The sequence below is a fragment of the Mustela nigripes genome, chromosome 14, assembly GCF_022355385.1.
Source record: "Mustela nigripes isolate SB6536 chromosome 14, MUSNIG.SB6536, whole genome shotgun sequence".
NCBI lineage: Eukaryota > Metazoa > Chordata > Mammalia > Carnivora > Mustelidae > Mustela > Mustela nigripes.
In genome coordinates this window covers 28,579,142-28,646,517 of record NC_081570.1, presented here as the reverse complement: position 1 = coordinate 28,646,517, position 67,376 = coordinate 28,579,142, and the positions used below count along the sequence as shown (strand labels likewise).

Genomic DNA, 67,376 nt, shown 5'->3' with positions numbered 1-67,376 from the left:
CCCCTACCTGCCCCACCCCACTTGTGCCCCCCAACTACCCCCCTCCCAGTCCTACCCCACTTTTCCAGGTAGGACTGCTCACGCAGTTGCCCTGGATAGATCTGCTACTCCGCCTGCCTTAGACACATGGATATTGTCCTCCATTTTAGTCACTCTATTTGTCCTGGGTTTTGCCTCACACGTCCCAGTAAAATGACCACCAACTGGGTGAATGCGTGTGGAAATAGTTCTAACAGGTTTGTAGTTGCAATAAATAAGTGAAGTGAGTATTGTAGTTGTCCCAAATATGACACGGGTCACCCCCCAAATCATCCTAGGTGTGTCCTATCCCCCAAGACTGTTCCAGATACTCCCAGTACCTTGAGCTGGCTCAGGTGCAACCCGTTCTCTACCTACCTGCCTGCGTATCTTGAAACCCATCCCTCTGTTCTGATGATGTCTCGTACTCCGTGGGGCCAGGTCCGCCCTGGGGCTCGGTTGCTTTCCCCTTCTCCTGTCCTTTCTCAGCTGGCCTTTCCTCAGGAGGGTGGCCAGGTCTGCTGTGGACTGACCATAGCTCCTCTGCCCCCCAGACCCCCCACCCCCCTGGCGGACCGCGCCTTCTCTGCCTTCCCATCCTTCGGCTCCGTGGGTGCATGGCTGGAGGCCCTGGACCTGGGCCGCTACAAGGACAGCTTCACTGCCGGTGGCTACGGGAGCCTGGAGGCCGTGGCTGCCATGAATGCCCAGTGAGTCAGAGGAATGTGTCCGGGAGGCCCGAGCCTGTCCCAGTTCTGGGCCCTTCCCTGTCCCGGCGGAGGGAGGGAGAGCAGAAGACGGTTGGAGCCAGTGGGGTCTGACCAGCCCTTCTTTCAGGGACCTGGTAAACCTGGGCATCTCGTCGGCAGAACATCGAGAGGCCCTCCTCAGCGGGATCAGCGCCCTGCGGGCATGTGTGCTCCAGCTGCAAGGCCAGGGGGTGCAGGTGTGAGCTGCGCCGGCCCTCGGGGGCCAGGACCCCAGCCCTCACAGGGACCCTGGCCCGCCGCGCCCCGGCGGGGTCGGAGTGAGCGCGTGTTCCCTGCATTCGGGGCCTGGAGCGTGCCTGGGACCACAGTTCCCCTCCTTTCACTGCCTACTCCTCCCATTTTCCCTGGTCTGGACCCCTTGGCTGACTCAGCCCCCCTGGCCAGAGGGTTCACATCCCTGGGGAGAACCTCCGAGATAACACAGGGGAAAATGCAAGGTCCCAGAGACCATGGTGGGTGGGACGGAGAGGGAAGATGTATCTTTAAATTGCCTGGTTCATGTTTTCCTGTCTTCCATACCCACTGGGGCCTGAGGTCTACCCCTGTGGGTTCCCCTTTTCCCCACAGACCTATTGGCCATTTGGCAGCATGGGTCCCTAATAAGTTCCCAAGAGACCTGGCAGGGACCACTGCTTTCTGGCAGCCTGTCCTGAAGGGTCCCGGAAAGGCGAGGTCCTCAGCTTCCTGCACGAGAGCTCGGCCCTGTCCGCACACTGGTCCGGGGGCCCAGGCAGCAAAGGTGGTGCTGAGCTCCTGGCCTGGACCCTAAGGGCCCCAGACTTGGAATTGATTTCTGCCTCCCCTGGCCTTGGGCTGGGAGTTCAGGGTAAGGGAGAGGGTCCTGGCTAGGCCATTAAGGTTCTGGTGCTCCCCTGAGGCCCAGCGAGGCCTCCCCTTTGCATTCCTTTTATAAATTCACTGGCCTGGACATCTGAGACAAGCATGAGGGGAGAGGCTTTCTACCTGGAAGACCCATGAGCGTTGCTGTCCTGCCACGGGGGATGGCAAAGACGTCCTCAGGGTGGACCTTCTCTCTCCGACAGGCTCTGAGCCATCAGAGAGAAAAGATAGAGCCTGGCGGAGGAGTGAGGGCCGGGGCTGGGGTTGGAACCCACGGGCCCACCTCCCAGTCCAGGGCAGTCCAGAGTTTGGCTCTGGAGAGAGAATCCCTGGTCCTACCTGTACCCCGTGGAAGCCCAGGGGTGCTCTGAGGTAACCACCTCTCACAAGTGCTGTCTCCTGGGCGCCACTCAACCCCCTGGAGAAGGTTCAGCACCTTCTCCCTCTGGTTTCTGTGGGGCTCCAGCAGGAGCGGCCACACTGAACTAACTCCAGAGTTCCTTATCCGGAAGGGCTTCCCGGAGGTGGTGGTGATCGTGAGGCCAGGGCTTTCATAGGATGGCAGGAAGGCAGCTGGGTCTGGACAGGATTCCAGGGGCTGCGTTTGTCCAGGTCACCCTTGCCATAGACCTACTCTGGGGTTGGCTGTGGGGTTGGGGTCGGGGGGAGGAAGAGCCGAGGGGGAGATGAAGAGGGTGGATGAGGCATGGAGCTGGCCCGTGGAGGGCTCAGCCTAGGTGGGGAGACAAGCTCAGGCACTGAGAAGGATGACAGGGGTGCCATCCAACAGTGTTCTGGGCCCCAGGAGACCTGTGGGTCTGTGGGCTGGTGGGCCCGAGGGCATGTGGACACTTGTGATTTGTGTATATGGAGGTGTGTCTGGAAAGGCTTCTTGGCTGCGAGGCTGATGCATAAGTTGAACAAGGCTTTGAAGGTAGGAGTGGGGGCATCTCACCTTGGGGTGGGCGGAGTTTTGCACAGGCCAAGATGGAGGGCCTAGGACAAGAGGCATCCAAGCAGACGGGCTAGCATGAGAAGGAGCCCGGAGGGTGGAAGATGCCATGCATTTTTGGGGAGCACCCGCGGTGGGGGACAGTGCCTCACATCAGTGCCTTTGGCCTCACCCTGCCAGCAGCAGCTCTTCTGTCCTTGGAGCCCCTCCCTCTGCTCCCCACCTCCTAGGCACCTACCTTAGTGACTTTGAAGGTACGGGGGGAGCTCGAGATGCTGCTTCCACCTTTGACAGGAGCTGCCCTCCAGGCTCGTCCCCTCCCCCCACACAAGCTTGGAAAGGATGTGTTGGGGAGGACCAGTGTCCTGTCTTGGGTGGAGGGAGGTTCAGCCCCATCTCCAGCACATTAGTCATGCTCCGAAGGCCCAAGTTCCCTCCCCATCCCCTGGCTGTTATGCAGAGGGGGCTCCTGGCTGTACTGGCAGGACTTCGGTGTCCAGGGTAGACCCCCCTCTATGGAGGAGTGAGGTCCCAGAATCCTGAGGGGTCCCAGTCCTCTGCCCTGCACGGATGCGGGCTGATGGCTCTCTGGGAGCCCTCTACAGATCTATTTTTATATGGAACTTGTTCACTGGACAGAGGGAGGTGGCCTGCAACCCTCCAGCTCCCGCATCTGAGCCCATTTGGGGAGGTAAGGGGCTGGTGGCGGGGAAGGGGTGGTTCCTTTGACTAATTCTGGAGATGTTTTTATATTTCGTGGGTTCTATATGCAGAACAAAGTAATAAAAATTTGTCTGTGATATGGTATCTCTTTCAGTGACAATTGCTTACCCATTAAGATTTTATGTGGGGGGGGTTCCACCATCCCCCACCTGCCGTGGGGTGTCTCCAGAGTGTGTGTCTGAGGTCTCTCTGTGTAGACATGAACTGAACGGCCTTTGGCCATGAAACGTCTCCCAGTCTAAGGAGGGTGGCCTGGGAGCAGAGAGAAGGAGGTCTCAGAAGTAGTAAACCAAGGAAAGCTTCTCCCTAGCAGGTAGCACTTGGGCGGTGGTGCTGTTTTCTGAAGTAGACAGCACACGGGGAGGGGAGCAGGCTGGGTAGACGTTGGGGCGAGGAAGGCAGGAAATGATGCGCTTGGTTTTAGATGTGTTTGAGGCGTGCAGGTGGAGAGATGCCTAGGAGATGGGTGGCTGCTGGCTCTGGAACTTGGCACAGACACGGGCTAGAGACGGAGCTCTGAGAGCCGCGGTGAGAAGGAGGTCGCCCTGGGCTAGCCCAGGGAGCAGAGGGAGCTCTGGGGTGATCTCCGGGTGAAGAAGAGCAGGAGACAGAGCCTGAGGGGAGCCGTGGAGAGATGCCAGGAAGCAGTCAGCCATCTAGGCGAAGGAGCACTGAGTGTGGATGTGAAAATCAGAGAAGCCTCGGGAGCCTGGCTGGGGACAGCCATCAGGGGCTGTTACCTGAGGCTGGGCTGTTCCCAGGGAACCGAAGACTCCTGCTTCCCGCCTCTGAGCTCATCGTCCCACAGTCCCCAGGGCGAGAAGTCAGAGATCCAGGTGTTGGCACGGTTGGCTCTTCCCGAGGACTCAGGGAAGGACTCGTCCCAGGCCTCACTGCTGGGCACTCAGCTGCTGGCTTCTCCCGGCACAGGAGTCGCCCCAGACTAGCCCATCCGATATCTGATATCTGGAAATATCAGCCCTGTAAAGACCTTGTCTCGGAATAGTGACTTTCGGAGGTCCCAGGGTTAGGACTTCCACACAGGAATTTCGAGGGAACATAATTCAAGCCCTAACAGTGGCCTTAATGGTGGGGGGGGCAGAAGCCAGGTGAGAGGGTTGAGGGCTGGAGTGTGGGAATCTTTTTGGACCAGTGGCAGAGGGAGGAAGGCGGGTTAAGACTGTGAGGGGGGCAGGGTGGGGGGAAGCAGGCTGAATGCTGGAGCGCTGCCTGAGGGCTCACACGTGTGAACGCTCGGGCACACACACACACACACACACACACATGCACCTGTACCTCGGAGCCCTTGCTGTTTCCAGCTTGCTAGTGCTTCCACTCTCCCTGGACCGGGCTGTTCGGGCTGTTCGTGTTCACAGCTTGGAGGTGTTGTATTTATTTGCTTAGTCAGGCCAGGGGGAGGGCCTGGGGCTGTGGCTGGGACGGGGCGGGGCGGGGTGGGGGGATAACCCCCCTTTCCTCCGTTCCTGTGTTCAGAATCAAGTGAGTGCCATTCCCTGTGACCGAAGGAGCACACGGTCCCGGCTCCTTGATAAGGCTGACTGCAGAATGTTGCTTACCACGCTTCTTCGAATCTAAGATGCCGTTGAGTGTGAGATGCGCCACGAAGAAAACATCACAGCCAATTCAACGGTGTCACGCCATCTGGTTGGAAGATGCATCCCAATTTCCGAGACGTTAACGTGTATGAAATGTACATCTTTGCTAAGTGAGTTGTGCGGTACTGGGATCGAAGTGCCTTTCCCTGCATTAGTCTCATCCGGTCCCAGGCGGATCCAGGATGCGGCAAACTTGCCCTGCCCGGGCAGCTCTGCGGGGACCCAGCGTCCTGTAGGGACGGGGAGCAGACCAGCGGGCACCTGCTCTGAGCAGGCGCACCTGTGGGACAAGCCAGGGGGCGCCAATTCAAGCAGGTTATCCCGTTTAGTGAGCCACTTCTTCGCCAGCGTGCTGGAGGGAGTCCGTTGGGGCCGTCTGAGGTGTGGCTCTGTGGAGGGTGGCCTCAGTGGAGGCAGAGGCGGAGGAAGGGGGCGCCCCCACCAACATTTCACACTGCCTGCACACAGTAAGTGCTCACTAAAAGTACGATTAGCAAGCTGTAGGGCAGCGGGTAGATGTGCAGTATGTGGTGAGGGGATGAACATTCCCGGCAGCAGGGCTGCTGACGCTGTGACCCGCTGTCTGGCCATTCAGGGAACCCAGCTCCTAATCTGTAGCGCACGCTAGGAAGTTAGGACCTCATGGCCTCATGGGGGAGTCAGTTAAGTAAACAGCAAGAAAGGTACAGCCATAGGGGTAAATCCTAGGTGTTGTGGGAGTTCAGTGGCCTTCCGCCGACTGAATCCCTGGGGAGATACAGGAGGGCGTGGGGTGGGGCAGGGGGAACCGTGAGGTGTCTTCACTGCCCTTGCCAAGCATGACTGGGTTCTGGACTCAGCTCTTCCCCTCGCCCCCCTCACGCTGCCCAGGACTCCGGTCAAACTGCTCACTGTAAGGACTGCTCCCTTTCAGTTCCTTGGTGCCCTTCGCCATCTTGACTCGGGCTTCTGCCAGTATCTTGAAGGAGCCCGGCCGGTCTCCTCAGGGTTCCTCCCTGATACCTACCAGCATCTTGCGGGCAGAGTATAGTTATCTCAAGCCTTGCTCCAAGCAATGTGCACTAAGACTGCTCGTGGACGTTGAGGAGAAAAACTAGAAAACCAAAACGAGATGTTTTCCCACTGCAAGTACCTCCCACCCCCTCCCAGACAGGCTGCACTTTGCCCCTTCCCCTCCCTTGACAGTCTGCTGGGGCGTGGGGAAGAGAGCTGAGACATGGACCTTCGAGTCCCATTTTAAGGGATGTAGCCGTGGACAGTGTCCTCCACCTCCCCCTTGATGGCCCTCAGCCCTTGGTGGTGTGGGGTTCTGAGAGTTAACAGCTGGGGAGCTGGGCTTTCCCCAGGATCTTGGTGCCAAGGGCGTCTTCTGGCCTCCACCATCTGCATCATCTGTGGATCGGAAGATGCCTACTATAGAGACTGAGAGATCAACTAAGGGAAAGACGGTGGCAGAGTGTAGAAGGCAGGTGCAGATTACAGCAGAGGGAGGGAGGGAGGGGCCGATCTTGTGTAACCAGGGAGGTGATGCGGGGGTGGGGGGCGAGTGGGGGCTGGGGGGAAATGTCTCATCCTGTGATGGGGGAGGCACCAGAGCCAAAACAAATTGGATTCCAGACTCCCCTGGAGCGCAGAGCCCAAGGTGACCCCAGTTCTGATCACACTCTCTTCTAGCGTCTCCAATGCCTCTCATTTCGGAAGCCTCAGGGATGATCTGCTAGTAAAACCTTCAGCACGTGTGTCATGTTGTATTTTAGGTGCGGGTCAACAGCTGTCAGTGTGTGAAATTAGAAAGGAAAACACTTCCCAGAGCTTGTGCACGCGTGGGCACGGAGAGTTTTCCACCATACGCAAACTCATTGGTGGGAATGGGGATCGCAGTTCCTTTGAGCTACAAAGTGTGTCTGATGCTGTGAATGAGCAACACTTAGGTGAGGTCCTACCATTCACACCCCAAGAACTAGCTCTTCGCAAGAATAATGTAATCTAACTCTTTGTAAGGCCGTACATTTGGAATTCTTTCCACCGGAAGCCCCAGCTAGGGCTTCTGGAAATATCAGGAAGCCTGCAGGGCAAAGAATGAACCCGGTATTTATCAGAACTCTAGGGCTCTTCGTGGCTGCCTCAGGTGCCCTAGTGAAGGGGAGGACTCGGTGCTCCATGCTCCCTTCAACCCAGAGCAACTCTGCTTTTCTTCCGAATACTTCATCTACACAGTAGAGGGTACAAAGTAAATTGCCTTCCAGGGTGAGGCATGTAAAAAAGGGAAGCGATCTAGCAGGGGCTATTTTGAATGGGGAGAGGATTCTTTAAGGAAAGCTGCTCTCAGCTCCAGCTGGCTGTGTTACCAGATCTTATTTTTTGGGAGGCTAGCAATCATTTTTGTGAAATCTCACAATTTTAAAATTGTAACTAATTTGAAAAAACAAAATCCAGTGAATGTATATGTTTGGTCTGTGCACTGGCAGTAGAATTTAAATTAGTTCAGCCCATGCTTTCAATCCTGGGATGGAGCACTCATTACCCTCCACGCTCACCCCTTATATGGGACGAAAGACTCTTGATTTTCATCGCAGGACTAGCATCTATAAGGCACCTGCTACATACTACACATGCCCTGCACCTGGGTTCATTTAGGCGGCGGTGCTAGTGGGATAAAATAGGGTGAGGATGTCTCCGGCTCAAGCAGGTTGGGTCCTAAGTGTTTCCTTCATGCCAGGCTCTTCTTGACACTGCACCAAAGGATGAAGGAAAGGGGAGAAGCCTCAGGTTTGGTGACGAAGTCCCTTGAAATGAGTAACCTTTATTTCAGAGCTGCCACTGACCACGGGACCCCTCCCCATCCATCAGTGTTAGTGCCAGATGAAAGGGCTAGATAATGACCCATTCTGCTCTTCTGCCATCAGGTCCATGTGGCTCATTTTCAGTGCAGAAAGAATTTTAGGCAGGCAGATCTGCCAGATCTGGGAAGTGAGAAGCATGAAAACTGTATTATCTGTGCTCCTGCTTTGCTCCTGACCAATAAGCCTTGACTCAGTGTGTGAACTACGCATAGCCTAGATTTTGTCCTCCCATGTGTCAATTTCTTGTGAACAAAGGTGTTGAGGGAAACCTACTTGGGATAGGTTACCGATGGCCTGCAGGTTGGGGTGAGGGGCCCCTTCTTCAGGTATCACAGAGATTCTGCTACGGGAGAGGTTTCTCTATCTTCTGAGGGAAGCAGCTGCTCAGAGGCCCCACTCCAACAGCTGCAGCTCCCAGACGGCCTCTAATTCCAGGTAGCGCAGCTTGCAGAGGACAGAGAGGCTGAATATTGATTAAAAACAAACCAACCCACAATTTATTGAAAACGGGTACCTTTCAGTAGCCCTAATTACAACAGCTTAAAAGATGCCATTAATCAGGAACACAATATGCACAAAAGTCTCAGGAAAGGGAGAATAAAACAACTTGAAAGGAATACAACTGCAACAGGACTGGATTGCTAGGAGGGTCACAGAGCAAAGTGACACGGAGTAGAACACAGAGCCACACAGGAGAACACGGGGCCCTCGAGCGTGGGGCAGGAACTCCTGAGTTTCCGTACTTTTGGACCACATCTCATGATTCGTTGGGGCGGAGGTGCAGGCTGGAGCACAGGGACCATGGGACGGACTCTGAGTTAACTAGCCAATGCCCGGAGCACAGGCCAAACACGTGGAATGAGGCCACCAGGCAATTCACACCTGCCCCTCACTGATCCCCATAAGAGGAAGTGCTCTCTGTGAAGTCTGTGGACCTGGCAGGGACCACTGGACCACGGAGAGCTTAGAGATAGTTTCTCTGCAGCTGGTCACGTAAAACCCTAGACTAAACTAAGCCCTAGAATTCTCTTATCCAAATTCCTACCATCTAGAGAGGTAGAGGTGCCAGACGTGGAAGCTGCCTCCAAACCAGTTTTTGGTCTTCGGTAAAGAGATAAATACAAACCCCAGTTCCACAGTCAGCTTGGAAAAAACTACTGCGCACAGCGGGCGTAAGATCCTGAAGCCCCACTGAGTATCCACCACCGCAGAAAGCAAGGCTGGGGCTGGGCTGAGGTGGGCTCTGCTGTGGCTACTGCTGGGACACGTCCCATTCTGCCGTCCTGTCCCCATTTGCACGGCTCCTCCCATGGCCCAGAGCTCTCACTGCTTTGAGCCTAAAACTCCCAGCCTCAAGCAACACAGAGCAGAAATGCCAGATGCAGAGGGTACTCTGAGGAGGGGGAGCAGGTGGTCTTCCTGGGAACCTGAGGTTCTCTCCCGTCACCTCCACTGAAGTAGCGGCAGGATGGCGAGGAGGCTGGGTTACAGGAGGCAGACGGCAGCAGCTCTGAGAGCAGGAAGGAGAATTCTGCCAGGAGAGTGACAGGAAGTTTCGACTGCATGGATGCAGCAGGCAGTCGGGTTGGGAGGCGTGAACAGCAAAGCTTAATCTAACCGATGGGGGAGCAGTGTGTCTCCCCGCTTCCCGAATTCTCCCAGAAGAACACCACTCCCTGCTCTGGAACTTCACACTCAAACAAACAGTAAGCCGGAAGGGAAGAAGTCTCTTCAGGGTCCTGGAAGTGTCCGCAGAAAGTCCATCCCGTCAAGCTCGGTTCCTTGGGGCAGCAGCCTCATTTGTGAGTCCGTATGCTGCTGCAGATCTGAGCAAGGCGGCTCTACAACGGAAAGGGGCAGGTCACTGAGAGAAAAGGCCACTGACCATGCGTGCCTGGTAGCCACTTGATAGTCACCTCGGGGGTGGGCAGGTCTGAGTGGATCTCAGCCCTCCACAGCTCTAGCTGGATCACAAACTAAGTAACTGTTCTGAATGCCCACTCCTCATCTGAACGCGGGAGTAAAACAAGACCTCAGATGAGCCAGTCGTGCTATGGGTGCAGACGAGAGAATGAACGTCACTGGATCAGGGCCGCTAGGTGTGTGTGGGCCCTCGACACTGGGCCGTGTGCCCTGGATGTACCCTTCACAGATGCCCCCAGAAGGGGGGTCCCATCCACCGCCCGAGACGGTGCTGACTGGACCACGGAGACCCATCTGACCAAAGCTGAATCAATTTACTTTCCCTTCTGAGAACTGAAGGGGCGACAAGAAGGGGACAGTCAGTGCTGGGCATCAGAGCAGCGAAGTCAGAGTTGGGAGTGCGGCTGCCAGAAGTCACAAGCAAGCCAGTATTGAAGGAGAAGGAGCAGGGACCCAGGGCCCCCTGGAGGAGGTTCTCTGCCAAGAGGGAGGGATGGAGGAGCGTCGCAGAAGCGCATGTGTGGGCTTCAGACAGAGAGGCTACGGGAGCACCAGAATGGAGCTCCACACACTGTCACTGACGGTCCCACGGCTCCAGAGGCCTGGCTGTTCCGCACTCTCGGATTCTGCGGGACTCCTCGGAACAAGCCCCTCCCTCTCTCCCTCCAGGAAGCTTCCTTCCCCGCAGTCAACCACGCCCTTGCATCTGGCACCAACTGCCCCAACTGGGGCAGAAGTCTGAGTCTGCGGTGGAACTGCAGCCCGGGAGACACTGAAAGGCAGCATCAGTCCAGGGACGGAAGTGCTGCGGGGTAAGGAGAACAGCTACAGTCCCTTGGGGGAAGAAGACAGCACAATGCTAAGTGTGAAGCCCAGGCGGAAAGACAATCCAATGTACAGCTGAACTGAGCAAGCGGAGGGTTACGAGACTCACAGAGAGTTTCTTGATGTTTCCCAAGGCCTCGGGGTCCAGCTGTGCGATGTCCATCCTCTGCAAGTCACTAGCCAGCAATCGCATGCTCTGTGTGGAGAGCGGGGTGCGCTCAGTTGCCATGTCCCCCCAGGGCAGGATCCTGCACTCAAGGGCCCACTGTGCCCCAGGGGTCCCCTTGATACCCTGCACTTTGGGCAGGGGGAGCGGGGGGAGGGGGGCAGGCAAGGCAGTTAGGAGAGGTGCTTGCCCTGAGGAGATAACAACAGCAGTGTTTCTCACTGGCCAGCGGCTGGCTCACCCAGGCGGGGACTAAGGGCAGGGACTTGAGCTTAGAAGTGCCCTGCAGACACAACTGAGACACACCTTCCCTCCCTCCTGGGAGCTGACATCTGCAACTTGTTCCACTCAGCTCAGGGCAACTGGGCTCAGCCCGACTCAGAACCCCTCTGGCTTTTCCAGAGTGGGAGACACAGTTCATGCTCCCCTTTCTAGAACGCACACCCTGCTGCTGCCTTCCTCTGCACTCCCTTTAGGGTGTCCCTTACTGTCCATGTCACGTGCCACTAGACTTGACTGTGAACCTATCTCAGCTACTGAACGCATTCTCTAGAGCAGGAAGCAGGTTGTCTACACCTGGGGGGAGCCACAACGCAGGTGGGCAAATGTCAGCTGATGAACAAAAGGAACATGGAGCCCGGCAAGGAGCCCAGCCTGGGTGAGAAACCTGGTTCTGAGTCCTGTGGAAGTGTGCGCGTCAGGACCCATGCAACCCAAAGGACTGTGGGGATGAGAAGTGGGTGATGGGCCAAGGAAAGAAACGCCCAGGGAGCTGTGCGTGGTGGCCCGGCCGCCCTGTGAAACGCTCACCTCTCCACCGCCCACCGGCACCGTGAGGAAAACCTCTCTGCTGTCAGCAAGGGGGCTGCCATTCACAGAGACGTTGTAGATCCGCTCTCTGGCTGCTGGGGTCCGTAGGCCCGGTGTCTTGAAGACCCTGTGAAGTGGGAAGATCTCTGTCAAGATGGCTTGGCAGAGTGAATGACACAAGGCGCCATGAGCTCTTCCAACCCCCATCTGGCCTCAAGCTGTAGTTTTCAAATCCTGCATTTCTAAGAAGGCGAGTTCTAAATTTAGGGCAAAAAGTCTTTTTAAACAGTAATGACTACACACAGCTGGAGAAGGGAGCTTGTAATGATCAAACACACATCTAGCCAAAGTCAGTTCTTATCCATGGAAATCTTGGGTCCCAAGCTCTGCATGGACACCAGTCATCCATCCATCCAGAGCCAGAAATAAACTATGGTTAATGCACTTCCAAGAGTGGCTAAGTGCTTCCAGCAAGAGGAATTTTCCAGGGTCAAAAAAGGAGGATTCAGAGATTACATCATTATATTAATTCCCAAATGAACTTTCTCAAGACAGTTAAAATCCTGCTACCTGTTTTTCTCTAAATGTCTTTTGCTTTACGTGCATATGAAAAAACAGTTCAAGACTGGGAATTAAAAGAAGTCTTTCTCCCTCCCTCTCCTCACCCCAGAGATTCTGACTTTCAAATCCTTAATGCCTTCCAGAAACATCCTCTGTATAAACACAAATGGGATCACTTAGGACACGCTGTCATACAGCACGCTGGGAGGGGCCCGTGGCCACGGCGCTGCTCCGTCAGCACATAGAGTCGCCTCTTTCTGGCCCCAGAGCATCTCCTGTCCAGTTGACCAGCCGGTGGAAGAGACTGGCTTCCAGCCTGGGTCACGTCAGTCTCCCCAGCGTGACGTGGTGCCCATCCACACTCTCACCAAGGGTACAGGAGAGTACCTACCCATTTCAAAAAAGGCTGAGCAAGAGTCCCTAGAGGCCTCCTAGTCCTCAGAGGCAGAATGTTCTCTGCCTCTCATCAAATAAAGACTTATTCTGTTGCTGAAAACAGGTGAACCTGCACTTAAGGGAGAAGCAGACGCTCAGAAGCCCAGACAGTTACCCTCTTCCAAGAGGCCTTGTGGGGCCAAGGAGCCGTGTTTTCCCACTAGCTCTTCTTATGGACTGAGGTGAACTGGTGGGCTCCCATCAGACGCAGGGGCTACCCCCATTACTCACCTCGAGTCAAACCTGGGGGTTAGGCCTGGGGTTGGCTTCACCATAGACAATTCCAGCCGGCCCACAGCTGGGGTGACAGTGTTATAATGGCTTGACCTGTGGGTAAAAAGTGGCCATTAGGGGTGCCCAGGTGGCTCAGGAGGTTAAAGCCTCTGCCTGCAGCTCAGATCATGGTCTCAGGGTCCTGGGATTGAGCCCCACATGGGGCTCTCTACTCAGCAGAGCCTGATTCCCCCTCTCTCTCTGCCTGTCTCTCTGCCTACTTGTGATCTCTGTCAAATAAATAAATAAAATCTTAAAAAAAAATTGGCCTTTACATCCACAGGTCACACCTGGAGGGCGCTGACCATGTGGCTATGTCCCGAGTGCCTCGCATACACCAGCTTGTGCAGCCCTCCCAACAACCCGAGACACACAGCTGTGATCCTCATTTTCAGCCACAGAACTCGAGTGTACCGACTCCAGCAACTTGGCCAAGGTCACAGAGCCAATGAAGGGGGAGCCAGAGCTCTGAAGCTGGGCAGAAAGCTTCCAGAGTCCAGCCTCTGAGTCAGGATAACAGGAGGAAGGAGACACCTTCTCCACACCCCGAGGGCCCCTCAGCTGGAGCTCCCGCCCTCTTGCTAGGCAGCCACCACTGCTCAGGGAGTGTCCTTCACAGACACACGTCCCAGCCACTACTTTCTAATCTTCTTGAGATGTGGCCCCCCGTTCCCCATCCCAAATGGTTTAGCAGGGCCCAGCATAATCAGTTCAAGTCCACAGTGATTCTTTACTGATTAGGAAACAGGTGGACCAACTCAAGGAACAACTGTAGGTAGGTGAGTCACTTTGTGACTGGCCCCAGGGTTGGGGGGGGGGGGGTGCTCTGCACGTGGGCTGTCAGGCAAATGCACAAAATATACAGTCCTTATGATAGGTTTCTGGTCCTCACTCTCCCTGGTGCAATTAAAACAAACAAAAAAGGTAGGAGAGGATAGAGAACATGGGCAGAACTGGAGAACATGTTGGGTCAGATCATTTCTAGAGGCCCCTCCGGCTTGGAGATTCAAGTTCTATTCAAGCAGAGGCCACAAAAACCCTTGCACCCCGTCTCTGCCATGATGGATGGGGCTCTCCAATAAAACCAAAACACACACGGACATTTGGAAAAGTCGTCACCTTTTGCTTTTGCCTCTTCCTTGTATGGACTGGGTTCTCTTCTTGGATGGAGGACACCTTTTGACCTGGATTCACAATCAAATGACACTGTGGTTATAAGAAGCCCCAAAAAGGGGAAAACGAGGACAGGTAAGAAAAGGAGGGGACGGGGGTCAAGTCTGGAAATGTGAATTGATGAACATGAGCTCTATCTCCCGGAAGTGAGTGCCGTAAGTAAGACGGAACACGGCGGGTGAACTAAGGACGTCCACCGCTTTGGTCTTCAAAGTACACAGTTTTGGCCAAGATTAAAGATAAATCTCTTAAACTGACTGTAGCCTGGCCAGCCCCCATCATTCCCCCATGCACACCATCCTGGAGTGCCCGATCTTCCCTGCTGCTCTGGCTGTCCCTGCACAGGCTGCTGTGTAAGCTTCCCTCCAGGCACCTGTCCTCAGCCTCCCCCTCCATGCCTTCCCCATATGACCTCATCGATGCCCACACTAGGAGTCAGTGTGCCTCTCAACCTCCTACTTCTCCATGAACTTCAGGCTGAAATTTCAGAAAAGGATGGACCCTTCAACGTGTCAGGTAATTGGCACCACGGCTGCTCGCCTTCGCCGGAACCCAGCACCCTCCTGTGGGCCGCCTTCCATGGACGAGGGGCACCTAGGCTAGAAACCGATCGGGTATCCCTGCTTCCCCGCTTCCTCCACCGGTCCTGCTCACGTGTGTCAAAACTATCCCTTCTGGGGTGCCTGGGTGGCTACATGGGTTAAAGCCTCTGCTCAGGCCCAGGTCATGATCTCAGGGTCCTGGGATCGAGCTCCGCATTGGGCTCTCTGCTCAGCAGGGAGCCTGCTTCCCTTCCTCTCTGTCAAATAAATAAATAAAAATCTTTAAAAAAAATCCTTTCTCTGTGTATAGCATGAGGACCTCATTTTAAGAATTACAACAGCCTCCCAACTAGTTTCCTTATCTCTGGTTTTTCCCCTCATCCATTTGTCACTCAATGTGACCAACCTGATGAAATGCAAACTTCTGAGCTCAGCACACAAGGTCATTCATCTTCGGGCCCTCCTGTAGGCAGATCACCCACAGCTTATAGCCTTGTCATCCCCAATGGCTTCCTGTTCTTTAAATGGAACTAGAGAGAACGTTCCTATCTATCCTCCTGGGCTTCCCCGCCCTTTCTTCTTCAGCTAGTGAAATCTCCCTCACTTTTAAAAGTCTGGGTGTACCCTAAGCGGGGAGGTAAAATTTGATAGCTTCCTCTTCTGCGTTCTATGTGCTGTGTACCCACTTCTCTGAAGGCTTTCATATGAGCCATTAAAGTGGTTCTTCTCTGCGAAACAGTGAACGCTGGTGGGTCAGGGTGGGGCACCGGGGACGTTAGGTATTTTTGTGTTTCGCTGTCCCCCGTCAGCTCCCAGCCCCAAACACAAGTGGCTATTTACTCTTGAAGTTTGAAGATTCTTTTTCTTATTTTCTTCTTCTTCTTCTTCCACTATCATTTCATCCAATTTCATTATCTTTCGTGCTGTAAGAAACAGTTTTAACAGAGTCATCTTTCTCATAGGAGTAAATTTTCATGCATTCATGTTTCTTGGAGGAAATAAAACGTATGAAATCTTTGGCTGTAATCAAGAAATAGACTTTGAATATAAACAAGATAACTTTTTTTTTTTTTTTTAAAGAGAGTTTAGACAGAGAAAACTAACCAGACTGATTAACGAAGCCCACATGATGCCCAGCATCCCGCTGAGAGTGCAGACATTGGACTCGGCTAGACCTGAGCGTGAGGCCTGGTCCTAGCACAGCCCAGGTCATGGGGCTTTCACTGCGCTGCCTCAGTGTCCTCATCTATAAAAGGGAGTAGTCACTTCACAGGGACAGTGAGACCTGGAACGCACTCCACAAGAACAGCATCTTTGTTATTTTTGTTCCTATTTCCCCAAACCCTAGAATTGTGCCTGTGAGTGTTTAAGTGTCTGTGGAACACATGAACATAGAGCTCTTTTTTTTTTTTAAAGATTTTATTTATTTGTTTGAGAGAGAGAGAGGGCACGAGAGAAGAGAGGTCAGAAGGAGCAGCAGACTCCCTACACAGCAGGGAGCCTGATGCGGGACTCGATCCTGGGACTCCAGGATCATGACCTGAGCCAGAGGCAGTCGCTTAACCAACTGAGCCACCCAGGCGCCCACATAGAGCCCTTTTGACAATACGGGACATGTGTTATAAGAATTATTTATGGGGCACCTGGGTGGGTTAAGCCTCTGCCTCTGGCTCAGGTCATGATCTCAGGGTCCTGGGATCAAGCCCCTCATTGGGCTCTTTGCTTGGCAGGGAGCCTGCTTCCCGCCCCCCTCTGCCTGCCGCTCTGCCTACTTGTGATCTCTCTCTCTCTCTGTCAAATAAATAAATAAAATCTTAAAAAAAATTATTTATTACAATATTATTATTTACATAGATTAGAAAACTTTCTAAGCACCATAGCTGTTTAGTGATGAAAGTTAGTGTCTCACTGCTAGCTCTATACAAACCCGAGCCAAACAATCTTGAGCAGGGATTCCAGAGATAATTCAGGCATCTGATCATGGGGGGTATGGTCTCAGACTGGACAGCTTTTTAGCTTTTTACTTTCTGACACATTAAATAATATATTTATCTTTTTTTCTTTCCTTTTTGGAACTAGCTTATAACGTAGACAAAGCCCAATGGTCAAGAGGGCACAAAGCGAAGTTTTACTGTTGGTTGACTTGGATCCTGTGTGTCTGTTCCCACAGGTGAGATCAGAAGACCCCCTCCCCCACCACTTGAGCAAGACTGTGGAATCCAGAAGAGAAATCAGTTTTCCCCAAATGTGGAGACAACCCAAACTGAACTAACACACTATAAATATGCCACCAAGGATCTCCAGGAACACTCGAGCCCAGTTTTGTCGTAATCTCACCAAGGCAGCACTGGAGTGTGACACCGGCAAAGTGAAAGCTCCCGGTCTCTTCATGCTACGAGGCCATTTGACGGAAAGCAAAATGGACTAAGAACTGGGCCTTGTTTCTGGCCCTCCCCTGGGTCAAGACCCAGGCCCTGGGTCAGGCCTCGCCTCACAAGAAGTGGATGCACTGAGCTATGAAAGCTTAATGACAGTGACACAAAGTCTGTAGTAGGGCTCATCCTGTTCCTGCTCCATGATGCTCACGGGTCACAACCGGGTTTCCCAAACATGTTCCCTCTGGGACAGCATTTCTCAGAGTGTGGGGTGTGAGGGAGGAATGATTTTCCACAGCAGGTCACTGAGTCCAGGAATGTGGGATGGCGCCCGGAGGATACTGGTCCTTTCACAATTCTCTCTCAACCCTTCTGATCACATGGGGGTGCCTTGGCGGGCCTCACCATGTCCCGTAACGCCTCTCAGTCCTGCCACCCTCTAACTGGCGGAGCCAGGGGCAGTCATGCTTCCCACACAGCTTTCCCTCTCCTTCCACTCTCACTCTTGCCCCCGCAAGGGCCGGCAGTTTGCTCACTATCAGTCCTGCATATGATGAACTCAATGCAGCGGCCAAAACCACATTATCAGATTTGCAAGACCCAGGACTAGGCATTAGAAGGAAGGCCACTGAGGCCTCTCTGAGCAACCAGCCTGCCACCTGGCCTCCACTCTCCCAGTTCAACAAGGGGTTTTGAAAAGTACTCACTTTTGGCAGATTTCAAGGGTGTCTGAATAGCTTCTGCTGTTAGTCGGTTTATTTCTGTGATATCCAGGTCTGCCTGTTGCCAACACGGCCAGAAAACACCAGGCATATTCCATCAAATATCGGGAATATTTTAAGACTCAAAACAATTAATTTCAAAAACACATTATTTATTACTTATAAGACTGTTACGTATTAGTTATAACATGATTTTAGTGAGCTCCTATAAATGCACTATACAACCCAAGAGCTAAAACATTGCTGATTACTTGCTTCTAGCTCTGTAGTCTTTCCTGTTCTATTTCCTCGTCTTCTCCCAAAGGTGACCACTATCATTGCATCTGCTTAAAAGAAAGCATGTTTGTGTGGGTTGTTTTGTTTTTGTTTTTTTTATAAAGGTATATGTGCTTAAAAAACATTTTATTTGGTTTCGCTTCTGCCGCTTCTGGCGTAGTTTGTTTTCAATGTCATGTAGCATCCCAGTGTGTGACTCTTTCACAATTAATTTCTCCAATCTCCTGTCAACAGTCTTTTGCTACTCTAAACAACTTCTTCATGTGTCTGATGCACATGTCCAAGTTTCCTCTTGACTGTACACTCAGGGAAAGTGGTTGCATTTGATTATGTCCCGTTGGCAAACAATACAGGTTGCTAATGACTCACGTTCTCTCACTTGGTGCTGTACTAAACTTTTCTCTTTTTTAAAGTCTAGAGAGTCAATAAGGTTTTCTGTTGCACCCACAGGCCCTTCAAAAAGGCTTCTAGTTATCACCGTTCTAATTAAATGTGCTCCCATTGGTGACCACCTACGTGAATGAGAATAGCTACGAGCAGGCATGATTCTCTGCCTTTTCCTGCAGGACACATGTAAGTATCAGAGGAGGTGTTACAGACTAGGGATGACAGGTTTCATCTCCAGACTGGTAGGGAGTCCAGGGAGTGTTCGGAGGAGCATTCTGAGGCTGTCTAATCTTAGCAAGAGACAGTGCTGTAGGAGCTTAGTGAGGTCTGGAGTGGTCGATGGAGTGGATAGTGGACAACTAGGTGCCATCTCTAGAAACAACTTGCATGTTATGAAGGTGTCAGTGGTGGCAGACCACTGATTATCTTTGTGTAGAAGAGTTAACAGGCATAAGACTGATATCCATAGAGAGGCCTATTTGCATGCATGGGCTTGCAGCTTGCATGAGAACTTGGATTTCAGGATTCCCACCATTCCCTGGTTAGAATGGCTGTCTGGGCCTAAGCTTTGTACAAACAACATGGCTTATGCTGCATACCTGTTTTACTCCTGGAAGTCTGGAATTTCGGTACATGCTAGGCAGATGATGCCAATGTGACAAGCCCCCAGTGAAAATTCCTGGGTATTGAGTCTCGAATAGGCTTTTCTGGTAGACACCGTTTCACGTGTGTTGAATTAAGGCGTCACATGTGACTCCACTGGGAGAGGACTCTTGGGAGCTTACACCTGGTTTCCTCTGAACTTTGGCCCAGGCACCTTTTCCCTTTGTTGATTTTGCTTTATATCCTTTCACGTAATAAATCACAGCCATCAGGAGGACTATATGCTCAGATCTGTGAGGCTTCCTGGGAGTGGTCTTGGGAGACCCGCACATACCTAATCATTATGAACTTTTGTGCCAAAGTATCATGCCCTTCCTGAGTTCTAATGCATATTAGCTAAGGCTACAATTCTCTTGACTTGGTGTGATGACACCGGCTATTTCATATTACACTAGAAGCTCTCTGATTTGTAGTTCTGTATGTCTAATTAATTAAAATGAGGGTGATACATTAGCTAACGAGTATAATTCATCTCAGAGGTAAGTCATTTGAAACACCAGATCTGGGTGTGTGGAGGAGGGAACATGTTACAAAGAAAGAGAAAGCCAGAACTAAGAATGTTTTACTAGCTCTTGATTTTACTTTTCAGTGATTCCCACTCCTCTCCTATAATATTCATCTCCAAACTCTTTCCTGACTGAACAACTGACTCTGAAACACCTTTAACTTCTGAGGCAGGTGGAGATCTGCCATTCAATGCTACCATGTACCCTATGTAGTCAGGTCCCTTCAAACCCTGAGATTCCAAGAGATTCTAATAATGCAGAAAAGGAGGTAGATTTTTGGGTTCACTCTGTAAACCTGATGAAGGTTATAATAAACATTCTCTCCAGAAAGATAACAAATGCATGTATGTATGTGCATTGTTTTTGTCTGATTTTAGAGAGCCTAGGGTCTCTGTGAAGACCATTATGGACTAGTCCCCAACACTGTATAACAAAACTTTCTGTAAGGGTAGAAATGCTCTATTTCTGGGCTACCAATATGTAGTCACTAGTCACTTGTGGCTGGTCAATATTTGAAATGTGATTAGTGTCTCTGAGGGACTGAAGTTTTAATTTAATGAATTTTAATGGACTAATGATTTATTTAATTAATTGATTGATTGATTTAATTAATTCTAATTGATTGATTGATTAATGGTGGCTATTGTATTGGACAGTACAGATCTAAAATGTGAACTCTTTATTTTGCTTCCCCATCTGACTGTCTTCAATCCTAACGCTGATGCTGGGATGAAAGAGGTGAGAGAGGGTGAGGAATCCCGAGAGTCCCAAATAAGAGCGAAGCTTCTAGAGGATGACGTGATAAAACAACAGTCTCAGGGGACCTGGCTGGTGCGGTTGGTTGAGCGTCCAACTCTTAATTTTGTCTCAGGCTGTGATCTTGGGGTGGTGAGTTCGAGCCCCATGTCTGGCTCTGCGCTCAATGCAGTGTCTGCTTGAGTTTTTCTAACCCTCTCCCCCTCCACCCTTCTCTCTCTCTCTCAAATAAATAAATCTTTATAATAAAATAAAAATAAAACAGCAATCTCTGACACCTAGCAGACCAGGCTGTCAGGTAATGACCCAGGGGCTTAGAGGGACTGGGCTTGAGGCTTTTGCTTTGCCTGAGAGGTCAGGGCGGAGAGCTACAAGGAACCTGCCCAAAACAGAATGCCTCCCTCTGCGGAACTTGATAGTATCTGGGCTTCACAGACTCAGCCTTTGACAACCATAGTTTTGCAGTTGGCACAAACAGGTCATGTTCCCTAGGAGCCCTCTTCCATGGTAAACACCCACTGGTTGGATTTTGTGATGGGATTAAACTTAAAAACTAACCATAGTTCCAAAATAGGACAGATCACTTACTGTTGCGGCCTCTTCCAGCGCCTGTTTGCTTCCTCCAAGGGCTTTGAAAAGAACATTTTATTTAGTTACTATCAGATCTTAATGATAAACCATCTTCCCATTAGCTGTCTAAAACTGGACTAGATTAAGCCCTGGCTTCAACACTCAAGGCCCTTTGTAACCTCTTTTTTCTCCACACCTGACTGGCCGCCTTATAGCATATTCTAGGTCCCACCACACCAAAGTCCTTATTTCCCAGATGTGCCACCGTCTCCGGTGCCTCTACCCCTCCTCGCTTATAATTATTCTCTTTACTGGAAATGCACCTCTGCACCCGGAAAATTTCTAATTTGTCTTTCGAAACTCAGTTAAAACCCCAAAGTCTTTATTTCTCTATGACAACAGGTTGCGGCAAACTGCTGAGCTAGTTGCTCAATTCTCATCATACCAAACAACTACTCAGAGCTGTTTAAGCATCCCCCCATCTGCTGCCTTGAACTAAACTCCTTGAAGACAGTTTTGGGCAAAAATATGGCATAGGGTGGTTATGCAGCCAGTGTGTGTTGAACGAAGAGGTCTGTGCAAGATTTAGATGTAGAATAAAGTTAGGTTAATCCTCCTTCTAGAAACTCTCATAGTGTCCTGTAGAACTGTTAAGAATTCACGCTTTGAACCAGACAGATTGCTTGGGTTTAAACACCCTCTGCTACTCACTAGCTTATGAGACCCTGAGCAAAGTAACTAATCTCTCTGTGCCTTAATTCTGTCACCTGTAAAAGAGGAGCAATATTAACAATGAATACCTTTGTTGTGAACATTAAGTCAGTTAACATATGTAACACACTCAGTACAATACCTGTCTAGCACATATAAACGTACAGCACTAGATAAATGTACCTACTGACCTCTACTCTTTCCCTTTTATGGTACCTACGATTTTGACTATCTAATAACATGTGCATTTTTAAAACGACCCTCCTCTACTAACTTGTAAGTTCCTGAGGGTAGGCAAGGTCTGTGCTATTTCCCAAAGCACTTTCAGCCCCTAGCACTGTGACTGAGACATGCTCAGTGAATATTTATAGAAGCATGCAAATAAAAGGGCAAGTCAAAGATCATTAAATGTCTATTATTTGAACAGAACATGCATTTCTATTCAGGAAGGAGTTGATATAATAGATAATAATTAGGAAAAGTAAGGGTAACCCAGCAGAAAGGATAGCCTCTTGCATGCCCTTGGACGTTTAACGAGGGAGTGGAGAACAGGTTGCAATTTTTCTCCGACCAGAAAAACTTGAGCCCTTGCATGTCACAATTTGATTTTCTCTCTCTCTCTCTCTCTCTCTTTTTTTTTTTTTTTAAATTGACAGGTTCCATAAGATGCAGAAAGCACTGCTTGGGGGTTATCCTCCCATCTGAGCTCTGGAAACAAACCAAGTTGTTCTTTTATTCGTCTTTAAATGATTGTATAATATAAAGAGAGAGTGTTTTGTGACACATGAAATTCACACAAAATTCACATTTCCACGTGTCCTTAAATACATGTTCCTTGGACACCTACATGCCCATCCATTACAGCTGTTTTGGACCTAGAACAGCTTGAGGTGAGTAGCTGCAACAGAGAACCCTCTGGCACAGAAAGCCTAAAGTATTTACTAGACAGTAAATTCTCCTTTGGAGAAGACGTTGGCCTACCTGGGCGGGGTGTGTGTGTGTGTGTGTAGATGACGTTAAGTTCTATGCACAAAGGTAAAGCAGGGAAGAGAGATAAGGAGCGGGGGAAGTGGTTAGGCTGCAATTTCCTAAAGTGATCATGAGGACTTCACTCAGGCGACCACAGAGGCGCCCCGGGGCCCAGGCCTGGGGGGACGGCAGCGGCTCTTACCGAAGTAGTCTAGCCAGTTCATCTCGCGCAGCGCCTTGGGGAGCCGCAAGATCTCGATGTTGTACAGGTTATCCATCTCCTTGAGGAGGTTCTGCCTGTCCGACTGAATTTGCTTGGATCGTATTTGCACTGCGAGAGGGCAGAGCCGACAGAACACGGGTCACCGGCCGGTGAACGGGACCTGGAACCCTGCAGCCCGCACCCCCAAGCCACCGGCACCCAGCGACCGCCCCGGGCTCCGTCCCCTACCTTCGCGGTCGAAGTCCCGAAGAAAGGAAGCGAGCTTCCGGCTCCGAACCGAGTTCGTCTTGGCCGCCCGACTGCCGCCCTTCCTAGCCGGAGCCATGGCGCTTGGGTGGAGACTGCGGGGAGCAGGGGATGCAGCCACTGGGAGGTCAGCGGCCGAGGTCGGGGAGGGAGAGTAAGGAAGCCGCCGAGGAACGGGAGAGGGCGGACGGGCGCCCCACGGAGCTAGTGGGGGCGCCCTGCCTTTGAAGGCCCGAGCATAAAGGTGTCGCGAGGCACGTACCTGCGGGTCACCAAACGGGTTGAGAAAGATCTCGCCGCTCCAGCTGAGGGGAGGGAGCAGCTTCGTGCCTAACCGGACGTGCGGCCGCCGCCACCAAATTCAAACTGCCACAGGCTGACCAATGAGAAGTCGCCGTCTTAGGAGGGTCCCACAGCATCCAATCACAAGGAAGCTCCGCGGCCAGGCCGCCGGCGCACACGCAGGACTACAGGACCCAGAAGGCACTGCGGTCTACGACAGATGTTCGCGACTCGACAGCCGTACTGGGGGCATGCGCAGAGAGACCGCGGGCTCCTGGTGGCGGCACAGACGGGTCCTCGGACTTGGATGGCATTAGCTTTAAGTTTTCCTGCTGGGTTAGGGAAAGCGACCGGCACTTTCCAGGAAAGGAGACAAGAGTCCGGCTCTGGAAGTACGGGTTCGGAGACAGCGCTTCGGCCCGGGGAATCCGCAGTCCGAAACTGGAGACTACCCGAGCCGCGCGGGCGAACCGAACCGCCTCCGAGGTCTGATCAGGCAACCCTTCAGGAGGTGGGAAACCGGGCCCTGCCTCCGGAGCCCCCCTAAAGGTAAGACAGCACCTCGCGTCAGGACGTCCTGTCGGAAGGGATACACAGCCCGCATCGTGAGGAGACCCTGGTTTGGCGGAACTTCACCTGCGCGCGGTGATCACTCGCTACTTCCCCTGCCGAGTTAAGACCCTAATGCTTCCCGCCTCCTTTCTGTTTTTATCTCGGCAGATGGCTCAAGACCAACCTTGGCTTGCTGTGCAAGAGGCCCTGAGGAAGTGCTTTCCCGTGGTGGAGGAGCAGCAGGGCCTGTGGCAGAGCACCCTGGGGGACTGCCAGCCCCTCCTGGCCTCCCTCAGCAACCTGGCGGAGCAGCTGCAGGCGGCACAGAATCTGCGGTTTGAGGATGTGTCTCCACTTCGGGCCTTCCCGGACTTAAAGGAGCGACTGAGGCGCAAGCAGCTGGCGGCTGGCGACACTGTCTTGGACAAGTTAGGGGAGAGGCTGTAAGAATTCAATGCCGCTCCTTCTTGGCGGAAAGATTGAAAAACTTGGTGTTTAATAAGTAGCTGGGATCCGTCAGAAGAGTATTTTTCTCTTTACTTGAGAACACGGTATTTGGAGGTATCTCAGCCTTGCCTCCTTTCCATTTGTTGCAATGGGACCTCTTATCAAAAAGTCATTTCATGGGGTACCTGGATGGTGCAGTCAGCTGGCCTTCCGCCTCTTGGTTTTGGCTCAGGTCGTGATCTCCCAGGGTGAGTTCAGTCTCGATACTGGGCTCTGCACCCAGTGCGGAGTCTGCTTGAGACTCTTTCTCTCTTAATTAATCTTTCTTTGAAAAAGTTATTTTATGGCATTTCCCTTGTCATGTAAGGCATAACAGTGATGGTCTCAGTAGAAGTTACAGTGGAAAAAAGAAAAGCAATCGAAAAAGCGAATTAGTCCTCTGTAGTCTTCTTTTGTCAAAAGCAGGGAGGAATTGTACTTTAAACTTAGTAGTGCTAGAGCTAAGGGTTTTATGTATATTCTCACATAAAATATTTTCAACATCTCTGATTTAACCTCACTTAATCCCATTTTGCTGGTGAGGAAACTGAGGCTCAGATTGCCTATGGACACACAGCTAGTAAATGGTAAAGCTGGAAGTCTAACTCAAGTTTGCCCGACGCCAAGGCCAGAGTGTTCAACCACCATTCTGTTCTGCTGTACGTTGGTGTCTCTGTGCCAGGCATAGTACGTCTCTAAACTCTTAGTATGCCTAAATGAGACCCTCTATTTTAAAATTACAAATATTGAGGATAGACAAGAGACCTGGCACTTAGGCTTGCTCTTTCTTTCTTTCTTTCTTATTTATTTTAGAGAAAGAGCACCAATGGGGACGGGGGCAGAGGAAGAGAGAGAATCTCAAGTAGATTCCCCACTGAGCACAGAGCCCCACTTGGGGCTCCATCTTATGACCCATGATATCATGACATGAGCCAAAATCATAGGTCAAATGCTTAACCAACTGAGCCACCCAGACGCTCTGCACATAGGCCTTTCCTTGACCAGAACAAAAGAAGTTTCTGGTGTATATAGTCTGTGCTGTAGACTAAGGGGAAATGGGTATCTATGGGGACTTTGTATATTCATTTGTACAAAATAAGCACCTATGGGATGCCAGGGAATATAACGATGAACCAGACTTAGTTTCTAGTTGATTAGAAGAGAGATGATTAGCATCAATTAAATTACGTTGCAGTATGTTCTGAGGTAGTGAACTCTTATTTCAGTTGATGACCTATTTTTTTGTGAGTATTGGGCCGTTATTTTGTCTAATTTTTTACCTGTGAGTCAAAGCCACACATTTTGAAAGTCACAATTATAGGTTAGGGAATGCTTTGCCCTTTGGGAAGTTGTGGCCTTCTTGGTGGCTGGGTCCCTTGGAGTCACCAGTGGAATAATAACTATTGACCGTGAGTTAGGCACTTCCCTAAGCACCTTATGAGCATTATTGCATTTAGTCTTCATAAGAACCCTTTCATTGATTCATTCATTGTATTTGTCATTCTATGTGCTAGTCTCTGTGTTCTAAGTACTTAGGGCATGCAGTGAACAAAATGGATCATTTTTATACATGATTGAGAATAAGTAACTTTCTAAGGTCTGCAGTAGTTATGTGCACGCAGAGCAGTTTTTCCATTGGGACATTTGGCAGTATCTGGAGACATTATCGATCGTTACAACTTGGGGAAGGTGGAGGTGTGGTGTGCTCCTCTCATCTAATGGGTAGAGGCCAAGGATGCTACTCCGTGCCCTAAATGCACAGGGTAACCTCCCACCACAAAGAACCATCCAGGTCGACATGTGAGTGTGCTGAGGTTGAGGAACCCTGCCTTAGGCCTTTCTCATGATGTTGTCTAACAGGAGACTTTTCCCCTCAGAGCCACCCTCCTCAAGGTGCGGGACACCGTCAGCAGGCACGTGGAGCAGGTGTTTGAGATCTATCAGCAGCACGCAGACTCGATTGGCATTGATGCTGTCCTGCAGGCTTCGGTGCTGAGCCCTTCTGTGGCTGACATGTTGGAGTGGTTGCAGGATATCGAGAGACATTATCGACATTCGTATCCTTTGCACACGTTTCAGACAGTGTCCAGAGCTGCTTCAGGAAGTCTTTTTAATTTCAGTTTTCACGAGATACAACTGTATGGTAGGGGTCAGTTCTCCTTGGTCTCTGAGCTTAGAGAAAAATAAAGCAGGCCGAGTGGGGAGTGAGGGTGGAGTTGTGATTTTAAATAGGGTGGTCAGGAGAGGCCTCACAGATAGTGACATTTAAGAAAAGACCTAAAGGCAAGGGAGAGAATCGGGTGTTTTTTGGGGGAAGTGTGTCCCAGGTAGAAGAAATATCACATGCAAAGGCCCTGGGGTAGTAGTGTGCCTGATATGTCCTGAAAATAATGTGGATGCCACTGGGCTAGACTAGAGTGAGGAGGGGGACCATAATAGGAGACATGGTCAGAGAGACAGGGCCAGACTTTGTAGGGCTTTGGAGGTCTTTGAAAGGATTTGACTTCTGCTCTGAGTGAGATGGAAAGCTATTCAGAGGTTTTGAGAAGAGGAGTAACATAATCAGCCTGTGTTTTTCACAGAGCTGCAGCCAACAATACTGAGCACTGACTACATGCCATGCCAGGTGCTGTTCTAAGAATGCCCTCATAGCCACTTGTGAGGTGCTTTGGTGTTTCCTGGGTGCTTCTTGGATTTTCCTTCTCTATCTGCACTACCTCTTCCATAGTTTCTCGCCTCTCATGTGACCCATTGGTCTGTGCAGCATCTTGACGGGGTTCTCTGTCTGGCTGCTTTACCTTTGAGCCAGCTCCAGCTAGTGACCTCACTGCGTCTTGCAGACATCTTCATTCTGCCTGTCATTTACATCGAGTTTTCAGCCGCTTCCATGGCTCATAGGCCAGAAACCCCACTTTGGTCTTCAGTGCTCTTCCTGTTCTGGTTCAACCTGCCTTCTCAGCCACCTTTCCTACTGCTCTACGCACTGTTCCTTGCCGGCCAGATTGGAGGATTTCCTCAGCGCTGAAACCAATCCATGCTTCCCCACTTCTGTGCCTTCGATTATGCTCTTCCTACCAGCCAGAATCTTCCTGCTGCTCTCTAAGTGGGAGGTATGCATCCTCTGAACTGCCACATGGTATCCTCTTTGATGTCACTGACATTCTCTCTTTTCAGTTCCTGGTTTTTCCCTCACCGCAGTGAGATCCTAGGTGGTTGGGGCCATGTCTCATCCCTCCAGCCCTGGAGCACTGGGAGTGAGGAGGTGCTCAGTAAAGATGGGTGGCATAGGTGAGTTCTGCTGCTGGATAAATAGAATGATAGCCCCTCTTCCGTTCCTCGAGCTTCCTGTAGCTCTCCCCAGGGTATTTTCCCCCTTCAGCATATTGCATTTGCTTTTTTTTTTTTTTTTAAGATTTTATTTATTTATTTGAGAGAGAGATCATGAGCAGGGGGAAGGGTAGAGGGAGAGGCAGAATCCCCACTGAGCAGGGAGCCTGATGTGGGACTCAGTACCAGGACCCAGGATCATGATCTGAGTCAAAGGCAGATGCTTAACTGACTGAGCCACCCAGGCACCCTCATTTGCTTTTCAAGCAGTCAGTCCTTAACTTCAAGGAAGTTACCTAAAGAGAAAGTACCTCCTGTCCTCGGTCCAGTGGGGAGACTTGGCAAATATCCAAGCTTTGCCTGAGGCCTGGAACCAAATTTCAGAAGATGAACACCAAAGCCTTGTACAAGGTACTGGTTTTCATTTACTCCATGTCTGCGTTCTGTCTGTGTCTCACTTCTCTAGAAGCATTACAAAGATGCCCTTGCAGTACCCCTGTATTTTTTATAAATCGGGTGTTTTATGTTCTCTGGAGAGGTGATATGCCAGTTTTTCTCTCTTCCTATTCCAGATATCCTGTTGAAGGTTTCCTTCTTCCTGGAAGAGTAAGGAAGCCACGTGTGTATCAGCAGACTAGGGGGACACAGTTGAAGACCGACATTGGTGCTTTCTGGCATGGTAACCTGACATACTTGAAAAATCAGTGCCTAGAGCCTGAGGACTGCCTTCTGATGCTGGGGCCTCCCTGTGACATCATGGCTGAGGGCACATGGGCCACCCCTTGCACTTTCGATGCTCGGCAGTGGAAGGAGGTAGAGAGAGAATGCAGGAAAGGTGGTGCAGGAGAACAACGGGGCAGGAGCCACCGCCGCAGAAGTAGTAGGGAAGGAGAGGGCAGGGAAGGGAGTGTGGCACCGCCCTCGGCACCATCCGGAGCTCTGAGCTTGGTTGACACCCAGGCCTGTTCTGTGTATTTGTGCCCATACCTGATTACTTGATGGAAGGTGATTATTCTTGATGATTTAAAGGAATAAAGGTGATAATTGATGGAAGACAGTACAGATCTTTCTGGACTTACAGTGAGGTTACATCCTGATAATCCCTTTGTAAATTGAAAATACTGTAAGTCAAAAATGCATTTAATACCCCTAACCTACCAAGCATTAGCCTAGCCTACCTTAAATGTGCCCCAGAACACTCACATTAGCTTACATTTGGGCAAAATCATTTAACACAAGGACTTTTTATTTTATTTATTTTTTTGAAGATTTTATTTCTTTATCTGTCAGAGAGAGAGCACACAAGCAGGCAGAGCGGCAGGGAGAGGCAGAGAGAGAAGCAGGCTCCCCGCTGAGCAAGGAGCCCACTGTGGGACTTGATCCCAGGACCCTAGGATCATGACCTGAGCAGAACGCAGCGGCTTAACCCACTGAGGCACCCAGGCGCCCCAGGGGCTTTTCATTTTACAATGAAATGAAATGAAATGTTCACTATCTCATGTAATTTACTGAAAACAGAACAGCTGTTCGGGCTTCACATGGCTGTATCGGTCGTTTACCCTTATGATCTCTGGGCTGACTGAGCTGCGGCATGCAGCATGCCCTGTTGGTGCCCAGCGTCATGAGAGAGGTGCACACTGCATGCCGCCAGCCCAGGAAGAGATCCACATTCAGTATGTGAAGTATGGTTTCTGGTGGATACGTATTGCTTTTTGCACTGTTGTAAGAGTTGAAAAATCCCACGCCCAACCACTGGAAGTCCCGGCAGCGCATCCCTGTTTTCCAACTGCTGGGGCTCCGAACCCTCAAGTCAACTTCAGTTTCCAGAGCCCGCCACCAGGGGGAGGTGGTGCAGCATGAATTATGCTCAGAGCTTTGTCTTAGAGGAGTTGTCCCTCTCTTCCCCACCCACCTGGTCTGGGAGTAAGTGGCTGGGGAGACTGCTGAAATGACAGGGGTTTTAACCAAAGCTGGCCCCTGATTTGCCACATTCCTCTGATCTTGGAGCAGCTGCATGGTGGGAGAAGACCACCCAGAATCGGGCCATCAGGGTTCCGTTTCTGAAGCCCAGTGCCTTCATCTGTGAAATGGTCGGGCACTTCCAGACCTGTCAGCTTCGGGGCTGTGGAAGAATCTGGGTCACTGGATGTAAAGAGGCTTAATAAAGAGTATAGATATTTTTAAAATGAAGATGACTTTTTTTCTTTTTTTCTTACTATAAAAGTGATATTAATGCTTTTTAAAAAGTCATAGGAAAACTGTAGAAAAAAATGTAACTTTAGAAAAGTATGAAACAAGCTACATCAGAGATATTTTGATATATACCCTTTCAATGTCCATAATCGCACATTTAAAAAGACCCATATATAGTATCTTTGACATACACTGTTACTTAAATAATCTTTTTTTTAACACAGTTTGTCCATCTTTTCATATCTGTAAAAATAGCTCAACACAATTACAGTAGTTACCATTACACACATATACCGTTTTATGAATGTATTAGAGCTTTTATTTTTCCAGATTTTTATGTTTCTACCTGTAAAGATAATACATTGTGATTGTGAAAAACGAAAGGATTACAGAAAGTAATGTACACTGTCTACTGTTTTTAACAATATGATAGGTATTCTTCCAGGAATTTGAAAAAAATGTATCACATCCATAATAATTGTAAATAAAACTTAAAAACATTTGGGTATCAGGCCTTATGATGTGCTCTGGGGCAGATGAAGGAGATCCCCAGAAAGGTTTATAGTTCAACCAGGGGAAGATTTAAACCAGTGTCTCTTAAGTTCTAATGTGTATGGAAATCACTGGGCTCTTGTTAAAATGTCGATTCTGATTCCATAGGCCTGGGGTGGCAGCGCTCTAGATTCTGTGTTTCTCACAAGGCCTTGGGTACTATCGATGCTGATGATCCTGGGACCAGACTGAGCTGAAGAGATTGAAATGGTAAAACAATAATGAAAGTATTTTCTGGAGGGCAGCGTGGAGGGTGGACAAAATAGGTGGAAGGGAGTGAAGGGTACAAACCCCCCACTTACAAGTTATTGGAGGGTAAAAAAAATAATGAAAGTGTTATATTTGACATTAAACAAAAGAGAGGGGACATGTGGGTGCCTCAGTCGGTCAAACAACTGCCTTCAGCTCAGATCGTGATCCTGGGGTCCTGGGATCGAGTTGCGCATCTGGCTCCTTGATCAGGGGGGAGCCTTCTCCCTCTCCCTCTGCTGCTCTCCCTGCTTGTGTGCTCACTTGCTCCCACTGTCTGATAAATAAATAAAATCTTTAAAAAAGAAGAAGAGAAGTGATAACTGCTTCTCAGAATACTTCCTAGTGACAGTGACATCTGAATTTGGACTTGGGGATGGGGAGGAGTGTAGGGCATTCCATGCTGAGGGGACAATCTAATAAGCAAAGGCAGTGTTTGAGAAAGATTGGAATCCAGCATGGATCAAAAGCTTGTGTACCAGGCACTGCGCTTGTTTGCTCTTATCTCCTAAAACTGGCAAATATTAATAGTCCCACCAAGCAAGTCACTACGGTTCTTAAAGGGCTGGAGGAATGGCTCCCTAGGGTGGACTGGAGCCCAATTGTGAAAAGCCCGAAAGGCCTGGCTTGAGAGTATTTTGTTCTACAAGTGGGAGGGGTTTGTGTGTGTGTGTGTGTGTGTGTGTGTGTGTGTGTGTTACAGAGCTCTTTAAATCCTGACCATAAACAGATACAAGGATTTAAAGTGCTTCATAATAACTATGTATTACTTAAATATCACTGTTTCTATTCATCATTTTTTTACTTTTAAAATTCTATCTTTTTTAATTGTCCTTTTAAAATTAAAATAGATTTATTTTTTGAATAAGTGACACAGTCACACTGTGCAAAATTCAAAAAGAGTATAAGAGCACATTCAGTGAAAAGTTCTCTCCCAGTTACTCACTTCCCTTCCCTGGAGGCAACCAGCATAAAATGTTTCTGATGTATTCTTCCAAAAATATTCTTTGCTCATATCCACACAATGGTTGGTGTCCTCTAAGATAGCCCCCAAGGGTCCCACCTCCGGTATTCATGTCCGTGTGTACCCTCCTCTCCTTCAGTGTGGGCTGGCCTTACAGATTTGCTTCTGTGAAGAGAATATTGCGGAAGTAATGTGGTGTTACTTCTGAAACTAACTGATAAAAAAGGACTGCAGCCTCCAGTGTGAGCCCATCACTTACTGTCGGATTCCTCACCCTTCGGGAGGAGCTGCAGTGCTCCAAGACAGCCTGTGGAGTGCTCATGTGAGAGACTGAAGCCAGCCAGCCACCATGTGACTGAGCTTGGAAGCAGACCCCCAACTGCCCACGCTCCTGCCCACTTGAGCCTTCAGTTGAGACCACGGCCCCACCTAACAGCTCAGCTACAACTTCACGAGGACCTCAGACAAATGCAATCAACTAAGCTGTGTGCAGATGCTTGACCCATGGAAAGATAATAAATGTTTGTTTTAAATTATTAAGCTTTGGGGTGAATTGTCCCACTGCAATAGATAACTGATACAAAAAGCAAATGGGGGTTTTTGGGTGTGTGTTTTCTCCCTGATTTTGCTACAGCCTACTATAGACTCAGCTTGACACCCCCCCCCCCATTACTGTATCTTTTTTTTTTTTTAAGATTTTATTTATTTGACAGACAGAGATCACAAGTAGGCAAAGAGAGAGGAGGAAGCAGGCTCCCGGAGGAGCAGAGAGCCTGATGTGGGACTCAATCCCAGGATCCTGGGATCATGACCTGAGCCAAAGGCAGAGGCTTTAACCCGCTGAGCCTCCCAGGTGCTCCCCAATTAATGTATCTTAGAGATCATTATACATGAATATAAAAAGAGTTTCCTTAATTTTTTCTAAAATGGTTCCTTATTTCTCTGTTGTTTGGGTATACTATAGTTTATTTAACTAGTCCCGTACTGATGGACATTAGGTTTCCAAAGGCTTAGTGTCCTCTAGGTTCCCGCAACCTTCCTGTGCTCCCACCTCCGTCCATTATGCCTGATTTCCTGGAATTTTTGTTAGCTAATCATGCCCCACCCACTCATCCAGCGAAGAAAGAACTCTGTTGGTATTTTTACTGGACTCATATTTATAAAGTAAGGAGAATCATCATAGTGAGAAAACTTTCAGTGCTGCTGCTTTTTTGTTAAAGATGTTATTTATTAGCAAGGGAGTGGGGGCAGAGGGAGAAGGAGAGAAACAGAATCTCAGGCAGACTCCCTGCTGAGTGGAGAGCCCGATGAAGGGCTTGACAACCCTGAGGTCATGACCTGAGCTAAAATCGAGAGTCAGACGCCCAACCAACTGAGCCACCCAGGCATCCCCCACCACGCTCCTTCTGTAAGCATGCCACAGCTATTAGATGTGAGCTCTTTTCTATCTCCCTCTATTGGGGAAATAGATTCCTGGTGGTCAGACCCCTTCCCTGCTGATGAGACAATCTGTTGGGATGAAGTGAAGAATTTAGGTTTCTTTCCTTCCTGTCCCTATGCCATCCACGTTTAGAAGTTCACCTCAAGGGTGCCTGGGTGGCTCAGTGGGTTAAAGCCTCTGCCTTCGGCTCAGGTCATGGTTTCAGGGTCCCAGGGTTAAGGCCTGCATCGGGCTCTCTGCTCAGCAGGGAGCCTGCTTCCCCCTACTGCCAGCCTCTCTGCCTACTTGTGATCTCTCTTTCTCTGTCAAATAAATAAATAAAATCTTAAGAAAAAAAAAAAAAAAGAAAAGAAATTGCCCTCAAAATTCTCTTGGCAGAATAGCAGTTTTTCCAAATCAGTGAGATCCTAGGCTCCAAAGAGGAGGAATTCTGCCTGCCCAAGGAGGGTCCAGATTATGTGGTGACTGTGTTATGTCTAACTTTAATCTGAATAATGGGGGCCAGGTACCATCTTCACCTGTCCAGGTGTTCAGTTGTTTACGATGCCTCCACTCTGCACATTTGCATGGGAGGGTGCGCACTTGGAGGAGGAGGTTCAGGGAGGAAGCACATTGACTCAGGAAAACTTGCTAAATTGCAAGTGACCCAGACCTGGTTTCAAGTCTCAGCCACTTACCAGCTAAGTGGCCTTGGGTAAGCCATCTTCCCTCTCCGTTTTAGTTTCTTCTTGTGTATTGATGGAGATGATGTTCTACCGCTTACAGGTTCGTATGGTTTAAGTGAGAAGAGATATGTGAAGCGTTTTGGTAAATTTGGAAACATGGAGGGGTTGACATATACTCCGGACTTCCTGGTCTAAGTGGGCAGCCGTGCGGTGCTCTTGGGCACCGTCCACACTTAGCAAGCAGTGCAGCAAGCGTGCTTCAAGAGACTGGGTTTCCTATGCGCCCACAGCTCATCAGTGACAACGCCACAGTTTGTTCCGGGGTGTTTGTGGTTCTGGTGGAAGGAGTCTTTCCCTTCACCGGTTTCCTCTCTGCATCCTTGATGCTCACTCTTCTGTGACAAGAGTTGGGTTTCCTGAAGATCCAGTCCTGCGCGGGACAGGGTTCCTCCAAACACAGAGGTGAGTGGAGCGTGGCCCCCATCTGGCTGGGCAGTGGCACATGTGGGGCTCTCTCGGGGCAGCTGCAACCTTGCCAGCTAGCTTCCCCCTTGGGTCCCATGCCGCAAGGGCTGGAGAGTCCTGAGGCTGCCTGCCAGAGTCTCACACCTCTGCCCTTAATGCCTGGGCTGGGAGGAGATAGGCAGTCCTTCTCAAGGTGCCCTTCCTTGGGCACACGGGTGCCCTTCCTTGCACTCTCCCTCCCCATCATTCCTAGAATGTGCCTCAGTTTCTACAGAGTGTAAAAGAAAGCCATTTTTTTTTTCTGAGACTGGGACTGGTCCAGCGTTTGAGGCCCCAGGCCCAGAGATTCCAATCTGGCACGTTTGAGGAGGGGCTGGATACCTGCGTTCTTATCAAGGACCCTCATTCTGTTGCAGGGCATAATTCTAAGAAAAAGCAGCAGAGAGGGAGCTGGGTAGATGAGCCACAAAGATCGCCCATCTCCGGGGAGGAACCTAGACTTAACCGCTCCCGGATTGCCCCTCTTCTTCCTTCATTGTTTCTCAGCACCTGCTCTGTCCTCAGTCCCGACAAGCACCTCAGTTCTCCTCCCCTAACCCCTTCGTACCATTTGGAGAGGGGTCGTAGTCACTTCTGTACGGGGCACCTTACGGTCTGCTACATTCACATTCATTCGTTCAGAGGCCTCCCCGTGTACCCCGCACACAACTGATTCTGGGGGATTCAAAGACAGATAAGAGAAGTACACGGTCTGGCAGGCCAGACAGACACGAAAGCTTAGGTCAGAACTGCTATCATTAAGGGCGTGTGGGGAAGGCGGTGGATGGAGAGGGACAGATTCTTTCTGTGGGTCTTTGTGGGAGGCAAAGAAGAGGAGTGTAAGAGTAGATCTGCAGCAACTGAATTTCGGGGAGAATCTTCCTCTGGTCTCTACTGGAGAAAGAAACAGGGCATGGGTGATCACGGGCTGCTTGCCATCCTGTGAGCAGGGAGCAACCCCAGGTGCTTGCTCGGGCTCTTCCCTCCCCGATTCAGACGTGTGCACTAGTTCTTAATTTGCACAAAGAGCCCAGACCAATAAATCCACCACTCAATTGAATCCCTGCAGCGCGTTTATAGGCAGCAGCCGACTTTTATCAGCTAGTTTGTTCTTTCCTCTAAACAGAGTTTTATGAGGGGTCTCCTGAGCTGGCTCATAACGTGGTGAAACATCTACAAAACTTTGACCGTAAATCCCCAGCGCCCGCCAAGCCGAGGATGCTGTTCTCCAGGCACATTTTGTCCAGCTGGTGGCTCTGTCCCCTTGCCCAGTTTGCATTTTTGCACTTGTCTCTTTAAACTTGGATTTGTTTTCCAGCTCTCTGCGGCCTCTTTAAAGGCAACTGAAAAATGAGGGGTAGGGAAAAGGAACTAGAAAGTTACGTCTGTGCTAAAAATGACCCCTGGCTTATGTTGCTCTGAAAGCTGGTTCCGATCCCACTGCTGAAACAGAGACATCAGGCTTCCTGGCCACACGAAGCCCAGGGCGGGGGACTGGAGGCCAGCGCCAACAAAGCCCATTATTGATACTTCGCCTCTTTTCTGGGCCGTCACCCTTTGTATTGCCATCCTCGGGTGTCCATTCCATAAATGAAAGGAACAGCTCCAGACGCTTTTTCCCCAGATGGGCTACAAGCACGACATCTTTGCCCAGTACTTTTGAACTCCCCCAAGACAGGGTGAAAGTCGAATGCCTCCCTCCTCCAAATAAGGAAGGACCTGGTCTGTGGGTGCTGGTTGGCTAAGGGGGCCTGGGCACTTGGGGCCACAGATGGAGAAAGCTGTCCATCTAGGAACTGTTAAGCATGGCCCCCGAGTTTCTTACCTCTGTATTTATAGGTTCTCTTCGTTTTGGTCAGGAGATCATGAGGGCCCAGAGAAGACCCCTGCGGCTGCCTTTCCTGGGGCCTGATCCTTGGCCTACTCTCCCCTAGATCCCTCTTGAGGACGGCCTTTCCGGCCTGTGACCTGCGCTTAGAAGGGTCGCCCAACTTGGCTTCATGCTCTGCCGTCGCCCTCTTGACATTCTTAATAGTTTGGGAACCAGAGGGAGGATTTCCATTTTGCACTGGGCCCTGCCATATGTGTTGCGGGTCCTGCCCAGCTTCCTTCCGGACGTACTGCAAATGGCCACCCCAGAGCTGGGAACAGACGCTCTCTCCTCCCAGGTCCGAGGCTGCAGATGACTGCAGAGCCGATGACTGGCCTGTGGGTGAGGACGCTGGCCTCGCTCCACTCACAAAGGCTCCGGTTGCCATCCCCATCATGCAACCATGTTTCCAAAAGCCCTGAAGAGGTGCCTCCCAGTCCCGACCCATGCTGTCAGCCGCTCCCGACACAGGATCGCCTTTCAGACCAGACTTCTGGTTTGTGTACGCCACCAGGAGGAAGCTGGAGTCTAGGAGCCGGGCGGGGCGATGGAAGCCAAACAGGGCAGCAGTGGACACCCACCCCCAACAGAGAGCCTCAGACCAGGCCAGCAAGGCATCCTCCCTTCCCTAGCCCTGCCTGGCATGGGTTTCCAGATCCACCCGGCGTTGCTACACCAGCGGAAATGGCGGTCACTGTCCCAGCCAAACCCTAGGACTGTGGTGACAACCCTGAATGGGCCCAGCCACCACATCAAGGACACAGCTCCACCCTCCTCTCTGCACTCCCTCCCACCTCGGGCTTCCCTGCCTCTCCCCTTCCCAAGAACCCAGGGCGTAACCTCTGCTCGGGGCCAGGGTCGGTCATGGGCCTTTGCAGTTGCTGTGTTGGGAGAGAATATTCTAGACACCTCGGGAGTCGGGACATCTGCCACTCACCCTTGTGGGATCTGAACAGGTGACTTGACCTCTCTGGATCCCACTGTCTTCATCAAAAAAAGCAGAAATAAAGTGGGGTGGACAAAAGTTTCAACTCATGAGGGCACTATGAAAAGTAAAGGGGTTGATATGTGTGAAAGGGCTTTAAATTGTATAGAAAGAATTTTCCTCTGGGAAGCGCCAGGGCACGATGGAAAAAAGGATTTGGGAGCCAATAATAATAATAATAATATAATGACTACTTATTGAGCAACTTCTCTGCTTCATGCTTATACCTAGAGCTTTTATACCCATTACAACAACCCTGTGAGGTAGGCACTATTTCTCTGCTTCTGCAGATACAGAGCCCAAGTTAGGAAGGTCCTGTGACCTCTCCAAGGCCACAGCCTATCTTCAATTTTAATCTTCCATGAGCTCCACGTCCCGACCCACTACGTAGCCATCTAAGGCAGACCTGGCAAGGTGTTCCCAGTCAAGTCATCTAAACCTCTCTGTGGCTTAGTTTCCTCCCCTGTGTAATGAAGACCACGATGTCCCTTTGACAACCTCCAGGATGAAACCAGCCCATGTCTGGCACAGTGCTGGGAGCATTTTCTCTCCCGAGCAGCTCTAGCCTCGAGAGCTGCTTTGGGCCAGATGGTAGCCGACTCCAGGCCGGAACGGAGGTTCCCAGCCCAGGTTCAGGTTCAGGTGACCGCTCAGCGAGGGAAGCACTGCTCACGTAGGAGGCAGGAACATAAGGTGTGGCATTTCCTGGCTGTGCCTGGCTACACTTCAGAGGCAAGGGTGGGGGGTGTGAGACTTCCCCAGGCCCAGGGCAATCTGGGCACATGCCCCATTTCTATGTCTACCCACTGAAGTCACCATCAACCTCCATGAGTCACCAAAGCACCAGAATCTCACATCGCTGTATGGGAGCCAGTGTGCCCAGTGCAGGCAGCCCTGCAGACGATCGTGAGAGTAACCAGCACTGCCAGTTCGAGCTGTGGACCCCATCACTTTGATCCAAGGTCCAGGATCCGAGGAGGGCACTCCTTCCCCAAGGAGGACTCTGGCCCAAGAGCTTCCTCCAACCTGTTGCCCTCCTACACCTGGTGTCCCGAGGCAAGACAAGGAGTTGACATGACTTCCACCCTGTGTAACTCTGACCAAGGAAGGAAGAATCAGTGTCTCCATCAGTGAGGATTTCAGGATTTAGACCAGTGGTTCTTATTCTTGGCTGCACTTTGGAGTCCCTTGGAGAGCTTTACAAAGCACCAGTGCTTGCATCTACCCCAAGATGCTGATCTAAACTTTCAGGGATTCGGGCATTTTAAAAGCACACCCCTGGCCCCTTGGCTTCAGTATGTAGCCAAGGTTTGAAAACAACTCATTCTTTTAGAATGTCTACTGTGCATCAGGCACCATGCTGGGCTCCGAGCTGAACAAGAGTCTGGATTTCTACCTGCATGAAGTTGCATTCTAGTAAGGAACAACAAAGGGAGCAAGAAAATAGGTAATTTCAGATGTCACAGGACCGGGATAGACTGCCCTGGGGAGGGAATAAAAGGGGCAGAAAGGGTTTTCTGAGAAAGTGATGTGTGCACTAAGACCTAAATGAAGAGAAACGGACAGATGTGTATTACCTCATGCAGCAGTTCTCAGTGTTGTCTGGGGAGTTCCATGACCCTGTCAGGGGATGTGCAGGTGGAAACATTGTATCACACGAAGACACTATGTGTCATTTCTACTGGTGTTCTCTCAAGAGTGTACAAGGATTTTTGCCACACCCAGGGATAGGTAAGGACAATCAATATTGCTCTGACTGCTAATAAGACAGGTGTTTGTGTACTCTAATGTTTTATTTTTTTTTCCTTGGCCAATATGGTTTTATTCATTTATTTCTGTTATGTTATACATATTGCATCATTTATATCATATTCATTTATATTATTCATTAATCATTCATCATGGCTTTATTTATTTATTCATTCATTCATTTAATAAATATTTACTGGTACTCTAATGTTCCAAAACATTCTTAGATTTCATTTCTATATTGGCAAATATTGATAGATATAACCCACGTAAATACGAACAGAAGCTCTTTCAGGGCCTCAATTTTAAGAATGTAATGGGGTCATGAGACTAAAAAGTTTGAGAACTGCTGATCTGGTGGAATGCAACCTCATGCAGGTAGAAATCCAGACTCTTGTTCAGCTTTGAGAGGGTCCCGAGGTGGGAACAGGAGCAGGAAGGCCGAGGGGACGGGGGGAGGAGGGAAAGGTGTCAGTGGCAGATGCGGTGGTGGGGAGGGAGGCCAGGCCAGGCATACAGGGACCTAGGGAGAGGACTACCCCAGGCAGAGGAGGACAGAGATGTCTGGTGTGAGATAAAAGACCAAACCAGGACTCCAGCAGGGGAGATGGAGAGCAGTGCATTCCAGAGAGATTTGGAAGGAACCTGGTAATAAGTGTAGGGAATGAGGAAGAGAAAGGTTTCAAGTTGCTAACCATCCAACAAGGTAGGGGCCACAGGAACTAGAAGAGTTTTGGGGTAAGTGATGGGAGACAATATGGGTAGTGTCAGGGGTGGGGGACGTCCGGCCGGTATCTGGATCACCAGAGGCATGGGCACCAGAGTGATAAAAGCTTTGGGAGAATGTGTGCAAAGAGAAGAAGAGTCATCTAACAGGTCTTGCTAGGGATTCTCATCCCACATGACACGGTCCAAGTTGTGTCAGAAAGGATCCGAGGGGCGCCTGGGTGGCTCAGTTGGTTGAGCAACTGCCTTTGACTGGGGTCATGATCCCAGGTCCTGGGATCGAGCCCCACATCGGGCTCCCTGCTCAGTGGGGAGCCTGCTTCTTCTTCTCCCTCTGCTGTTCTGCCTGCTTGTGCTCTCTCGCTCTCTGTCAAATAAATAAATTAAAAAAAAAAAAGAAAAGAAAAGAAAAAAAGAAAGGATCTGAGCAAAACCAGAAGGTCCTGGGGGGCAGGAGCCAAGGAAGGAGAGTTCCAAGAAGAGAAGCAGGTCTGGTCTGGTAAGAGTGCAGAAGGCTCTGGTCGGGGGAGGATGGAACCATGCAGGCTGTGACCTTTGTAAGAATTTCCTGGGTTGTGGGTGAGCTAGCTTGCACGTGCTGAGGGGTGGCATGGGATGAGGTTGTGGACGGATGAGTGCAGATTTTTGAGGGGGCGAAGAAAGTAGAGCTTGAAGGAGATGTGGAGAGTCTTTTAGCCTGGGGGGATATAGCAACCATTCATGAAGGCTGAGAGGGGAGCCCCAAAGCAGGGGTGGAGAGGATGGCACAGGACCAGGGCAGGGCAGGATGGAGGAGGCAGTCACAGCGGGTTTGGGGGGAGCGTAGGAAGTGAAGGGAGTGTCATCTGCACGGCAGGTAGGAGGCAAGGTGGTGTGCTGGGGGGATCAACCAGAGGGAGCTTGAAGAGAGAGGGAAGTGGACAGCCACCAAGGAGGCTGGCTGAGGAAGCTGGCAAGCCTGGCTCGGGACTTCCCTGCCCCTGCCTCCAGAGTGGCCCAGGGGGCTCGGAAAACACCACAGACTGGCTTGAAGAAGTGCTTCCCTTCAAAGAGCTTCCCTGAATGTTTCCCAGGTATCTGGTCCATGCTGGGAGGAAATGGATAGAGTAGGGAATGGGATGAGAATTAACCTCTCACTCCATGTGGGGCAATGGATGCTGAGGGAAGGCAAGTCCTCACAGAGCTTCTGAAAGCAGCCAGGGCTGTAGAGCAGCTGTCCAGGTTCCCCAAGTGGGGACCACTTGGCTGTGGGGGTGGTGTGTATCTTCAGCAGAATCCTCCTGCTCCCTCCCCCCAGGGCCCCTTTCCCGGACTCCTCCTCTTTCCTGCCTCCTTATTCCCCACCCCCACCCCACTCCAGTTTGTGGTCCCAGCATGGTGACGGCACTGTCCGTCCTTGTCACAAATCTGTCCTTTCCTTTCCTGCTGCCTCTGCCCCACCCCATTCCCCTCCTTCCAGTCTACTCTCCACCAAGAGGGTCTCTAATATAGAGCTCTATCCATGGGGTCCTCTTACCCCTGAAGTCTTTCAAAGATTCCGGGAGTGTCAGGTAGAGACCTGACACTCCTCCTGAAACCAGCATGAAATTCACAGCCCCTCATCTGCTTACGGACCCCTGTTCATCTCCCAGCACACTCCTCAGGTCTCCCCTGCCCCCAGGCCCCCGTTCACATGGTTTCTGTTGGGAAGAAGCTGAGCTTCTCTCTGTATCCCCCCAGGAGAGGTTCGATTCACTTTCACGGCTCATTTGAAACCTCACCTCCTCCTTGAAGGCTGCCTTGACCACACAGGCCAGGTTGCTTCCCTCCTGGGAGTCCTCCTAGTATCACACACTCCAAGAGGACAGCCCATCCCACCCTGCAGTAGCTGGCTATTGGTACATCCATCTCCTTTCCTTGGATCGTGAGGTTCTCCAGAACAGGCACCAGGTCTGATCCTCGGTTATGTCCCAGCAAGAGGAACCGAGTCGGGAGGCTCCTGGGTGCGGAAATGAATGAATGAATCAATCGATCAACCGATCGGTGTTCTCATGGATCTTGCGTCATCAGTGTGGGAAGCACTGCTAACAGCTTGTCTTTATATCAAACAAACCCCATGTGTTATCTGGTTTTTATACAATCCAAAAATATCTAGAGGTCCAAAGACCCCAGGACGGGACTCTGCAGAAGGCATGGAGGAGGCCTCGGGCCCTGGGGAGCGAGAGCGAGTATAGAGGACCGTGGCCGCCTATTCCCAGGTGCACCCACCACACCCTCCCCTGCGGAAACCCTCCAGGAAGCCATTAGCCAGCACCCCTGTGGAGTCACACCCGGCCAGCTGGGCCTCAGGACAGCGCAGGCCCAAGGAGCGCCCGGGGCCAGGAGGCCCTAAAGAGCCAGCCCTCCCGCCTCCACTTAGGCTGGCACAAGTCTGTCGGGCCCAGAGGCAGGGGGCTGCACGGAATGAACCCTGCCCTGAGAGGCCCTGGCTCCCCAGCCTGCGTGACAGCCCGGACAGTTAAAATGGTTGTGCGCAGTCACATCTGCAGGTAATTTCTACATCCATCTGCATTGGAATGGAGTGCAGTCAATTAATTAGAACAACACCCCCTGTCCCTGCGCCATCTCTTGGGAGAAAGGGGCCCCACGTCCCCTGGAGAGCATGTTGCTCCGGCTCTGGGTTGGAACCCACTGTCTCCTAGTGGGCTCTAATTGCATTAGGAGAAACCGTGAGGTCAGCGGGCATGCTCATTCCCGGCGGCCTGGCCTCCAGCCGCCTGGGTGCGTGCGTAAGGAGCTCCCCGGCCGTGCAGCCTGACATTTGCAATCGTTTAATCGGAACAAGTTCCATCTTTGAGCTCTGCTCAGCCTTTCATACAGCAGCCAAACTGTCCGCCCTGGACAGGACATAAATCCTGCCGGCGAGTCACTGGGCCAGTTCTCCTCCTGGAGCTGCTTCATTCCCGGAGCTCACCAGGGGCGGCTATTCGCACCCCAGTTTGGGAAAGGCCCTAAAGAACAGATGGGGTGCAGAGGAGAGAGCACTGTGTTGCGAGCCAAGGACAGCACGCCAGGCTGGGCAAGCTACTTCACTCTCAGAGCTTTGTTTTTCTCGTGTGTAAAAGAGGATGATAACCTGCTCCTTGGAATTGTTCTAAGAGCGAGAGGCCCCCACTGTGCCCGACGGCCTGCAGAACACAGGAAGGCCTTCTTTCTGTACATCCTCGCTGTGTGACCTTGGGTGAGATACATCACCACTCTGCGCCTAAACCCCATCCTTGGCAACACGAGAGACTGTGATGGGGTCCAGCTCATACAGTGGTTGCAAGCGAGCTGTGAAGGGCAAGCGGTGCCTGGCACGTGGCATACATGCAGAACACGTCACTGTTCGCTCAGCACAGCTGTCGCTGTCTTTACTTCTTTGCAGGACACAGTGCCAGGAGAAAGACCTGGTAAACACATTTCTTGGGATGCCTTAGAGGTTAATCCTCTCCTGGTGGGGTTCTGAGTTGAGACAAGTTGCAGTTTTGGAAGAGAAAGGGGGCCAGTGGGAGGGCTGAGTTCCAGACTGACTAAATGTCTCATTCATTTAACAAATGTTGATTGAGGTCCTACTGTGTGCCAAGCACTAAGCTAAAAATACACAGTGGAGAGGGATGTCTATCCAGGTTACTGTCAATCAGATGATCTGGTGATTTCATTTTTTGTTTTGCGGGGCTATCCTTTTTTTTTTTTTTTAAATCACCCATGAAAGGGGAAGTTTCCCTGACACCAGCCCAGCAGAGATTTTGGGTGTGTCTCAGTGGTCCCATGTCCCAGGCTACAGCATTCAGGGTCTTCCTCTTGGGGCCTTCCCTCTTTTTTCTAGCCCAGTCTCTCTTCCTTCAGGAAGTCCACCCGGTTCCCCTCTCAATGGGCTCACATGTCCTGTCATTAGCTACTGATCCTCTATTACTGACAATGTATATCTCAAAATTGTCCCGTTCCTTGTCCATGACCTGGGACAGAGAGTCTCCATGTCTCTCCTTCCTGGCTCTTCTCCAGACCCTAGTAATGCCCAGCACAGAGCAGATAATCCACAAATATTTATCAAAGGCGTGAAACGCAGCCTTTGGGCCTGTGGCCAGGTGTAGGCCTGGGGCCCCTAAGAGGTGACCTACCTCCACCTTAGGCAGCCCCCCAGCCTTTCCCCACAGCCAGCCCCCATAGAACGTCTCCAGGGCCAGTGATTTCATCATCTTCCTCTGGCTTCTGTTCCAGCTGTGAAGCCCCTGTTGGTCAGGAAGTCCTTCCCAATGTCTGCCTGAATCTCCAGGAATAACTTAAGCCTGTCGTCCCAGAGCCAGGCAGCATGGAGGCAGACGGGTGTCCCCCTGAAACACCTCTCCTTGCTCCCCCAAGGAAGAGACTGCACCAGGGACCAGAACAGGAAAGCGAGTGGGGGCGGGGGGCGGGGTGGAAATGGAACAGACGAATGTCAAGCACATGTTCCTGAGGAAATAGAATGTAGTTGTGGTTAAGTGGGGCTTGGCAAAGCAGGGCTGTGTCCAAGCACACTCTTAAGGGCTTCCCTGTTGGAGAAGGCCTTCGCAGTGAAGTCGGGTGAGCTCCCGAGCCATGGGCAACCAGGCCTCCTGGAGCATGGCAGGTGCTTGCTGGGGGCTGGTGTGCCGCAGCAGGGATCTGGGACCGCCTACGAGCCTGGAGTGCAGGAAGCCGCGGGGTGGGGGTCTCCAGGACCTCAGCCTTCCCAGGCTGGGGCTGAAATGAGAAAAGCAGCCTGGCCTGGGCAGAAGACTCCAGACCCTGGGCCAGGACTGCTCCCCACCTGGCAGGCCAGCACAAAGGGGCCTTAGGCAGGAGTGGCTCTGTAGGCATGAGCAGCTCCTTCTATCGCCTGACGAAGACGGGCCACTGCATGCTCCCTGCCCTCCACGCCAGCGCCCACTGTCGCCTCTTCAGTGCAGGGCCTTGTGCCGGCCCAGAGAGAAGAAACAGCTCCACAAGGGCCAGGAGTTGGGCGGGGGGTGCATGTGTGTGTGACTGCAAACCGCACTCTCCTTCCCACCGCCTCACTCCTAAAAGAAAGACTTGTGGCCTCTCTGGTTTTCCTGAAGTCCTGGTGGTTACTCCAGCAGAGTGTGGGGGGACAGCTCTGGATCAGGAGGCAAGCAACTTGCAGTCAGCTTCCGGTCTGCGTAACCTTGGGCAAGTCTCTTCTCTCCGGGCCCTGGGGCTATTTCAGCTGCACAGAGTGGATGAGGGCAAGGACCTTCAAGTGCTTTTCGTTTCTTACAATAGTACACACTTCAGTATTTGGAGAGAAAGCCGAGGCCGTGTGTCCACAAGAAAACCAGTAAAAGGGGAGCAGCTCTGGTGGGAGTGGGGGAGACTTGGGGTCACGCTGTGCCCCTGTGCATCTCCCCCAATCCATGGCCAGGAGCCATGGGATTGTGTGGTCTCTAAGCTGCTTGTTCTCAAGCTCAATGGGGCTTCTAAGCAGTTGAGGACCGGAGGTCTAAGGGCAATGCTGTGGGCTGGAAAGATGTCCACAACCAGTTCAGGAGTGGGGACAGAGGCTGTCAAGACCCTTGTGGCATGTTCACCAAGAGAATATATTTTTTTAATGTTTTAATTTTTTATTTGACAGACAGAGATCACATGGAGGCAGAGAGGCAGGCAGAGAGAGAGGAGGAAGCAAGCCTCCCGCTGAGCCGAGAGCCTGATGTGGGGCTTGATCCCAGAACCCTGGGATCACGACCTGAGCCGAAGGCAGAGGCTTAACCCACTGAGCCACCCAGGCGCTCCACCAAGAGGACATTTCTTACATGGGATTAGGTGCCTGGGGATGGTCCCTGCTGCAGCAGAAGGAGCAACAGGAACTGCCTCGCTCCTGACACTGTGCGTGGAGGGAGACACAGATGTTCCTTAGGAGGCTACTGCAGGACACACTGCCCAGAAGCAGGAGGCTGATTCGATGACCCCTGGAAGCCTGCACCACCGTGGGCAGGCACAGTAGGGAGCAGGTGTGGAGGAAATCTCAGGGCGTGAACCAGCCCCCCACTGGCGCCCCACCCCAGGTCTAGAAGTGCCTTGAGTCCTTGTGTCCAGCCTTGCTTTCTCCTGGGGGAGCTAACTTTGAGAGCTCCAGGCCAGCCCCTGCTTCCAGCCTCTGTCTCCAGCCCCTGCCCCGGGAAACCCCCTCATTCCACGCTATCTGCTTAATCCTTGTTAACAGCGGGCTGACCTCCCGCCTCTGTGGCCTCACATTGAGCCTGCCCTGGTCTTCACAGGCCTCCTTCGAAAAAATAAATAAATACTTTCTCCATTATCCCATTAGCAGCTTCACAGGTTTTTCTGCTATTCCCAACTCCAGTGAAAGTGAAAACACGTGTCCTGAAGAGCCTCTGCTTGCTCACCAGCCACCATGGGGCTGGCGCTGAACTCCAGGTGGGAGCTGGGCCTGTCCACCTGCAGCTGCCCTCTTGGGAGAGACGGGTTCCCAGCCAGCCTGGGTCCCCATAAGTTCTGCCAATGCCAGTAGACACGGGGGGTGGGGGGGCTCCACACCCCAGACAAGGAGCCAGGAGAGGCAGCTTCTGCACACTGCTCCTTACCGGCTGTGTGCCTTCAGGCAAAGCTCTTTACCTCTCTGGGCCTGAGGTTCTTTCTTCAAGTGGAGAGTAGGATTCCTCTCTGCAAGGACTGGAGGACCAAAACAATCTGAGAGAACAAGGGTCTTAAAAGGCACGAAGTGCTTTGCCAGTGGGGGCGGGTGTTTGGGAAATATTTTACTTTACTGGCTTTTGCGCCTGCAGATTTAAAAAAAAAGATTTTATTTATTTATTTGTGAGAGAGAGAGAGAAAGAGAGAGCACGAGAGCGAGCACGAACAGGGTAGGGGGCAGAGGGAGAGGGACAAGCTCTCTCCCTGCTGAGCGCAGAGCCCCTTGATCCCAGGGCCCTGAGGTCATGAGCTGAGCCAAAGTCAGATGCTCCTGCAGATTTAGAAAGGGAATCAGCCAGGCCTTCCCTCACCGTGCTGACAGCCCAAGAGAGGGGCCTGTGGAAGCTCACATGCTCTGTGAGTTGGCCTGTCTGCCTTCCACTCAGTGCCTACCTCCACTTATCATGGCCACAGCTCTCTGAGAAGGTTCTAGAATGCCAGACTGCTGGCTCCTCAAGGTGGGGTGGGGAGCCACCCCACAGGCTCGTCAGTACCCACCGTGGGCTCTAGCATAGAGCAGGATCAGCCTGGGAGCTGCGGTGTGTTTGTCTCCCCATCTCTTCCATCTCTTGGCTGTTTCTCCCTCTGCCCATGGCCCCAGGCGAGAGGCCCAGAGAACAGCCCTTTGGCCCAGGTGTGCGGGGGTGTGGGCTGTTTCTGGCTGCCCACTGGGCACCGGGGAGGCGAGATGCCAGGCAGGCAGGCAGGTGGGCTGCTCTGCTAGCCTGAGCAGAGCCTGACAGCTGCCGGGATCAGGATCTGTCGACAGTGTCTGTGATGTCACCATATCACTGCTCTGCCTTCCTGCTCCTCATGAAGGTGGACTAGGTCCCAGCTGAAGCCATCACTGAAACCCTCATGTTCTATCTTGGCTCCCACCCTTGTGTCCCTCCCAGTCCCTCCCAGAAGCCAGTTCTACTTCACTTCTGCTCTGGCGCGCGAGTTCCTTGAGGCGGCAAGGGTGCCTCGTTATCCCCGCTCAAGCAGCGTGCCCAGCCCTTGGAGTCAGCCATGCTCCAATCAACACCTTTCAAGGCCGAGCTTGAATTGTGACTCTTCTTCTTCTTTTTTACGGTTTTATTTATTTATTTACTTATTTATTTGAGAGAGAGAGAGCATGAGAGAGAGAGAGAATCTGAAGCAGACTCTGCACTGAGCACAGAGCCCCACCTGGGGCTCGATCCCACAACCCCGAGACTGTGACCTGAGCCGAAACAAGAGTCAGACCAGCTGTGCCACCCGGGCGCTCCGAGTGGTGACTCTTCTTGATTGGCTGTGTGACCTTAGATAAGCGACCTGACTGTATCTGTATCTCTGTTTCTCTCCCCTTTAAAGTGCAGACATGTGTGGTTTGCTTTGAGAAGCTAGTGAGACGGTGCATTACTGCAGGGCCGGCCGCTTTGCAAGCCCTGCAGAGGAGAAGCTATGGTTAGGATGCTCCCTCTGTTCCTGGGGGGCTCAGCTGCAAGAATGGCAGAGTGAGCCAATGAGTGAGTGAATGCATGCTCAGTCCTGGGCCCCAGCCCTCAGCCCCCCTTCCCCCCAGCCCCTCCTTTCTGTTCCTGGCCAGGTGGGAGACGCTGTCAGCTTTGCCAAAGTGCGGTTTCCCGATGGACGATGGACGGAGGGCTGTCCAGACACCTGGGAGCAGCAGGATGATTATGCCTGGGCAGCCTCAGGGCCCTGAGCCTCCCTGGGCAGACAACACCCTGGAGCACATTCCTGGCTGGCGAGCTGGACTTGCCCACCTGTGCCTTTGGACTTGGCCTCAGTGTTCTGTCTGATGAGTTAGCCTCATCCTACCAATCCCACTGCTCCTTGCTGTGGGTCCGTGTCAGCTGCATGCCCGCACCTGGCCTTCCTTTCCCGGAGATGGAACCAGGCTGCCAGGCTGTCCTTCCACCCTTGGAGGGTGAGGTGAGGCTGGGGGAGGCCTGTAACCTACCTTGGCCAATGCTGGTCCTCTAGGGGGTGGAGGGAAGGGCCCAGGCTTCTGCCTCCTAGGATCTTGGGCTCTCTCCTGTGGGGGTTGGGGCATTTGGGGAGGGTCTTGGAGTCAGCTGAGCACTCTGGCATCAGGTTCCTCACAGGATGGGATGGGGGTGGGCTGGCCCAACCCCTTCTTGCTAGACATTGGTGGGGGCTGGGCACAGCCTTGTGGGGATCTGGCCTGGACACAGCAGGGGGCTGGACTGCCTGACCTCCTGGGAGTCCAGAGGCTACAATTCATGAGAGATTCTCCCCTCTGAGCAGCTCTGCTGGGAAAGCAGGCAGGTCTGGGTCAAGGGGAGGGAGTCTGGTATGGACCATATTCAGGGGCGGATTAGCTGGGGGAACTGCTCCCACCAGCAGGGAGGGGAGAGATAAAGCCTGTGAGCTGGAGAAGGGGGCCCAGCACGGAGACATTCCCTCCCCTGACCCCAGGCCCGTGCAGAGCTGGTGTCTGTGGTGGGGGAGGGAGCCGCCCCCTTTCCCAGGGTACTGGCCGGGGGAGCCCAGCACTTTCTCAGGCCCTTTATTAAATTTCTCAGGAGCAAGAGGGGAGGTTATCCCTCCCCCTCTTCCCTGAACTCCCCTCCTTTTGTCTCCCTCCCCAGGAGGGTCGGAAAGGAGCTTTTCTCATTATTGTGGTTATTAAAAAATAAATGAGCCAGAGACACACACACAGAGACAGAGACAGAGACTGAGGCAAGCAAAGAGACACAAAGAAAGACAGGCAGATAGAAGAGGGAGCTGGGAAGACAGAGACGGAAGGAGGTAGATGTAGAGACTTTGAGAGACAGAAATAGACGATGGGCCATTGGAGGCAGCTTGGCAGACCGGGAAGAACGGAGGCAGGTTTGGACTTTCACCTGTTTCTAAAGCCCACCCGGTGTGCAGTTGTGTGACCTTGGCCAAGCTCCTTCATCCCCTTGAGTCTCTGTTTCCTCATCTGCAAACTGGAAATCATAATTCTTACTTTGTAACATCACTCCAAAATGCAGAAAGAAGTCCTGTACGAGGCTGTGTGCAAAGTCTGGAATGTAACAGGTGTTCAGAACACAGCTTTAATATACCCTGTATATTGGGAAATAAATAAATAAATGGATGTACAGTCTAATCTACCTGTGGGGGGTGGGGGGGCAATGGCCTGGAGTGCGGGCAGGGCCTGGGGACACCTCCACTGCCCCCTACAGGGAGGGCAGCAGCCCTTCTCTGGGGAAGAACTGTTTTGGGCCATTCCTCCTCCTTGTTCCTTGCCTCACTTCTGCGTTTCAGCTCTTGGCTACCTAGTGGGGAGCCAACGGGACTCAGAACGCCCTCTGGGGTTGTTTGTCTGTCTGCTTTTTATCTCCCAAATGAAAGGACTTGAATACTAGGCTTTGGAAGCAACCAGACCTGGCACTGAATTCCAGAAATTTCCTGTGAATTGTTCTGAGCACAAAAGGGATACTAATGTTCATCATAGAGGTTGTTTTTTAAATAGCTTTTTTGAGGTATGAAACTCACTTGTAAAACCCACTGGCATTAAGCGTACAATCCAAGGATCCTCAGTGAATGTACAGAGCTGCACGACCAGCACCACAGTCCAATTTAGGATGCGTCCATCACCCCCAAAATACGCCTTGTGCCCGTTTGTCGTCCCTCCCTGTTCCTACCCTGAAGCCCAGGCAACTACGCATTTGTGTTCTGTCGCTATAGGTTTGTTTCCCTGGATGTTTCCTGGGAGTGGAATCCTAAGAGATGTGGTCTTTGGTGTCTGCCTCTGTCCGAGGGGTCAGAGGACACTGAGGTCCATCCCCGCCATAGCAGGTCACCTCACCTCCCCGCTTTCTAGAGCTCAGGCCCACTCTGCTACAGGGACACCTCCTGTTTGTCCCTTTACCGGCGGCGCATGGACATTTGGCTTGTTCCTCTGGCATTTGAAGTGTTAAACACCATACTACATATAAAGTGATTAGATCAGGGACGCCTGGGTGGCTCAGTTGGTGAAGCGAAGTGTCTGTCTTCCACTCTGGTCATGATCTCAGGGTCCTGAGATCGAGTCCCTGCTCAGCAGTGAGTCTGCCTCTCCCTCCCCTGCTCATTCTCTCTATCTCTCTCAAAAAAATAAAGGGGCACCTGGGTGGCTCAGTGGGTTGAGCCTCTGCCTTCAGCTCAGGTCATGAATGTGGGGTCCTGGGATTGGCTCTCTGCTCGGTGGGGAGCCTGCTTCTTCCTCTCTCTATCTGCCTCTCTGCCTACTTGTGATCTCTGTCTGTCAAATAAAGAAATAAAAATCTTATAAATAAATAAATAAAAATACCAGATGGCTTTGAATGGATTGAGAGAGAGGGAGAGAGAAATTTCTCTTTGTGGGCTTGCCCAGGGCCAGGCATCTTCAGGAGCCCTTTATGCTACTTTACATCTGGAGTCACCCCTCTGGGGTAGCTAGGGCTGGGATCCGCTGCACTTTACAGAGAAGGAAATCCCGGCTTGGACAGGGCACTGGCTCCACCATGGTCACACCTGGTCACCACAGGCAGGGACAGAGCAGTTTCTCCGGACCGCTCCCTGGTGGAGAGGTCAGGACCTGCCCATGGTCCACAGGGAGCCTGGAGGACACAGCTGGATTTCCTACAGGCCTCCTGTCTGAACACCCAGCACTGGCCTCCGCCCACAGGGCCTGCTGCTTCACGAGCTAAAAAATCACCCCACTACACACACACCCCCTCTTCTGTCTGTCCGCATCCCCACATCCCCCAGGTGTCTCCTAGCCTAAAGCACCTCCCACCTCCGCAGGGCTTAAGAGTTGTGGAGTCCATGATCTACTTTAATCCTCCGGGAACCCCTCAGCCTGGTGGTGCTGGCAGAAAGGCTCAGAGAGGTCCAGAAACTCGCCCAAGCTCGCACAGCTCATGTGTGAGTGGTGGAGCCCAAATTCCAGGGTATCCGTCTGTTTGGTTCCAAAGGCCATTCTCCATCTCTCTCCCTCGGTTCCCCTCCCTCGCAGAGGCTTGGAGCTCCACATCTGGCTCCCAAATGACCCTCCCCTCCCAGGAGAGAAGGCAAAGGCCTGGGGTCCCTGTTGCTGGGGGAGGGTGACAGGGAAAGGGGGCTGGAGGACGGAGGGGGGGCACTGGAGGGGATGGGCAGAGGAACTGGCTGGCCTCCTTCCCTCTGGCTTGGAGGCCCTCCCCAGGGCAGCTGGGTGCTGAGCTGCCCTCTCCTCTCCTCCTAGCTTCTTCTGGGAGACAATGTGCTTCTCATTAGGCTGGCGTTGGGTTTTGCAAACCGCACGTCTAATTGTGAAGGTTTGGGAGTGTGAGTAACTGTGATCTCGTGTGAGGGGAGAGCCGTCAGCCGTCAGGCCTCTCCCACTTCCCAGAGTGAGTCGGGGCTGTGCCCCCAGCTGTCGCAGCCCCAAGTGCTTGACCAGAGGGCCAGGAAACAAACAGGCTTTTTGAGGGGAGTCCTTTAAAGCATGGTGCTGGTGGGATCTGTGACCAGATCACACTGCTTTCATCCTTTCGTCCTTTAGGGGGACGGAAGAAACATCCAGCTATAGGCATCTCTAGTACCCACCCTCGGATTAGGGCTCCCTGAAGGCAGGGCTGGGGCCCCTCATCCCTTTCCAGGACTCTCTCCCTCTGCCTTTCCCCACACCCCAAAGGAGGACATGGGGGGAGGGGCAGTGGCTTTGGAGCTGGTAGGGGTGGGGGACAGGCATCCTGCCCCACCCCCACAGGGTTGGGTTCACAGCAGAGAAGCTGCGTAATGAGCGTGTAACTGAGTTAGGCCCACGGGAGCCTCCAAAGGCTCGGGTTTCTTCCCCACCCCAGCGGGTCTGTCTGGGTGACTACAAGGGGCCAGGATGCCGCCTTCTCAAAAGGTCCCAAAGCCTCTGAGTCCAAGCCAGGCTTCCAGAGGCAACAGGGCAGGGTGTGAACGTCAAGTTGCTGGAGCTCCTTATCCCTTCCCAGGGCAGACCAACTGGCCCCATCAGAGCCCCGTGGGCACACAGGGACCTACGTAGACACTTGGAGTCACTTACACCTTCAAACATGCTTCTGGAGTCACGTGCTCAGGCTTGCGCACATAGTCACACTCTAAGACACACGTGCTGATGCCTATTGCAGACACACTCAGACGTGTCCTCATTCTTAGGGCAGAGCTACGTGCAAGGAACTCTAGGTTCCAGTGCTGGAAAGAACCTTGAAAGTGTATTATCCAGCACCCCCGCTGCCACCCCGCCTCCGGCCCCCACCGTGGCAGGCTCTCTCCAGGCGTCCCCAGCGGCAGCATTACCCAGGCAGAGACCAGCTCTTGGTCCTGGTTCCAAGGTCAAGGAGTTCTCATGACATGAGAACTTGGGTCAGATGGATCTTATTGCTCTGGTCCTTTGGGAACCACCTTCAGTGACTCAAAAACTCAGGTGCTACAGCCTGAGGCTTTCAAAAAAGAGATGGGGCTCTGGGGAGGGGTGGGCGGGTAGGAAGATTCACAGGGAGCCCTTGCCAAAGGGAAGCATTGGTTTGGATTAGGGAGGACACCTTGTCCAGTCCAAGCTGAGAACATTTGGCTTCTTTGTTTGCTTAAACAAAGGAGGAGGGGCAAGAAAATCAGGCCTCTGTCCCTACGGTGACCATGACCGATGGCTAATGCCCTCAGCAGACAGGGAAAATGTGGGGGCGGGGACCAAGGCAGGGTGGGTCAGGAAACCCCAGCAGAATAGCCAGTTTGGCCCCCCAAGTCTGGGCAGGGGCTTAGCAGGGAGGAGCAGGGCCCTGGGCTTTGAGGTAGGGGAGAGGCATAGGACGAGGGTCCTGTGAAGGAGGTGGCATCTGACCCTGTCTGGGGCCCAAGGGACCAAAATGAACACCTTGAGAATGAGCTATAACCAGATTTGCCTTTATTGAGCCTAAGACCTAAGCTCCAGGTCACCGAGGTTCCATTAATTTACTCCCCTGGGTTAGAGCGTTCCTCTAACCCAGGTGGGAGGGTGGCGGGCTTGGCTTCTGGGGCTCATTCATTTATTTACTCATCGTTCTTACTGACTGTCTAATCTGTGGCCGTCAGTTATCTCCTCTAAAAGCTAGACAGGAAGAGCACCCTCCTCAAGGATTGTTACGATTGAGCGAGTTATTGTAGGGAAACTCACAGCACAGCAATGGGCACACAGTCAGGGCCAAGTAGATGTTAGCTGAAAAAAACTGACCACTGCGGGGCACACCCTGGTAGGTGCTGGGGATACTGCAACAAGTAAGGTGGACCAGTGTCTACCCTCGATGAGCTCCAAATCTTGGGGGCCAGAGAATAGAATGGTGTGATCCTGTAGTCCCAGTAACGTGCAATGGCTGCTGTAGTGGGTGAAGGCAGGTTTTTAGGGGAGCACGAAGCAGGGGGTCCTCACCTCGGCACTGGGTTGGGAAGGGTCTTCTGAGGCAGGGAAGTTCAAGGTGAGACCTGCAGAGTGAGTAGGAGCAGCTAGATGAGGAGTGGGAAGAAGTGGATTGCAGGCAGAAGGAACAGCAGGTGCAAAGGCCCAGTAGGAGCAGCCAGATGAGGAGTGGGAAGAAGTGGATTGCAGGCAGAAGGAACAGCAGGTGCAAAGGCCCAGAAGCCAGGATGTCTAGGTCACTGTAACAAATTCCAGCGTCGAGGGCAGAGCCTGGCCCAGAGTAAAGCCGCAGTCAATAGCTCTTAAGCGGAGCGTGGATCTTTGCCCAGCTCCTGTAGTGGGCACTCATATGTCATCCCCTAGAATCTTTGTAGCAGCCGTGTGAGGCAGGGCACCCCTACTGCACAGAGACACACTGAGGTCCAGCAGCTTACAAGTGCAATCAAGGTCACACAGCTGGTGGGTGAGTGGTGGAGTCAGGACCCTTTACCGTCTCTTCTCTTTGGTTTGATGGATCAGGGGAATGTTTCTCCGCTGCTCCTGTAGAGAGCCCGTAAACAAACACCCAGCCATGAACTGGGGACCGGGCCCCGAGGCCCTTTCTTTGGACATGCAGCCCCTGGAGTTTCTGAGACAAATTCCCCAGAGCCCCCATTTCTCAGATGCCTTTGTCCATTCTAAGCCTGGGGTGTGACCTCCTCCCACAGCCAGCCTCTCGATGGACTGGACCGGAGTCTCCCACTCAGTGGCCCCACCTCTGCCCATCTCTCCTTCCCTGGAATTCCTGGGTGCCTCATCCTGTCAGGTTGAGGCCTCTGGGCCTCCATTTCCAGGGCAGTTCTCAGGAATGTGTGTCTGCCGTGGCAGACGTGGGCCTGGGGTGAGGCCTGCCGGGACACCCCATGTTGTACACCCGTCTCCAGTCCCCTGCCTGCCCCCACCAGCGCCAGCCTCTGTGGTTTTCTTAGCGGACCCTTCAGACCCAGACCTCTGGGGGCAGGAAGGACAATGCACCTTCCTCTGGAAAGCTCAAGTCCAGGAGGAAGCCTTGGTCTGCCTCGCGGGGTGTGTAGAAGCCAGGCCCAAGGAGCTCCAGGCCCCGGGGGTGAGGGCATCGATGTGTCTGCGGGATTGCTCGGGCCCAGCCTACGGCCTTCAGCATCACGTGTGGTCCACTGTCACCCTGTCTCCAAGCTAACAATGTTTCTTCCTCTGGGTGCCAGGGTTCAGACCCCAGAACTGACACCAAGCCCACCGCGCAGACAGAAAAACCAGGCTTGTGCTTGCCAGGCGGGGCTGGGGGCAGCCGTTCCTTCCCCAGAGAGGGGAGGCCAGTCTGTCTGTCCTTCTGCCCACCCATCCTTCAGCCACTCGCAATTCCCAGCCCCTCTGGTTGCTCCCTGGAGCCTGTCCCCAGCGACCCCCTTCCAGGGAACGTGATGAAAGGTCTATTTATTATACTTCAGCTCGGACAGTTGTTTCAGATGTTTCCAATTCGTTAGCCTCTCAGACATCTGTTCCTGGTTGAAGTCAGTGAAGAGAGAGAAGAAAGGGAAACTGGGGCTTCACACACCCTCACTCCAATGCACATGGACTTGCACACCCCCTTTTTCTCTCTCCCCCTCCCTGGCCCTTCCTCTCCTCCTTCTCCCCTCCCCCTCCTGGCCAACCCCGACCTTCCCGGTCCACTCCCTGACCCTCCCCGCACCCAGGTCACGTTCACCTCCGCTCTACCACGTGTGGGTGTGCACACCCCCGTGGTGCCTCAGCTGGCGCGAGTCCACACACGCTGCCCCGGTGTGCCCAGCCTCCCGCCCACACACCTGTCCCCTCTGGGGGCCTCCCACGCAAACCCCCCACCCCCACCCAGGTCCTTCCCTATCTGAACAGCTCCCCAGTCTCAGGTGAGCCCTCACACGCCAGAGGCGGGCCCAGATGCAGTCTTGGCTGCAGTCTGGATGCTGAACCTCTGAGCCATGTGACCTTGCCCTCTTCCCGCTGCGAGCCTCTCAGTTCCCTTGTTTACAAACCAGGTAGGCAAACCTTCCTCACTTTGTGGGACTCTTGTGCCGGCTGAAGTCCTGTATGCGAGCACCTGGCCTGGTGCCTGGCGGCCAGCTGACGCTCCTGGAACAGAGCCCTGGTCACTGAAACTGTTACTATTCCCTCCTTCCCCCACCCCCGCAGGCACCCCCACGTGCCTATTTGCTCTTACACTAAAATGCAGGGGCACAGGGTGGGATCGGAGGTTCTCCAGGGTCCCTGGGAGCCATGAGGTTCGGTGATCCCGGACTCCACCCCATCCCCACTGACAGAGCGGCTCCTGCCTGTGTGTTCAGCAACCCAGTCTCCCCACAACACAGACACACACGGAAACGAGGGTACGTAGCCTCAGAAGTGAAACTCCCATGCGCGCGCTCCTCAATGCACCCACACGCTCCCACACACTCACGCACAGCTCATCCCCACAATCCCATCCAGCTCCCCTCGCTGGGAGGCCTAGGGGCGGGGGCTGGGGATTAGACAGGTGGGAGGTGGTTGCTGGGACCAGAGGTGGGTTTGCTGGGATGGGGGCTGAGGGAGGAAGTCAAACGCTCCCACTTCTGGGCAGGCTGGGAACATTACTGTAGGGGGAGCCACCTGACTCTGGGGGCCCAGGGTGGGTAGGGTGGGAGATGATAAACACCTCTCCTAATGCCTAGCAGGGCTCAGCCCAGTTACACACACACACACACACACACACACACACACACACATACACCCTGGGAGAACTCTCCAGAAGCTTCAGGTGAAAGGGAGGTTCTGCTGGGGGAGAGACAAATCATTAGGGTGAAGGGTCAGAGTGATGACTCCCCTGCCCCAATAGTCCATGGGTTGGCACCTCCTGTCCACCAATCCCAGTTCCCAGATCTGAGCCATGAACTTGGAAACAAGAGGCCCCCCTCTCTGCCCTCCCACCTACCCCAGTGCCTGCCAACCACAGGTGGCTTCCATCACGGCTCAGTCAGACCAAACCAGACAGCTCCCACTTAGGGCGCTCCAAGCCGGCTCACCGACCCTCCACCAGTCTCCCTGAGCCCCTAGGAGGTTCAGCCATCGTGGTGGGCTGCTGTGGGGCTGAGGAGCTCTGAGAATAGGAGAGTTAGGAACTGGGATCGCCAGACTCACTCTACCTCCCTCAGCTTCCCCCACACTCACCTTCCAATCTATGGCTCACAGCCACTGCCCCTACCCCCAGACCAGACCTCCAAAGCAGGTAGGAGGATTTTCCTTGTTTGATCCCGATGAGCCCAGAGCAGCTTGACCCTGATGAGCCTAGAGCAGCTCGGGAGCTCGCACACGTGTTCCCTGGGGCCCCAAGTCAGAGCCCTGCCATCAGAGGCTCCCCCAGGGCCCCAGGGCCCCTCCCTTCCCTGCTCATACTCTGGACTCTTAGGCAAACCAGGGGCTCCTCCTTCTCTCCTCTGTTCTTGGAGTCAGAACAGATCCAAGTTCAGATCCTCTCAGCCATTGACTTGCTCTGTGATTTGGAGCAAAACATGTCACCTCTCCAAGCCTTGGGTTTGCTTCCCTGCAAGACGGGCTTTGTGGTGAGGACCCTCTGATGTCAGTGGCCACCAAAGCACCTGGCCCTAAGCAGGTGCTCAGTAAAAGCTTGACTCTGTCCTGAAGCCAGGTGACCTGTCCCCCGTCCAGGGTAGGCTACACGCTTGGGAATTCTCTCCTTTGGCGAACACTCCCATTTGGGCCTTCCCCTAAGTAGAACAGCATCCTATCCCGAGTAGGGCGGGGCAGCAGCCTTTTCTGGCCTTTACTGTTTTCTTGTGGATCTCCTGAGTCTTCAGGATCACCCGTCCTTGGGAAAGGGGGGGGGGGGGGGGGCGGGGGGGGGGGGGGGGGTTGGGGGGCCCCCGGGGGGGGCCCTCCTCCCCCGGGGGAAGGGGGGGGGGGCAGTGAGGACAGAAGCCCATCTTCCCCTCCCTGCCCCAAGGCCAAGGGCAGCCCTGGTTACTGCTGTGCTTTCAACTGCTGCCCACCTGCAGGGTTCACAGCATTTCCCACCCTGTTCCTGCCCTTGAAGGAGGCTTTTGCAGGAGTCTGGCCTGGAGTCAAGAACTGCCTTGCCCCTCAACTGGAAATAAAACCAGGTGGGAGGAAAGGGCAAGAAGTAAGCATTTGTTGAGTACTTACTGTGTGCCAGTCATTGCTTCAGGACAATGCACATATTAGTATGTACATACCAGAATGCAACTCCACGCGGGCTGAGATTTTTTCTCAGCTCTGGTCAGTGTTGTAAACCCAGGGCCTAACATCGTGCCTGGCACATGGTAGGCGCTCAGTAAATACATGTCGAAGAAAAGAGTTTGTACCTGTCATGCTCTCCTAACTCTAGGAGGTAGGTACAATTATTCTCTTTGCCTGAAGCTCAGAGAGGTTAAGTGATTCTCTCAAGGTCACACAGCCAAGTAAATAGCAGAGCTGAGCCTATGCAGCCCTTGCTCTGTCCACTTCCCTGCTAAGCAGGCCCAGATGACACAGCTAGGCCATGTGGGTAGGTGTGCTAGCATAGGAGTATCATATGATGGGGTATGTTGTTCCTATCCCCAGTCTCAAGGACACACACAGAAATCCTTACCTATTCTTAGGATGCCCATGAGGGCTTCCATGCATGCTCTATGTTCAGAAACTGCCTCTACCAACCCCAGCTCCCGCTGACCTAGACACCCCCTGAATAGGGACCAGACATGGAACATCGGTTGCAGGAGGCAGCCCAGGGCACCCAGGCCTCCTGGGGGCACAATGACTCAGCGGGTTCTTTCCGTCTGTCTCTTCGAGCAGTGTCTAGGCAATGTGAGTGTGTGTGCCTATTTGCAATCATATGTGGCGTGCATGTGTGTGTACACATGTCTGAGTTTGTGTATGTATTGGGGATGTGTGTGCAGGAATGGGAGTCTGAGTTGCTTCTGTCTTAGCCTTCAACTCTTCCCAGACAAAGGAGGGTCCTGGGAGCCAGTGCAGAGGAGCTGGAAGAAGTCAGCATTTGGCTTGGTGCCCCAGGGCAGGAGTGTGTCACAGAGCAGATGGCTGGGGTGGACATCAGGGGTGGAGAGTGACGCCTGGGCTGGGGCTAGCATCCAGACCCTCCTCCCCACCCCCAGAAGAAGAGCGACGTGTCCCATCTAGAGTCAGGTGCGAGCAATACACACTCAGACACACCCACAGTCCCACATGCACATACAACCTGGGCAAGCAAGTGCCAGTAACCATTGATCCCCACACATCCAAACACACACTTGTGGACACACACACACCGACGTGGGCTCACGTCGGATGCAGCTTCACATCGCAGATAGCGGTTCACATACACGTCCGCACACGCCAATGACGAGCACGGAGATCCCGGACATACATGTCATGAGGGACAGATTCGCTCTCCTCGGAGACGCTCCTGCCTGACTCCTGCACCTGCCCCAGCCACCCTGTCCCTCTCCTAATCCCTGCTGTCCCCACTCCTGAGCTCGCTCAGGCCCTGAACCGCACGGAGGGCTCGTTTTGCAAGATGGCGAGGGGCTGTGCATCGTCCCCTTTCTCCAGAGTCCATGGGCCCCAGTGCCTGACTATGACGAGCTGTGTGGCCTGCCCTGGGTGACTGCTGTCTGAGGCAGGAAGAGGGGCCGTCATGAGCCTCTGTGCACTCAGACTCGGGCCGTCCCCCAACAGCCCTGTGTATGTAGCATCTTCTCTTGGGGCTCCCCCTTCACAGTGTGGCTTGGGCATCTCCTGCTTCCTGGGGGGTCTCTGATAATTACTCACCTTCAGGCTTCAGGACTGCCCCTGTGCTCTTGCTCTCGATAGAGACCTTCCCTCCACTCTTGGTCTAACCAGCTTGTGCTCTCTGGGCCCATTTGAGAGTCATTTTCTTTAGGACCCTTTATGGCGTGTCCACCTTGCCCAGGGGTCCTGCTACCTCTGATTCATCCCAAAGGGAGCACCATTCCCCTGAATTGTGACTGCTACATCGCTTGTCCCTCTCCTCCTCTGGGCTGCCCTCAAGGGCAGGGACTAAGTGTGTTTTGTTTGCCATTGCTGTCTAATTTTGTTCGGTTTCAGTTTAAAAGTTGGCATACAGTAAATCTTCGTATATACGAGTTGAGTAAATGGAAGGAGCAACAGAGTAAATCAGAGCTTCAGTCCTGTCTCCTTACAGACACCCTGGTGTTTTTGGAGTTGCTGGGCGGTTAGGAGATGGGGGCTTCAGCTGGGAGTTGGGACACATGGCTTCCAGGCCCTAACCTGTAGTGTGACCTTGGGCAAGTCACCTGCTCTCTCTGGGCCTGCCTCCCTCCTCTGCGAGGTGGAGGAGCGCTGACAGCTAGGCATTCCTCAGGTTTTCCCAGCTCTGCCACCTCCCTTGGGCTTCCCCACCTTGGGCCCTGCAGTCTGGGCGGGGCTGGCCCTTGTTTTTTGGGAGGGGCAGGGATGTGGATGGAGAATCTGAATATCCTTTACAGAATAAAGTCTTGAGTCTCTGGTTTGGCATTCAAGGCCTTCCACAATCCATTGTCAGCCCCATTCTCTTCCTTATTTCATTCCCTTCCTTCCTCCCATGCCATGCGCGTGCCCGCGTGTACGCGCGCATACACACACACACACACACAGGCAAAGAGTCATGAACACCGGGTAAAACAACAGCTCAGTGGAAGCTGTGAATCCAACCTGTAAGAAAAAGGCCTTTGGGGTCTAGACCAGCTGCCAGTTGTTGAAGTTGTTGCTTTGATCTCTCCCTGAGAACCTTGGTGTGCCGGAGGGAGCCTGGACACGGGGCCAGACGGTTTGAATTCAGATCCAGACTTGGCTGCTTACAATCCATACGGCTCATGGGCAGGTTACTTAGCCTCTCTGTGCCTCATCAGCAAAATGGAAATGGTAATCCCTTCCCTGTGGGGAAGCCTTTGATCGAAAGAAGTGAGAGTGTCCACAAAGCACACGAAACGTCATGTGACCCCAGAGAATGATTTATTAGAAACCTGCTTTGTGCTCAGGCTCCTGACAAGGATCCGAGAGATCCAGGGAAAGTTGGAGGTGCACTGATGTCTGCTTTTTTTTTTTCCTTTAGAGTTATTTATCTATTTATTTGACAGAGAGAGACACAGCGAGAGAGGGAACACAAGCAGGGGAAGGGGGAGAGGGAGAAGCAGGCTCCCTGCTGAGCAGAGAGCCTGATGCTGGCCATCCCAGGACCCTGGGATCATGACCTGAGCCAAAGGCAGCTGCTTAATGACTGAGCCACCCAGGCGCCCCCAATTTTTTGTTTGTTTGTTTGTTTTTGGAGAGAGAGAGAACATGAGTGCAGGGGGAGGGACAGAGGGAGAGAGAGAATTTCAAGCAGGTTCCACACTCAAGAGCCCAAGGTGGGCTTGATCTCAGGTGTCTGAGATCATGACCCTGAGATTAAGGGCCAACAAGAGACGGAGGGAAATAGTTGCAATGATATGGTAAGCAGATGATTCATATTCTGGCCCTGTAACAATCTTACACAACTTAAAGGGGGAAAACCCCACAAAGACCCCCGTAGATTTAGGGGCAAATGATGTGGATGCAAAATTCACAGGAGAGAAATTAGAGACATTGGTAAAACATATTCCATCTTATTTGTCGTCCAAGAAATGCGGGTTGAAGCAACGAGAACATTTCAAATGAGCAGGGTTTTTTTTTTCTTCTTTAAAGAAACTAGCCAGTGTAGGGGATATGATGAAAAAGAAAAATTCTGTCACCTGTTTCACTTGTCAGCTTGCTATTTCTCAGGCGTCCACCATGTGCCAGGCCCTGTCCGGGTGCCGGAAAGCACGCTGGCAAGACGGGCGAAGAGCCTCAGAAGGCTTCACGCCTGTGGGACGCCTGGGTGGCTCAGTTGGTTAAGCGGCTGCCTTCGGCTCGGGTCATGATCCCAGTGTCCTGGGATCGAGTCCCACATCGGGCTCCTTGCTCGGCAGGGAGCCTGCTTCTCCCTCTGCCTCTCCAGGCCTCTCTGCCTGTGCTCGCTCGCTCTCTCTCTTCCTCTATCCCTGACAAATAAATAAATAAAATCTTAAAAAAAAAAAATTAAAAAAAAAAAAGAAGGCTTCACGCCAGTGAGGCAGGAAGGAGTGTCTGTGGCTTTAACTGATGTGGTGGAGAGGGGGGCCATCCACACAGCTGTAGATCCAGACCCCAAGCGTGTCATGGGCCATTGCCTGAACGGTCAAGCCCTGTTTCCTTGCCCTGCACAATGAGGATACTAACGTCTACTCCCAGCACTGTCGTGAGCACGAGGGCAATGGCAGGTGTAAACGCCAGGCTTCCGGCGGCAGAGCTCAGGGAGGGATCCTGTACATTGTGCATTATTTGTCACAGGGGCAACCCCCGCCCCCGCAAGGGCCTAACAGTCAATGGGGGGTAAGTATGTGTTGCTATGCTCACAGCTTTGCTGGCGGAAGTCATTCAAATGATATTTCAAAGGACCTCTAATGACCTAGTCTGACACTTGCAAGGTGACAATTGATATAAACTGTACATGATGAGTGACATGACTGTTGCAAAACAGAGTACCTGGAAGGAACGAATTCTACCACAGTGGGGGGATTAAAGGCTATCCTAATCCACCTGTATGTTTTCTAAATAATCGTCATTGCTCTTATAGCTGGGAGCTGGTTAAGTATAATTAATGTTGTACAACATAATGAGCGGTTCCTGTATTGCCAGAGGGGCCTTGTCAGGCGGGAAGTCGAAAGGCTATTGTCATGAGTGACGCAGACCTGTCAGGAAACTTTGGGTTTCTTAAAGCCAGGCGACTAAGTCTTACTCATCTTTGTTTTCCTGACCCATTGCTAGAACCTAATCAATCCCTGAGAAAAAATGCATATGTCTCCTGTCTGTGAATTATATCAGTTCTCACCTCAGCCCTGTAAGGCAGGAACTATCATTATTAGCGTTTTATGCATGAGGAAACTGAACTTGTCAAGTTCAAGAGATGAAATGAACGAGCCAGAGCTGGCCAGAGCCCAGGTTCATCTGGTTCCAGACCATCGAGCTTCGCCACTTTGCTCTCCCTGCCCTGCTGTGGGCGAGCGTGGACATTCACTCTCAAGGGATAAAGACCGGGGGTCGGAAGGAGACAGCGATGCTCCTGGGGGTGGGGTAGGAAGGCAGGCATTGTTTCCCAGGCCGTGAGATGGGTGAAGGCAGATGCAGGGTTTAGAGTCTGGCTGGGTCCAAGACAGAAGAACTGGGAATATGAGCCAATTTCGGGGGAAGAGGTTCTGGCTTTTTTTTTTTTTTTTAATTTTAAGATCTTATTTATTTGTCAGAGAGAGAGAGAGAGAACAAGCAGTGGGAGCAGCAGAGAGAGAAGCAGGCTCTCTGGTAAGAAAGGAGCCCAATGTGGGACTCGATCCTAGGACCCCAGGATTATAACCTGAGCTGAAGGCAGCTGCTCAACCGACTAAGCCACCCAGGTGCCCAAATCTGGTTTTTCTAAGCTGAATTTGAAGACATGGTGGGCAGCTTGAAGTTTTGGCAGGTGTGAAGATAAGAGAACCAGGCTGGAGACAGGTATATTAGGAAGCCAGAGAACTATGGGCCTGTAAAAACGGAAGGGAGGTGGGAAGGGGAGAACGATGAAGTCACACTAGGTGTCAGAGTGTGACAAGCTCTCTGCATCATGGCTCCTGTGTTTTGGGGGTGTCTGCCTGGTCACGATGCTCCTTTCTTCGGAATTGTTCCCTGTCTACGATCACTCCTGAAGGTACATGCCCAGGCAGTCACATGTGTCTCATGACCTCATCATCCTGCCTACGGGTGATGGCACCAGGGGTCAATAATGGACTCTCTTCAGGGCAATTGGAATGGGCTAGGGACCCTGGGAATGGGCTCTTCTGGAATGGGCTAGGGACCCTGGGAAACAGAAGTGGATCCTGGGCAGCTACACTATAAGGTGGCAAAGAGTTGAGGCTGTATTGCGCCACGAGTGGCCATGTGGAAGCAGAAGAAGCAGGTCTTCAGACAGAAGTCACCATTGCACAGAGTGGTGTTGAAGGACCAGGTGGCCTCATAGAGGGAGGGATGGAGAATGATGACCATCTCCTCTCTGGTCCCCAGGAAGCAGCCCATCTCTCCTATGTTTTTTAAAGATTTTATTTGTTTATTTGAAAGAGAGAGAGATCACAAGTAGGCAGAGAGGCAGGCAGAGAGAGAGGGGGAAGCAGGCTCCCCACTGAGTAGAGAGCCCGATGCGGGGCTCATTCCCAGGACCTTGAGATCATGACCTGAGCTAAAGGCAGAGGCTCAACCCACTGAGCCACCCAGGCACCCCCCCCCATCTCTCCTATTTTTGATCCCTGTCCTTGGATGCTTGCAGATCATGGGTTGAAGCCTTCCAATAACCTCCTTTCCCTTGAGCTGGCTTGCCACCGATGACCTTGAACTAAGACATGAGCATTCTATGTTAAGGGTAAAGTTCCTAGGGCAAGGAACATAGAATGTTCATGTCTGGCTGCAGAAAGTGGTAGCTATCATTACCTCATTTACTCCTCAAAAGAATCTGACAATGGGGCGCCTGGGTGGCTCAGTCTTTGAAGCACCCAACTCTTCCTTTCAGCTCGAGCAGCACATCAGGTTCTGCGCTCAACAGGAAGTCTGCTTGAGGATGCTCTCTTTCCTCTCTCTCTGCCCCTCCCCCCACGTTCTCACTCTCAAACAAACAAATAAAATCTTAAAAAAAAAAAAAAAGAAGGTGATGAAACAGAATGTATGATTATTGGGAAAGCGAGGAGACCAATTCTCACTGATATATTCAACGAATACTAGTTGAATTCCAGGATCGGTGACACTGGAGTGACAGGGTCCTCGCTTTGAAGATGTCAGTATTCTACTGGGGAAGATGGACAACCAACAAACAACCAACAAGAGAACATCAGGCCAAGATTAAGGGCAATGAGGAAAATAATTCAAAATGGGCTGTGAGCGCTACTTTGGACTAGAGAATGCCTCTCTGAGGAGGTGACATCTGAGCAGAGGCCTAAATGACAAGAAAGGAGCTGAAGAACACTGAAGGAAGAAGGGAAAGCGTGTTTGGGGCACGCAGGGGACAGCAACATAGCTGCCACAGCAAAGTAGGTGAGTAGGGGCAGACCCCAGGGGGTTTTGAAGTGGGGGGGATATCTGTCTCTAATTCTAAGTGCAGTGGGGGACCCATTGGGAGGATTTAAGAGCTATGCTAGACATCCCTTGAAGATATCGATATCTGAATCCCTAAAAACTGTGCATATGTGAAGGACCTTGAGATGGGGACAGTATCCTGGGTCATCCGGGGGGCCCATACAATCACAAGGGGCCTTGTAAATGGCAGGTGGGAGGATCGGCATCAGAGGAGATGTGGTGATAGGAGTGAAGGTCAAAGTGATGCAAGGAGGGGTCATGAGCCATGCACATGGGCAGCTTCTGGAAGGCGGAAAAGGCACGCAGACCTAGTAACCCATCTCAGACCTCTGACCTCTAGAGCTGTGAGATGATACATTTGTGTGTTTGAAGCCGCTGAGTTGGTGATAATTTGTTACAGCAGCCATAGCAAACTTATACAAGGGCTATGATGTGATTTATGTTCTTTAAAAATCAGAGCGATTTTACAGATCCGTCTGGCTGCTACAGTTTGTGGGGTAGGAGGGAAGGTGGGGGACAGCACCAGTGGGCAAGTGCTGGCAGAATGGATGGAGCCCAATGTGTGCATCCGGGAGACCCTGTGGGGTTGGAAGGGAAACAGCTTGTTGTGGGATCAGACCTGGGGAGTAAAGGAGATGCCAGCCAAATCTCTGGGGTTTTATCTCGAGCAGTTGGACAGCTAGAGTTGCTATTTAAGGATACGAGCAAGACCGGGACTTGGATGAGAGCATCCACTCAAGCCAGTGGCCAACCTGGAACAAAGACTGGGGCATCTGGACTCTCAGACCCAATGGGCTTGGATCTGTGAGAGTAATTTCATTAAGGAAAAGAGTTTGGGAGGGTTTTAGTTAACATTTAGTCATCGCTTAGTATATTAGCGTTCCCAGGGAAACAGAACCAATAGTGTGTGTGTGTGTGTGTGTGTGTGTGTGTGTGTGTGTGTGTGTGTATTTTAGGGAATTGTCTCACATCATTGTGGAGGCTTGGCAAGCCCAAAATCTGCAGGGTAGGCTGGCAGGCTGGCGACCTGGGGAAGACTTGGTGTTACTGTTTGAGTCCAAAGGGTGTCTGGTGGCAGAATTCTTTCTTGATCAGTGGACTTCAGTCTTGGTTCTATGAAGGCCTTCAACTGATTGAATGAGGCCCACCCACGGCATGGAGGGTCATCTGCTTTAGTCAGAGTCTACTGACTTAAATGTTAATCTCATTTAAAAACTACCATCACAGAAACATCTAGAATGATGTTTGTACCATGGCCTACCCAAGCTGACATAAAATTAACCATCACATTTACTTCTCTTACTATTGGATATTGTGCCTTTTATCTGTATTAGTACATGGTTGAAGGGAAGGGCAGAGGGCCGGGGATAACCTTGCATCTGCCTACAGTTAGGACCTGGAGGAGAGGTGGGCAGGAGGGCAAGAAACTGGAACCACGATGGCGGAGAGAATCATTCCAAGAAGGAGGGGGTATCAAGGGTTGCAGAGAGCTAGAGAGAAGGAGAAAGACATAGAAGTTGTTGAATATGGTGATTCAGAGCTCGTTGGTGACCTTAGCAATGTGTCCTGCAGGGCAAGATGTCTGTGAGAGAGAGGAGGACTCTCTCACACACTGGCACGGGGAACCCTAAGCTGTGAAGGGAGCAAGCAGGAGATGATTACCAAACACGCACCCAAGAGAGCGAAAAGGAGAAGGAGGCAGTGGTTGGAAAGGATGGGGGAGCTACCGAGATGGAGTGGTCAGGATGGTCCTTTCGACAAAGGGATGCTGAAGCTGCCCATCTGAAGAGCTGTGCAAAGGCCCTGAGACAAGGAAGTGGTCAAAGACTTGAAAGAAACCCAGTGAGGCTGAAGCCAAGAGAGGAGACAGATGAAGCCGGAGGGATCCGGCCTTATAAGGGATGGTGTTTGGATTTGATTCTAAGTACGATGGAAAATCACTGGAAGGTTTAAACAGGGTTGTGAGTGATGGGATCTGCCTTATAATTTTTAAGATTTTTCTCTGGCTACTGTGTGAAGCCTGTGCTGGTTGAGGGGGGAGGGGGAGTGAGAGGAAGTCGAGGGAACAGTAGGGACGCTTCTGTGCAGGCCAGGTATACAGCAGCAGTGAGGTGAGCAGTCCCTGGGTTCGGGGATGGTCCACAGGTAGCTCCAACAGGATTTGACAATACAGTGGTGTGGGAGGGCTGAGGGGTGAGAATGGAAAGTAACCCAGTTTCCTGTTTATCAGGTTCACTGCTGTTTACCAAGAAGGAGAATGTGGGGAGAAAGAGGGTCTGAGTAGGATTCACGGGTTTAGGGGTAGCAAAAGGAAATCGAAGGAGTCCCCTAGCTGTCCCAGCTGTCATGACCAGGGTGGGGCCCCAGGTGGCTTGAGGGGTCCACACTGGTGGCCGAGGGTCCAGCTGAGTGTGGCTGTGGATCAGCAGTGAGACTATCCCAGGTAGCGGGGGATGAGCCCGCGGAGTCTGGCAGGAAGAGGCAGAGGGTTTGCCGTTGAGACGTTGGGGCAAGGCCAGTGCCTGAATCCCTACTGAGTGGTCCAAACGGGAAGAACCTGGATTAGGACGAAGGGAGCAAGAGATCTGGAGCAGAAGGAGGTTATGGTGAGGGGCGGGGGGGGGGGGTCGGGGGGCCTTAGAATCTGTGGTCTCAGTGAAGGAGCAGTTGGAGGTCAAGAGGGAGGGGCCGTGTGA

At 52.1% G+C, this 67,376-nt stretch overlaps 3 protein-coding genes across 6 annotated transcripts in view; 2 read left to right on the top strand and 1 right to left on the bottom strand.

Annotated features, from left to right (window-relative positions):
* EPHA10 (EPH receptor A10) overlaps window positions 1-1,279 on the top strand; it is a 38,505-nt gene extending 37,226 nt beyond the window's left edge. For all 3 annotated transcript variants that reach the window (XM_059377316.1, XM_059377317.1, XM_059377315.1), the window contains 2 exons: window positions 573-728; window positions 856-1,279. In XM_059377316.1, the coding sequence (XP_059233299.1) occupies window positions 573-728; window positions 856-970 (271 nt within the window). In that variant the 3' untranslated portion in view covers window positions 971-1,279. The remainder of the gene's footprint in view (window positions 1-572; window positions 729-855) is intronic.
* A 6,953-nt stretch (window positions 1,280-8,232) lies between these two features.
* CDCA8 (cell division cycle associated 8) lies at window positions 8,233-23,249 on the bottom strand. Of its 2 annotated transcripts, none has more exons than XM_059376373.1 (11): window positions 23,137-23,249; window positions 22,857-22,994; window positions 22,608-22,736; window positions 20,744-20,784; window positions 17,553-17,625; window positions 15,311-15,393; window positions 13,875-13,939; window positions 12,714-12,809; window positions 11,487-11,613; window positions 10,620-10,706; window positions 8,233-9,603 (listed from the first exon to the last, which is right to left on the bottom strand). In XM_059376373.1, the coding sequence occupies exons 2-11, from the start codon at window positions 22,951-22,953 to the stop codon at window positions 9,559-9,561; spliced, it is 843 nt and encodes a 280-aa protein (XP_059232356.1). In that variant the 5' UTR covers window positions 22,954-22,994; window positions 23,137-23,249; the 3' UTR covers window positions 8,233-9,558. The 2 variants fall into 2 exon arrangements, with proteins under 2 accessions (XP_059232356.1, XP_059232357.1); XM_059376374.1 differs by having other exon boundaries at window positions 22,857-22,969.
* Window positions 23,250-23,388: 139 nt separating this feature from the next.
* AIRIM (AFG2 interacting ribosome maturation factor) lies at window positions 23,389-29,711 on the top strand. The gene is made up of 5 exons (XM_059377313.1): window positions 23,389-23,705; window positions 23,877-24,151; window positions 26,072-26,251; window positions 27,814-27,932; window positions 28,094-29,711. Exons 2-5 carry the CDS (start codon window positions 23,877-23,879, stop codon window positions 28,129-28,131), a joined length of 612 nt encoding a protein of 203 aa, XP_059233296.1. The 5' UTR covers window positions 23,389-23,705; the 3' UTR covers window positions 28,132-29,711.
* The last annotated feature ends 37,665 nt before the right edge of the window (window positions 29,712-67,376 follow it).

What these genes read in the sequence shown, in the direction of transcription:
- CDCA8 (XM_059376373.1), bottom strand. Translation starts at nt 22,953, where the DNA reads ATGGCTCCGGCTAGGAAGGGCGGCAGTCGGGCGGCCAAGACGAACTCG. An exon ending in CGCTGGAAGAGGCCGCAACA is followed by an intron (nt 17,626 to 20,743) that starts GTAAGTGATCTG and finishes TGTTGGCAACAG; the next exon opens with GCAGACCTGGATATCACAGA. An exon ending in ACCCTTGAAATCTGCCAAAA is followed by an intron (nt 15,394 to 17,552) that starts GTGAGTACTTTT and finishes TGTTTCTTACAG; the next exon opens with CACGAAAGATAATGAAATTG.
- AIRIM (XM_059377313.1), top strand. Translation starts at nt 23,877, where the DNA reads ATGGCTCAAGACCAACCTTGGCTTGCTGTGCAAGAGGCCCTGAGGAAG. An exon ending in GACAAGTTAGGGGAGAGGCT is followed by an intron (nt 24,152 to 26,071) that starts GTAAGAATTCAA and finishes TTTTCCCCTCAG; the next exon opens with AGCCACCCTCCTCAAGGTGC. An exon ending in GAGAGACATTATCGACATTC is followed by an intron (nt 26,252 to 27,813) that starts GTATCCTTTGCA and finishes ACTTCAAGGAAG; the next exon opens with TTACCTAAAGAGAAAGTACC.